The sequence below is a fragment of the Mobula hypostoma genome, chromosome 5 (genome assembly GCF_963921235.1).
Source record: "Mobula hypostoma chromosome 5, sMobHyp1.1, whole genome shotgun sequence".
NCBI classification, from domain to species: Eukaryota; Metazoa; Chordata; class Chondrichthyes; order Myliobatiformes; family Myliobatidae; genus Mobula; species Mobula hypostoma.
Genome location: NC_086101.1, coordinates 22,802,908 through 22,874,253, shown reverse-complemented (window position 1 = coordinate 22,874,253; position 71,346 = coordinate 22,802,908). Strand labels below are relative to the sequence as shown.

Here is a 71,346-nt window from a genome sequence, read left to right as displayed (position 1 = left end):
ATCGCTAATTCAGTGTTGTTAGCATTTTATCACTAAAAGATTGTTCGTCTTTGCTGGTTTTGAAATAAAGGATCGAACGTACTTTCCCCGACTTGGAACTTAGTTATTTGGAAGCGGGTCATACAGTGTCAATTCCCGTAATCCGCGGTTTGCGTTTGTTTTCAAGGAACCGCTGCACCAGCGTTTAAAGGTAAGGGCGCTTCCCCGTCCCTACGTCGTTCCTACAGCCTGGGAAGCATCACATCCAGACGGGGGATTGTTCTGTTTCTAGTCCTGTCACAGATCCGTGAAATTTAAAAAATAAACAGCAGACACTGGAAATCTAAAATATTCAGCAGGTCAGGGAAGGGAAACTTGGAGTACTGTGTCCAGTTCTGGTCGCCTCACTATAGGGAGGATGTGGAAGCATTGGAAAGGGTACAGAGGAGATTTACCAGGATGCTGCCTAGTTTAGAAACATAGAAAATAGGTGCAGGAGTAGGCCATTCGGCCCTTCGAGCCTGCACCGCCATTTATTATGATCATGGCTGATCATCCAACTCAGAACCCAGCCTTCCCTCCATACCCCCTGACCCCTGTAGCCACAAGGGCCATATCTAACTTCCTTTTAAACATAGCTAATGAACTGGCCTCAACAGTTTGCTGTGGCAGAGAATTCCACAGATTCACCACTCTCTGTGTGAAGAAGTTTTTCCTAACCTCGGTCCTAAAAGGCTTCCCCTCTATCCTCAAACTGTGACCCCTCGTTCTAGACCTCCCCAACATCGGGAACAATCTTCCTGCATCTAGCCTGTCCAATCCCTTTAGGATCTTATACGTTTCAATCAGATCCCCCCTCAATCTTCTAAATTCCAACGAGTACAAGCCCAGTTCATCCAGTCTTTCTTCATATGAAAGACCTGCCATCCCAGGAATCAATCTGGTGAACCTTCTTTGTACTCCCTCTATGGCAAAGATGTCTTTCCTCAGATTAGGGGACCAAAACTGCACACAATACTCCAGGTGTGGTCTCACCAAGGCCTTGTACAACTGCAGTAGTACCTCCCTGCTCCTGTACTCGAATCCTCTCGCTATAAATGCCAGCATACCGTTCGCCTTTTTCACCGCCTGCTGTACCTGCATGCCCACTTTCAATGACTGGTGTATAATGACACCCAGGTCTCGTTGCACCTCCCCTTTTCCTAATCGGCCACCATTCAGATAATAATCTGTTTTCCTATTTTTGCCACCAAAGTGGATAACTTCACATTTATCCACATTAAATTGCATCTGCCATGAGTTTGCCCACTCACCCAACCTATCCAAGTCACCCTGCATCCTCTTAGCATCCTCCTCACTGCTAACACTGCCACCCAGCTTCGTGTCATCCTCGTTTAGAGAGGATGCATTAAGATCAGAGGTTAAGGGAGCTAGGGCTTTACTCTTTAGAGAGAAGAATGATGAGAGGAGACATGATAGAGGTGTACAAGGTAGTAAGAGGAATAGATACAGTGGATAGCCAGCGCCTCTTCCCCAGGGCACCACTGCTCAATACAAGAGGACATGGCTTTAAGGTAAGGGGTGGGAAGTTCAAGGGGGATGTTAGAGGAAGGTTTTACTCAGAGAGTGGTTGGTGCATGGAATGCCCTGCCTGAGTCAGTGGTGGAGGCAGATACACTAGTGAAGTTTAAAAGACTACTAGACAGGTATATGGAGGAATTTAAGGTGGGAGGTTATATGGGAGGCAGGGTTTGAGGGTCAGCACAACATTGTGGGCCGAAGGGCCTGTACTGTGCTGTACTGTTCTATGTTCTATGTTCTATAAGCACGTCAGGCCCCAGTTCCAGCGCCGCCTCTACTTTGTCAGGAACCACTTCATGGTTTGTGCCTGCAACGGGATGCCAGGGGTCGGAGTTGGAGGTGACAGTGATGACATTGTTGACCGTGCAGAAGGAGATGGAGGCAGATGGAAACAAAACCAGCTCCTCACTGACCTCAAGACCTGTGTTCCTCCGTTCGCTTCCTTCCAAACCGTGCTCGCAGTGGTCAGCCACTTGGCCCCTCGAGTTACCCTAACGTTCAGCAGCATTCACCTTGGCCTCAGCACCATTTCCCTCTCTGTGTCTGTTGATTAATTTGTAATTTCAATGCCTGTTATTCTTATCCTTGAGTATACAGTACACCCTATCCTCGTTAAATGCGTCTTCAGACTATGCAAATTCACAGTTATGCGAGGAACCTACAGTATTCAATAACCTCACCTCAGTCCATAAACCCAGGAACAGTACCTCATTATAAGGTGGAGCACAGTAATGTCGCAATTCGTGCAACGCTTCGCAGTGCCCAGCGATCGGAATATCAGGGCTCAATACCCACTGGAAGGAGTTCGTCTGTTCTCCCCGTGACCACGTGGGTTTCCACTGGGTGCTCTGGTTTCCTCCCACATTCCAAAGATCTCCGGTCTAGTGAGTTGGAGGCGTGCTATGTTGGTGCAGGAAGCGTGGCAGCACGCCAGTGCAGCCTCAGTCTGTGTTGATCGCGGACGCAAAACAACGCATCTCACTGTTAATTTTGGTGGACATGCGGCAAGTAGAGGTAATCCTGAAAGGATCGTGATCGTTTGCTGAGATTACTTATTTATAGTAATTTGTATGTCTTGCGCTGTACTGCTGCCAGAACACAGCAAAGTTCACGGCCCATGTCAGTGATAATAAAGGTGGTGGTGATTTTGAGGGCTGCACTCTGCCGACAATTTAAACGTGTCATTGCCTCCAGTGGGCGTGCTCTCTTCTTGCTGCTGCCATCGGGCAGGAGGTACAAGAGATTTAGAACATTGAATAGAACATAGAATAGTACAGCACAGTACAGGCCCTTCAGCCCACAATGTTGTGCCGACCCTCAAACCCTGCCTCTCATATAACCCCCCACCTTAAATTCCTCCATATACCTGTCTAGTAGTCTCTTAAACTTCACTAGTGTCTCTGCCTCCACCACTGACTCAGGCAGTGCATTCCACGCACCAACCACTCTCTGAGTAAAAAACCTTCCTCTAAAATCCCCTTTGAACTTCCCACCCCTTACCTTAAAGCCATGTCCTCTTGTATTGAGCAGTGGTGCCCTGGGGAAGAGGTGCTGGCTATCCACTCTATCTATTCCTCTTAATATCTTGTACACCTCTATCATGTCTCCTCTCATCCTCCTTCTCTCTAAAGAGTAAAGCCCTAGCTCCCTTAATCTCTGATCATAATGCATACTTTCTAAACAAGGCAGCATCCTGGTAAATCTCCTCTGTACCCTTTCCAATGCTTCCACATCCTTCCTATAGTGAGGCGACCAGAACTGGACACAATACTCCAAGTGTGGCCTAACCAGAGTTTTATAGCGCTGCAACATTACCTCGCGATACAATGGGACAGTCTGGTTTGCGGGTCTTGGATAGGAGGCAGAAATGATCAGAATCAGGTTTAATATCACTAGCATGAGTGATGTAATTTGTTGTTTTGTGGTAGGAGTACATTGCAATACATAATTTTAATAATCTATAAATTACGATAAGAAATGATATGTATTTTGTGAAGTAAATTAACTAGGTAGGAAAAAAAGGGAGCAAAAAAAAGGGAAGTAGTGGATATGAGTTCATTGTCCATTCAGAAATCCGAAGACGTTCCTAAAACATTGAGTTTGAGATAATTATGTCTTCAGGCTCCTGTCCCTCCTCCTCGATGGAAACTATGAGAAGAGGGCATGTCCCGGTTGATGGCCATCCTTCATGATGAAAGCTGTCTTTCTAAGTCATCGGCTTTTGAAGATGTGCTGGATGCTCGGGAGGCTGGTGCCCATGATGGAGCTGACTGAGTTTACAACTTTCTGCAGCTTTTTCTGGTCCTGTGCAGTGGCCCCTCCATACGAGATGGTGATGCCACCAGTCAGAATGATGCTCTCCACAGCACATCTGTAGAAATCTGTGAGTCTTCAGTGACATACCAATTCTCTTCACACTCCTGTTGTGCCTTTGTATTTGGGCCAAGGTTAGATCCTCAGAGATGTAGACACCCAGGAACTTGAACCTGCTCATCCTTTCCACTTCTGATCCCACAATGAGGCCTGGTGTGTGTTCCCTCGTCTTACCCTTCCTGAAGTCAACAATCAATTCCTTGGTCTTACTGACATTGAGTGCAACGTTGTGGCTACACACCACTCAACAGACTGATCTATCTCACTTCTGTATGTACGCCTCCTCATCAACATCTGACCCTTTGCTAACAGTAGTTGAGCCATCATCATTTTTACAGATGGAGTTTGAGCTGTTGTGGGTTTAGGGAAAGTGCAGCAATGGGCTAAGCACACATCCTTGTGGTGCGCCAGCATTGATTGTCAGTGAGGAACAAATATTATAGAAACATAGAAACATAGAAAATAGGTGCAGGAGTAGGCCATTCAGCCCTTCGAGCCTGCACCGCCATTTATTATGATCATGGCTGATCATCCAACTCAGAACCCTACACCAGCCTTCCCTCCATACCCCCTGATCCCCTTTAGCCACAAGGGCCATATCTAACTCCCTCTTAAATATAGCCAATGAACTGACCTCAACTGTTTCCTGTGGCAGAGAATTCCACAGATTCACCACTCTCTGTGTGAAGAAGTTTTTCCTAATCTCGGTCCTAAAAGGCTTCCCCTCTATCCTCAAACTGTGACCCCTCGTTCTGGACTTCCCCAACATCGGGAACAATCTTCCTGCATCTAGCCTGTCCAATCCCTTTAGGATCTTATACGTTTCAATCAGATCCCCCCTCAATCTTCTAAATTCCAACGAGTACAAGCCCAATTCATCCAGTCTTTCTTCATATGAAAGTCCCGCCATCCCAGGAATCAATCTGGTGAACCTTCTTTGTACTCCCTCTATGGCAAAGATGTCTTTCCTCAGATTAGGGGACCAAAACTGCACACAATACTCCAGGTGTGGTCTCACCAAGGCCTTGTACAACTGCAGTAGTACCTCCCTGCTCCTGTACTCGTTATTTCCGCTCTGCATAGACTGTGGTTTTCCAATGACAAAGTAAGGATTCAGTTGCAGAGAGAGGTGCACAGGCTCAGGTTTGGAGCTTGTTCATCAGTACTGAGTGTGTGATAGTGTTGAGTGTTGAACTGTTGTCAGTAAACAGCAGCCTAATGCAGGTATTGCTATTGTTCAGGTGATCCAAGGCCCAGTGGAGAGCGTGTGAGATTGCACCTCCTGTAGACCTGTTGTAGGGATAGCAGACTGCAGTGGGTCCAGGTCATTGCTTAGGTGGGAGTTGACTTCGGACAAGATGAACTTCTCAAAGCACTTCATCAGAGTGGATGTGAGTGCAACTGGGCGATAATTATTGAGTGCGGGGTAAGGGAATTATGAGGTTGGTGGCAGTGGATGGGAGTTCTCCAGAGTTGACAGGTTGATAGGGTGGTTAAGAAGGTAGATGGCATGCTTGCCTTTATTAGTCGAGGCACTGAGTTCAGAAGTCAGAAAGTTTTGTTGCACTTTTACAAAACTCTGGTTAGGCTGCATCTGGAATATTGAGTATATTTCTGGTCACCCCAATACAGGAGAGATGTCGAGATTTAACAGGATGCTACCTGGATTAGAGGGCATGTGTTATCACAAGCGGTTGGACTAACTTGGGCTGTTTCCTCTGGGTGAAGGGAAATCTGACAGATGCTTATAAGATTATGACAGGCATAGAAAGAGTAGTCAGACAATACCAGAGTGCATACTGTACATTTGGGTAAATTGGAAGGAGATGTGAGGGGAAGTTTTTTTACACAGAGAGTGGTGGATTCCTGGAATGCGGCACCTGGGGTAGTGGTAGAGGCAACTACATAGAAACATGGAAAGCCTACAGCACAATACAGGCCCTTCGGCCCACAAAGCTGTGCCAAACATGTCCTTACTATAGAAATTACCTAAGGTTACCCATTGACATCTATTTTTCTAAGCTCCATGTACCTATCCAGGACCTTAAAAGACCCTCTCGTATCTGCCTCCACCACCACTGCTGGCAGCCCATTCCACGTACTCACCACTCTCTGAGTAAAAAACTTACCCCTGACATCTCCTCTGTACCTACTTCCGAGCACCTTAAACCTGTGCCCTCCTCGTGTTAGCCATTTCAGCCGTGGGAAAAAGCCTTTGACTATCCACATGGTCAATGCCTCTCATTATCTTGTACACCTCTATCAGGTCACCTCTCATCCTCCGTCACTCCAAGGAGAAAAGGCTGAGTTCACTCAACCAATTCTCGTAAGGCATGCTCCCCAAACCAGGCAACATCCCTGTGAATCTCTTCTGCACCCTTTCTTTACCCTCATAATTTTGAATACTTTTTTTTCATTTTTTAGCTGCTGAACATCTTCGGATTCCCTTGAAGAGCTGTTGCTGAAGTCCTTTTCTAGCAGGATATTTTTCTAGCACAGGCAGATACAAAATGCTCACATTGAACCTCTGCCTTGCCAGAGCAGGGGTCCCTAAAGCAATCCTACATTGAGTTCAATGTTGACTGGCAACTTCTGCGACGCCACTGGTGCCAAACCGTATCAGCCTCTGCTGTTCCTCTAGATTCATCAGCAGCATGGAGAGGAGGAGCCTATGACATGGGCAACAGCTTGCCGTCCATCTCATACTGCCCGAGCTTGTGTATCACGTAGGTAGCTGGCACAAACATCCATGGTCAACCTCTACCAGAGGAGAGGCTCAAAAGTTTACTTCACCTTATGTTTATCTTCATTTTGCAATGTATTGTGCTGCTGTTGGAAAAAGCTAAATTTCATTATACCCTGTATATGTAGGCCCATGACAATAGTAAACTTGAACATATCTCTCCTCTTTGGTTTCTAAGCAGCCCCACCTTTCTTCTTGCTATACATTTACTATTTATGTGCCAAAAGAAGACTTTTGGATTCTATTTATGTTCGCAGTGAATCCACTCTCATGCTCTCTGTTTGACTCTTTTATTTCCTTTTTCACTTCCTCTCTAATCTTTCAGCATGCAGCATAGATCTTACTTGTATTTTTCACTGTCAGACACTCACTTCATATGCACAATTTTATCTGCTTTATCTGGTGCTTCTGGCTTCGGTCACTCCCTGTGAGAACATGCCTAGACTGCACCTGAACTATTTCCTCACAGGCAGAGTGGGACATTCATCCTTCATCAAGATTCTGGGGCTGGTTTACTGTCCTGTACTTTTTAATATCTTGTGATTTGTGCATCTTTGTTTTGAATGAAAATTACTCTACAGTGCTCCAGGGTAGAAGATTCTGAAAATGTACCATCCTCTGAGTAAGAAACCAGGAGCCAGTCTAGTGAATCTTGACTGCACTCCTCTATGCCAAATGAATTTATGTTTTGGATAAGGAAATCAAAACCGTACACTAAATTCTAGATGCAATCTCACCAAGGCACTATATAATCAATACTCAAATTCTCTTGCAATAAAGGTCAATATATTTGCCTTCATAACTGCTTGCTGCATCTGCGTGCTAACTTTGATTAATTTTTAGGCAAGTACATCCAAATCCATTGAACGTCAACATTTTCCATTAATTCACCTTTGAAATCTCTTTTGTTTATGAAGCTAAATGGATGACCTCCCATTACTGTGCCCTATATTCTGGCTGCATTGGCCTTGCTCTCTCACTTAGCATGCATATGTCCACTTAAAATCTCTTTCCCATAGATGCTGCCTGACCTGCAAATTCCTTCTGTGTTTTGTGTGTTGCTTGGATTTCCAGCATCTGCTGTCTTGTGCTTGTGATTTACTTCTGCTCACTGCCTGTTAATTAAATCTCAGTCCACACCAGTACATTAGACCCAGTTCCGTGTGCCCTGACCTTAAAGTCCAACCTCCTTGGTAGGATCTTTTAAAACTCTAAGCAAGTCACATCCACTGGTATCTCTTATCCGTTGTATTAGTGAAGTTCTCAAATAACTCCGATAAATTAGTGAAATATGATATTCCTCTCAGAAATCCATGCTGACTTTGTTCAATCTTATTATACTCTTCCAGTCGTTCCATTACTACATCCTTCATTATAGACTTCACAGCACTTCCCTTACCACTGAGACTAAGCTAACAGGTCAGTAGTTGGAGACACAATAGATTGTGGATGCTAGAATCCAGAGTAACCCATAAGATGCTGGAGGAGCAGCATCTGTGGAATAAAATGAGCAATCAATAGTTCCCTGTTTTTCTCTCCCTCCTTTCTTCAATAGTGGGGTCACATTTTCTGCCATCCCGTCTGCAGGGACCATTCCAGGATCTATGGAGTTCTGAAAAATTATGATCAATGTATGCACTGTCACTTTTGAAAATTCTGTGATGTACATCATTGGGTCCTTGTGATTTATCAGTCTCACCAACCTCCCCAGTATAGTGCTTTTATTAATTTCCTTCAGTTATGTAATCTTCTTGGTTCTTTGGTATTTCTGGTGGATTTTCATGTTTGCTTCCATTATGGGACTTATAACGGAAATCTAGATAGGCACACAATGTGAGGAAAATAGAAGGAGATGGTCATGGGGTAGGCAGAATATATTAGTTCAGTTGGCATTTGATTGCTAACATAATTGGTTCAGCACAACATTGTGAGCCAAAGGGAATATCGAATGTGGGTTTTTAATACAGAGAGTGGTGAAATCCCCAGGGCCAGATGGTCTGCATCCCAGAGTGCTTAAGGAAGTGGCCCAAGAAATAGTGGATGCATTAGTGATAATTTTTCAAAACTCGTTAGATTCTGGACTAGTTCCTGAGGATTGGAGGGTGGCTAATGTAACCCCACTTTTTAAAAAAGGAGGGAGAGAGAAACCGGGGAATTATAGGCCGGTTAGCCTAACGTCGGTGGTGGGGAAACTGCTGGAGTCAGTTATCAAGGATGTGATAACAGCACATTTGGAAAGCGGTGAAATGATCGGACAAAGTCAGCATGGATTTGTGAAAGGAAAATCATGTCTGACGAATCTCATAGAATTTTTTGAGGATGTAACTAGTAGAGTGGATAGGGGAGAACCAGTGGATGTGGTATATTTGGATTTTCAAAAGGCTTTTGACAAGGTCCCACATAGGAGATTAGTGTGCAAACTTAAAGCACACGGTATTGGGGGTAAGGTATTGGTGTGGGTGGAGAATTGGTTAGCAGACAGGAAGCAAAGAGTGGGAATAAACGGGACCTTTTCAGAATGGCAGGCGGTGACTAGTGGGGTACCGCAAGGCTCAGTGCTGGGACTCCAGTTGTTTACAATATATATTAATGACTTGGATGAGGGAATTAAATGCGGCATCTCCAAGTTTGCGGATGACACGAAGCTGGGTGGCAGTGTTAGCAGTGAGGAGGATGCTAAGAGGATGCAGGGTGACTTGGATAGGTTGGGTGAGTGGGCAAACTCATGGCAGATGCAATTTAATGTGGATAAATGTGAAGTTATCCACTTTGGTGGCAAAAATAGGAAAACAGATTATTATCTGAATGGTGGCCGATTAGGAAAAGGGGAGGTGCAACGAGACCTGGGTGTCATTATACACCAGTCATTGAAAGTGGGCATGCAGGTACAGCAGGCGGTGAAAAAGGCGAACGGTATGCTGGCATTTATAGCGAGAGGATTCGAGTACAGGAGCAGGGAGGTACTACTGCAGTTGTACAAGGCCTTGGTGAGACCACACCTGGAGTATTGTGTGCAGTTTTGGTCCCCTAATCTGAGGAAAGACATCTTTGCCATAGAGGGAGTACAAAGAAGGTTCACCAGATTGATTCCTGGGATGGCAGGTCTTTCATATGAAGAAAGACTGGATGAACTGGGCTTGTACTCGTTGGAATTTAGAAGATTGAGGGGGGATCTGATTGAAACGTATAAGATCCTAAAGGGATTGGACAGGCTAGATGCAGGAAGATTGTTCCCGATGTTGGGGAGGTCTAGAACGAGGGGTCACAGTTTGAGGATAGAGGGGAAGCCTTTTAGGACCGAGGTTAGGAAAAACTTCTTCACACAGAGAGTGGTGAATCTGTGGAATTCTCTGCCACAGCAAACTGTTGAGGCCAGTTCATTAGCTATGTTTAAAAGGAAGTTAGATATGGCCCTTGTGGCTACAGGGGTCAGGGGGTATGGAGGGAAGGCTGGGTTCTGAGTTGGATGATCAGCCATGATCATAATAAATGGCGGTGCAGGCTCGAAGGGCCGAATGGCCTACTCCTGCACCTATTTTCTATGTTTCTATGTTTCTATGTTTCTATGAAATGTCCTGTCAGGGGTAGTGGTGGAGGCAGATACATTAGGGCTATCGAGGAAACTCTGAGACAGGCACATGGATGATGGAGAAATGGGGACAGGGGGCTATGTGTGAGGGAAGGTGCAGATTGATCTTCAAGTAGGTTAAAAGGTTGGCATAACCTTGTGGGTCAAGGGGCTTGTACTGTATTGTCGTGTTCTATGTTGTACGTAACTACGTGGACATGTGGGATGGGGCATTAGTTTTGTTGAGGAACAGAAGATTCACACACACAAATCTGTTGTCAGGTCAAACAGAAATATATTATTTTGACCGATATTTCAACTCAGGCAAACAAGGTCAATTCCGTACTGGTGTGATTCCCACATCCTTCCTCTGACAGTCAAAAGTCAATAGTGAAAGAGGAAATAAATATCACGGCAATTTCAACAAGCTGCAAACCAAGTTTAATATTCACAGTTATGTGCACACAGTAACAACAGTAATTCAATTGTACGTTTGGACGTAGCATTTAATAGACATAATCAAAGTCGTCATTATGACATATCATTAATTGGACATCATTTAGATGATCACCTGTAATAGAAATATTTTTAAAAGACACCGTAACGTGGTGGTAGCTTTACAACATCAGGAATCACTAATGGGAGCTTGATCTTTGCCACTGTCTGTCAACAGTCTGTAGGTTTCTGCCAAGTCCTCTGGTTTCCTGTCACATTCTGTAGATGTCCGGGTTAGGGATAGTGAGTTGTAGGCGTGCTATGTTGGTGCCAGAACTTGCAGGCTGCCCCCAGCGCATCTAACATAAAAAGATAAACATTGCAATTCACTGTATGTTTCGATATTTCAGTCGACACTTGACAAATAAAGTTCATCTTTGAGATTGTTAATCTTTAATAGATATATCACTTAGGCATAATATTATTCACAGGAATGGGCTTTAATGACAGCTTTATTTTTGTACGTTTAAATGTATCGTATAGAATTCATTCAAACATCCGCGCATGGAGCCGTTAAAGTCATAATCAGCAGTGGGTCCACTACGGTGAACAAGGATGGTATTGCTTTGTTTCTTAACTACAGTAACAACTGCAATTCATCAGTTTCCTTACCAAACCACGGTCCAACAGAAATGGGGAAATCGATATCTTGTGCTTATTTCCCAAACCAAATCTTATCATATTCCGCGTTCTCTTCAGGATTTTCCACCTTCTTTCTGTTCGTTCCTGTAATACCCTGTGATGCCCTCTCTGTATACCACACAGCCGGGCAGTTTGCCGATGAATTCTGAGATGAAATAAAATAAGCCTCATTACAATTTGAACTCCCAATACGCCAAAGTGTTTCACAGGACAGTAAGGAAGGAATACAAAGTGATTGATGTGTGAAAACTTGCTTATTTATTTCATTTAGAGACACAACGCAGGATGGCCCTTCTGGCCCAACAAGCCTCATCACCCAGCAACCTAATCGCAGGACAATTCACATTGACCAATTAACTAGTTTGTCTTTGAATGGTGGGAGGAAACCTGAGCACCCAGAGGAGCCGATGCAGTTGACAGGGAGAGCATACAAACTCCTTACAGGTGGCACCAAATTGAACTCCAAATTCTGGAACGACCCAAGCTGTAATCGCGTCGCACTAACTGCTACGATGTGCTTAAAGAGATAGGTTTAGAAGCTTCTTAACGAAGGAAAATAGAACACCATGGCACAGCACAGGCCACTCAGCTTACAATGTTGTGCTGAGGTAATTTAACCTTTCCCTCACATATATCCCTCCAGTTTTCTCTCAGAAAGAGGTAGACAATTTTCGACAGAAACCCAGAGTTTAGCCCTGGCCAGCAGAAGGGCAATTGTCAGTCCATTAAAATAGTGATTTCAGAAGGAGGCTGGGATTGGAAACCCCATAGCTGGAGAAGGTTGTAGAGTAAGGAGAGCAGAACCAATCGATAAATCTGTAGGCTGGATGGACTACTTAGCATTGACTGAGCCACCGATATCAGACATGACATAACCGCTCTCCAACCGGTCAACCATGAACAGTCCTCCACTAAAATCTGGCACTGGGGTCTGAATTGGAAGAGCTGTCCCACTGCCTAGTCAGAGAACAGAACACCCTGGCTGAGCCAACCTGACATTGTGCCACCACAGTCCCCACATATCCCGTGACCCACCAGAAGATGGCAGCACATTACTGTACAGGTGGGTCCTCAAGTGTTGAGTTGGGACCTATGAAGTCCCAGCGTAGCAGCAAGAAAACCTAAACACCAGGAATTCTGCAGATGCTGGAAATTCAAGCAACACACATCAAATTTGCTGGTGAACGCAGCAGGCCAGGGTGACGAAGGGTCTCGGCCCGAAACGTCAACTGTACCTCTTCCTAGAGATGCTGCCTGGCCTGCTGTATTCACCAGCAACTTTGATGTGTGTTGCTTCAGCAAGAAAACCTTCCTGCTTGCCACCCGCTATCCTCCCTCAGCAGATGATTCAGCCTCCTCCTAGCTGGAAGAAACACCAACATTAGTAAAGACACCAGACGTATGCTTCCACATGGTCCTCTGGTACTGTGACCGTGGCCCTTTCAGTTTGCTCAGTTACAGTTTGTGATTCTGAATTGTCAAGTTCGCGGGACTTGCCAGGGAAGGTAGAGTGATACTACTCTTCCTTGGTATGACGTCTGGAACCAGGTGTCAATCTTTTTCAAGAAATGTTGACTACTTATTACTTTCCATAGACGCTGCTTGACCTGATAAGTTCCGCCCATTAAAGGATTGGCCATTCAATACTGAGTTAAGATTTCTTCAAAGTGTGGCAAAGTCTGGAAACTCTCCACCCAAAGGGGCCTTGACATTACATTTCGGTTAGAGATCGATGGATTTTTGAACATTAAGGGAATGGTGGCTATGGGTTTCATGCCTGAAAATGGCACTGATCAGCCGTGAACGTGAAGACTGACGATTTATTGACCCTGATGGGGCTCCCCTCCCAATAACTGAGCTGCTGCATGTTACTAACATCCTTAGGCATGGGCTAACAATTATATTTATTTATTTGTTTGTTTAGGACAGAGATGAGGAGGAACTGCTTTTCCCAGAGAGTGGTGAATCTGTGGAATTCTCTGCCCAATGAAGCAGTGGGGGCTACCTCAGTAAATATATTTAGGACAAGGTTGGATAGATTTTTGCATAGTAGGGGAATTCAGGGTTATGGGGATAAGGCAGGTAGGTGGAGATGAGTCCATGGTCAGATCAGAAATGATCTTACTGAATAGCGGAGCAGGCTCAATGGGCCAGGTGGCCTACTCCTGCTCCTATTTCTTATGTTCTTGTGTATTATGTTTATTTATTTTATTTAGAAATACAACACAACAGGCCCTTCCAGCCCAACAAACTGCAGCTCCTAGCAACCCACCTATCACAGGACAATTTACAATGACCAGCTGACCTACTAACTGATATGTCTGTGGAATATGGAGGAGGTTAGTTCAGAACAGAGGGATGGGAACCAGTGCAGAGAGACAGAGGGGTGTAAAGTGAGGGTAGAAGCAAAAAGTACGAAGGAGAAAAGTAAAAGTGGCAGGCCGACAAATCCAGGGCAAGCATTAAAAAGGGCCACTTTTCAGCATAATTGTATAAGGGCTAAGATAGTTGTTAAAGAGCGCCTGAAGGCTTTATGTGTCAATGCAAGGAGCATTCGTAATAAGGTGGATGAATTGAAAGTGCAGATTGTTATTAATGATTATGTTATAGTTGGGATCACAGAGACATGGCTCCAGGGTGACCAGGGATGGGAGCTCAACGTTTAGGGATATTCAATATTCAGGAGGGATAGACATGAAGGAAGGGGAGGTGGGGTGGCGTTGCTGGTTAAAGAAGATATTAATGCAATAGAAAGGAAGGACATAAGCCGGGAAGATGTGGAATCGATATGGGTAGAGCTGCGTAACACTAAGGGGCAGAAGACACTGGTGGGAGTTGTGTACAGGCCACTTAACAGTAGTAGTGAGGTCAGAGATGGTATTAAACAGGAAATTAGAAATATGTGCAATAAAGGAACAGCAGTTATAATGGGGGACTTCAATCTACATGTAGACTGGGTGAACCAAATTGGTAAAGGTGCTGAGGAAGAGGATTTCTTGGAATGTATGCGGGATGGTTTTTTGAACCAACATGTCGAGGAACCAACTAGAGAGCAGGCTATTCTGGACTGGGTTTTGAGCAATGAGGAATGGTTAATTAGCAATCTTGTCGTGAGAGGCCCCTTGGGTAAGAGTGACCATAATATGGTGGAATTCTTCATTAAGATGGAGAGTGACATAGTTAATTCAGAAACAAAGGTTCTGAACTTAAAGAGGGGTAACTTTGAAGGTATGAGACGTGAATTAGCTAAGATAGACTGGCAAATGACACTTAAAGGATTGACGGTGGATATGCAATGGCAAGCATTTAAAGGTTGCATGGATGAACTACAACAATTGTTCATCCCAGTTTGGCAAAAGAATAAATCAAGGAAGGTAGTGCACCCGTGGCTGACAAGAGAAATTAGGGATAGTATCAATTCCAAAGAAGAAGCACACAAATTAGCCAGAGAAAGTGGCTCACCTGAGGACTGGGAGAAATTCAGAGTTCAGCAGAGGAGGACAAAGGGCTTAATTAGGAAGGGGAGAAAAGATTATGAGAGAAAACTGGCAGGGAACATAAAAACTGACTGTAAAAGCTTTTATAGATATGTAAAAAGGAAAAGACTGGTAAAGACAAATGTAGGTCCCCTGCAGACAGAAACAGGTGAATTGATTATGGGGAGCAAGGACATGGCAGACCAATTGAATAATTACTTTGGTTCTGTCTTCACTAAGGAGGACATAAATAATCTTCCAGAAACAGTAGGGGACAGAAGGTCCAGTGAGATGGAGGAACTGAGCGAAATACATGTTAGTAGGGAAGTGGTGTTAGGTAAATTGAAGGGATTGAAGGCAGATAAATCCCCAGGGCCAGATGGTCTGCATCCTAGAGTGCTTAAGGAAGTAGCCCAAGAAATAGTGGATGCATTAGTGATAATTTTTCAAAACTCGTTAGATTCTGGACTAGTTCCTGAGGATTGGAGGGTGGCTAATGTAACCCCACTTTTTAAAAAAGGAGGGAGAGAGAAACCGGAGAATTATAGACCGGTTAGCCTAACGTCGGTGGTGGGGAAACTGCTGGAGTCAGTTATCAAGGATGTGATAACAGCACATTTGGAAAGTGGTGAAATGATCGGACAAAGTCAGCACGGATTTGTGAAAGGAAAATCATGTCTGACGAATCTCATAGAATTTTTTGAGGATGTAACTAGTAGAGTGGATAGGGGAGAACCAGTGGATGTGGTATATTTGGATTTTCAAAAGGCTTTTGACAAGGTCCCACACAGGAGATTAGTGTGCAAACTTAAAGCACATGGTATTGGGGGTAAGGTATTGGTGTGGGTGGAGAATTGGTTAGCAGACAGGAAGCAAAGAGTGGGAATAAACGGGACCTTTTCAGAATGGCAGGCGGTGACTAGTGGGGTACCGCAAGGCTCAGTGCTGGGACCCCAGTTGTTTACAATATATATTAATGACTTGGATGAGGGAATTAAATGCAGCATCTCCAAGCTTGCGGATGACACGAAGCTGGGTGGCACTGTTAGCAGTGAGGAGGATGCTCAGAGGATGCAGGGTGACTTGGATAGGTTGGGTGAGTGGGCAAATTCATGGCAGATGCAATTTAATGTGGATAAATGTGAAGTTATCCACTTTGGTGGCAAAAATAGGAAAACAGATTATTATCTGAATGGTGGCCAATTAGGAAAAGGGGAGGTGCAACGAGACCTGGGTGTCATTATACACCAGTCATTGAAAGTGAGCATGCAGGTACAGCAGGCGGTGAAAAAGACGAATGGTATGCTGGCATTTATAGCGAGAGGATTTGAGTACAGGAGCAGGGAGGTACTACTGCAGTTGTACAAGGCCTTGGTGAGACCATACCTGGAGTATTGTGTGCAGTTTTGGTCCCCTAATCTGAGGAAAGACATCTTTGCCATAGAGGGAGTACAAAGAAGGTTCACCAGATTGATTCCTGGGATGGCAGGACTTTCACATGAAGAAAAACTGGATGAACTGGGCTTGTACTCGTTGGAATTTAGAAGATTGAGGGGGGATCTGATTGAAACGTATAAGATCCTAAAGGGATTGGACAGGCTAGATGCAGGAAGATTGTTCCCGATGTTGGGGAAGTCCAGAATGAGGGGCCACAGTTTGAGGATAGAGGGGAAGCCTTTTAGGACCGAGATTAGGAAAAACTTCTTCACACAGAGAGTGGTGAATCTGTGGAATTCTCTGCCACAGGAAACTGTTGAGGCCAGTTCATTGGCTATGTTTAAGAGGGAGTTAGATATGGCCCTTGTGGCTACAGGGGTCGGGGGTATGGAGGGAAGGCTGGGGCGAGGTTCTGAGTTGGATGATCAGCCATGATCATAATAAATGGCGGTGCAGGCTCGAAGGGCCGAATGGCCTACTCCTGCACCTATTTTCTATGTTTCTATGTTTCTATGAATGTGGGAGGAAATCAGAGGACTCAGAGGAAACCCACACAATCATGGCTAGAATGTACAAACTCCTTACAAGGGCCACTGGAATTGAATTCTGAACTCAGAAAAGCCTGAACGTACACACTCCTGAAAGAGGCCACCAGAATTGAACGCCAAACCCCCAAAAGTCCAAAATGATTAGCATTGTGCTAACTGCTACACTACAAGTATGTCCATGACTGAATGAGCAAAGCCTTTATCTCACCACCCACACCATCATGGCTGCTTTAGATCAGTTCAAGGTTGCTAACCGTCTTGAGAAAATGGAATACCTCTGCCAAGTTCACAGGCAGTAACTTTGCAGAATGTTTTATGGGCTTTGTTATCCATACCTCCATACCTCCTCCTTCCCTTCTCCCCCCCGCACCCAGCGCGGTTGCAGATGCCCTCCCCGATACTCCGCAAAGACAAAGACAAACCTGGCGAGTTGCACTCAGAAGCTATGGCATATACAGTTTAATGACAATACAACAGCAGTGCCAGGAAATGTTGAGTAGAGGGATCTGGAAGTACACGTCCATAATTCCTTGAAAGTGGCATCACAGGTTGATAGGGTGTTGAAGGGAGATTCTGGCACATGGGCCTTCAGAAATCGATGTCCTGGTATAGGGATATCATGCTGAAATTGTATAAGATGTTGGCTAAGTCTAATTTGGAGTATTATGTTAAGTTTTAGTCACCATCCTACAGGAAGAATATCAATGAGTGAAAGAGTGCAGAGGAAATTTACAAGGATACTCCAGGACTTGAGGACCTGAGGGAAAGCTTGAAATCATGCAGGTTCGATCTTTATGCCCTGGAGTGTAGGAGAATGAGGGGAGATTTGATAGAGGTATACACAATTAAGAGGGCAATAGATAGGATAAATCCAAGCAGGCTTTTTCCACTGAGGTTGTGTGAGACTAGAGCTGGAGGTCAGGGTTAAAGGTGAAAGGTAAAATGTTTACGGGAAACATGGGGGGAACTCAGAGGGTGGTGAGAGTGTGGAATGGGCTGCCATTGAAGGTGGTGGATATGGGTTCGATTTCAATATTTAAGAGAAGTTTGGATAACTAAATAGACGGGAGGGGTATGGAGGGCTAAGGTTGATGGGAATAGGCAGAATAATAGTTTGGCATGGAATAGGTAGGGCTTGGGGCCTGCTTCTGTGCTGTAGTGCTGTATCGCTCGATAAGGATAATGAGTGTACGAATGTAAACCTGACTCAGTGACGGGGCAGGTACAGAGCAGAGTGAAGGTGGCTCGGTAAACACTCTGATGCTACAGATATCAGTGACCAAGCATGTTGGAGGCCCCTTGCCGAAGACCTTAGGAGCAGAATTCGGCCATTTGGCCCATCGAGTCTACTCTGCCATTTCACCATGGCTGATCCAATTTTCCTCTCAGCCCCAATCTCCTGCCTTCTTCAAGCCCTCACCAATCAAGAATCTATCAAATTCTGCCTTAGATATACATAAATACTTGGCCTCCACAGCTGCTTGTGGCAAAGAATTCCACAGATTCACTACTCTCTGGCTTAAGAAATTCCTCTTCATCTCCATTCTAAAAGGACGTTCCTCTATTCTGAGGCTGTGCCCTCTGGTCAGACTCTCCCACCAAAGGAATCTTCTTCTCCACATCCCCTCTATCATGCCCTTTCACCATTCATTAGATTTCAAGGAGGTCACCCCTCATTCTTCTGAGTTCTGGTGAATACAGGCCCAGAACCTTCAAATGCTCTTCATATGACAAGCCATTCAATCCTGCAATCATTTTCGTGAACCTCCTTTGAACCCTCTCCAGTTTCAGCACATCCTTTCAAAGATAAAGGGCCCAAAATCCTCACAATACTCCAAGTGAGACCTCACCAGTGCTTTATAAAATTTCAACATTATCTTCTTGCTTTTATATTCTAGTCCTTGTGAAATGAATGCTAACATTGCATTTGCCTTCCTCACCAGAGACTCAATCTGAAAGTTAACCTTTATGGAATCCTACATAAGGACTCCCAAATCTCTTTGTAACTGAGTATTTTATATTTTCTCTCATTTAGAAAATAGTCAACCCTTTCATTTCATCTACCAAAGTGCATGATCGTACACTTCCCAGCACTGTATTCCATCTGCCATTTCTTTGCCCATTCTCCTTATCTGACTAAGTCCTTCTGTAGCCTCTCCACTTCCTCAAAACTACCTGCCCCTCCACCTATTTTCATGTCATTTGCAAACTTTGCAGCAAAGCTATCAATTCAATCATCCAAATCATTGATATATAATGTAGAAAGAATTGGTCCCAACACAGCTCCTTGTGGAACACCACTAGTCACTGGTAGCCAGTCAGAAAAGGCTCCCTTTATTCCCACTCTTTGCCTCCTACCAATCAGCCTCTGCTTTATCCATGTCTATCCTACTTACTACTTCCTCAAAGAATTCCAGCAGATTTATCGGGCAAGATTTTCCTTGAGGAAACCATGCTGACTACGGCCGATTTTGTCACGTGTCTCCAAGTACCCTGAGACCTCATACTTAATAATCAGCTCAACCACTTCCCAACCACTGAGGTCAAACTAACTGGCCTATTGTTTCCTTCCTTCTGCCTCTCTGCCTTCTTGAAGAGTGGAGTGATATTTGCAATGTTCCTATCTTCCGAAACCATTCCAGAATCTAGTGGTTCTTGAAAGATCATTACTAATGCCTCCATGATCTCTTCAGCCACCTCTTTCAGAACCCTGGGACGTACACCATATCTACTTTCAGACTTACCTACTTTCAGACCTTTCAGTTTCCCAAGAACCTCTCTCTAGTTATGGTAACCACACACTTCACGCCCCCTGACACCTGGAACTTCCATCTTACTGCTACTGTCTTCCACAGTGAAGTCTGGTGCAAAGTACTTATTCAATCCATCCGCCATTTCCTTGTCCCCCATTTCTACCTCTTCAGCATTGTTTTCCAGCGATCTGATATCCACTCTTGTCTTTCTTTTACACTTTATATAGCTGAAGAAATTTGTGACATCCTCTTTAATATTATTGGCTAGCTTACTTTTGTATTCCATCTTTATCTTCTTAATGACTTTTTAGTTGTATTCTGATTGTTTTTAAAAGCTTCCCAATCTTCTAACTTCCCACTAATCTTTACTCTATTATATGCTCTCTCTTTGGCTTTTATGTTGGCTTTGACTTCTCTTCTTAGCCATGGTTGTGTCATCTTTCCTTCAGAATACTTCTTTGTCTTTGGGATGTATATATCCTGTGCTTCCAAAATTACTTCCAGAAATTCCAGCCATTGCTGCTATGCCATCATCCCTGCCAGTGTTCTTTTCCAATCAATTCTGGCCATCTCCTCTCTCATGCTACCATAATTCCCCTTATTCCACAGTAATACTGATATATCTGCCTTTAGCTTCTCCCTCTCAAATTTCAGGGTGAATTCAATCATAGTATGATCACTTTACCCTTAGGGTTCTTTTACATTAAGCTCTCTAATTGATTCTGGTTCACTGCACAACACCCAATCCAGAATAGCAGACTCATGGCAACCTGGGTGCAGGGTGCACTACCTCAATGACTACCCCAGTAGCATTCATATCTACTGTGATGAAGTGCTTTGATTTGTTGGTCCTGGCTAGAATTAAGTTCAGCCAGTGCAAAGACCTGGACCCACTGTGACTAGTCTACCACCCCACCAGATCTACAGTGGGCACAATGTCACTGGCTCTCCACTCAGCCTTGCACCACATGGACAACAACAAGACTGACGTCAGACTGCTGTTTATTGATTGCCAATCAGTGTTTAGCACTGTCATCCCCTCAACACCAAGCAACAAGCTTCAAAGTCTGGGCCTCTGTTCCTTGCTCTGCAACTGGATCCTTGACATCCTCATCGGGAGGCAGTGCAAAATCTGCTCCTTGATGGTAATTTACAAGGGTGCTCCTCAAAGATGTGTGCTTTGCCCTCTGCTCTGCCCTGCATACACTCACCTGCAATGCCTCCTGATGAGGATGAGGTTAGACAAACATCTCAAACACCATTTATAAATTTGAACCACAAACAGGGGAAAGTCTCCGGCTGAAACATTGACTGTGTACTCTTTTCCATAGACGCTGCCTGGCCTGCTGAGTTCCTCCAGCATTTTGTGTGTGTTACCATCTATAAATTCACTGATGACACATGACTCCTGTCAATTCCTACAAATACGCCACAGAAAGCATCCGAATTCATCAGAGCTTAGTGTAAGCAATTGCTCTGCCCAAGACTGCAAGAAACTACAGGGACCTCTGAACGCATCATGAAAATCAGTCTCCACTCCACTGACTCCATCTACACTTCCTGCTGCTCTGGGAAAGTAGCCAACATATTCATCACACCTTGGACATTCCCTCTTCTCCTCTTTTTGTTAGGCAGAAGATCCAAAAGCTTGAAAACACAGACCAATGGACTTAAGGTTCTACTCAACTGACCCTCTCATACACTAAACAATGAACTCTTAAATTCTTGCTCTCCCAATCCCCCTCGCCACGGCCCTTGCAGGTTATATGTTTACCTGCACTGCACTTTCTCTCAAAGTGTAACACTATATCCCGCATTCCGATTTCCTTTTGACTACCTCAGTGTACTTATAGAAACATAGAAACATAGAAAATAGGTGCAGGAGTAGGCCATTCGGCCCTTTGAGCCTGCACCGCCATTCGGTATGATCATGGCTGATCATCCAACTCAGAACCTCGCCCCAGCCTTCCCTCCATACCCCCTGACCCCTGTAGCCACAAGGGGCATATCTAACTCCCTCTTAAACATAGCCAATGAACTGGCCTCAACAGTTTGCTGTGGCAGAGAATTCCACAGATTCACCACTCTCTGTGTGAAGAAGTTTTTCCTCATCTCGGTCCTAAAAGGCTTCCCCTCTATCCTCAAACTGTGACCCCTCGTTCTGGACTTCCCCAACATCGGGAACAATCTTCCTGCATCTAGCCTGTCCAATCCCTTTAGGATCTTATACGTTTCAATCAGATCCCCCCCTCAATCTTCTAAATTCCAACGAGTACAAGCCCAGTTCATCCAGTCTTTCTTCATATGAAAGTCCTGCCATCCCAGGAATCAATCTGGTGAACCTTCTTTGTACTCCCTCTATGGCAAAGATGTCTTTCCGCAGATTAGGGGACCAAAACTGCATGACATGATCTATCGGGATGGCACAGAAATAAAAGTTTATCCTTCTATGTCAGTACATGTGGCAATAATAAACCAATAATATTTTATTTAAGTTAGAGTCCTGATGAAAGGTATCGGCCTGAAACTTCACCTGTTCACTCCTTCCCATAGATGCTGCCAGGCCTATTGAGTTCCTCTGGCATTTTGTGTGTTCAATATGCTACCTAGACTTTCTTTGCAGCAATTCTTTCCACTGATATTTAGGTTTATCTCTGTGGGACATCTGATAATTCAAGGTGAAAATTGAGTACTTACTTCCTGCACTGAAGAATACACATCTGATTCTGTGGTTGTGTGCGTTTCCCTTTCCGCATTGATCTGTTGAGTCCAACTGACTTCAATGTTGTACACAGCACCTCCCTCCTGTGGTTCCTGTTTCCAGAGAGAGACATGTTCAGGAGAGGGCGAAGGTTCACTCAGTAACCGCTCTGTGAGCGTAGTCTAGCGTTGCCACTGTCTGATGGGCGTTCTGAAGTCTGGGACCCACCAGACTGCAGACCTCGGATTTGGATGAAGAATCAGCTGGGTGCGGTCAGTAGGTGAAGCAGCATCATTGGGGTTTGCGGTGGGTGGGATGCCGGCGTATTGTGGTAAAACCCTGCATCAGCACTGGAAATGAAGTGGTGAGGTAACGAGTATAGAGGAGAAGTGGAGGAGTGCAACAGGGGTCAGAGGTGACTGGTGGGGGGGGGAATGGGAGTGGGTGAATGATAATGGGAATATTGAGATAGGTAGGGGAAGGGGGAGTCTGTGGATGCTGGAAATCTGGAGCAACACACAAAATACCGGAAGAACTCAGCTGGTGAGACATCATCATGGAAGGGAATAAACAGTTGACATTTCGAGGCAAGATTGTTCATCAGGGCTGGAAAGGAAGGGGGGGGCAGAAGCCCAAATAAAGGGTGGGGGAGGGGTGGAACACAAACCAGCAGGTGATAGATGAGACCGTGAGGGGGATGGTGGGTGGACGGGGTGTGGGGATGATGTAAGAAGGAGGGAGGTGATAGGTGGAAGAGGCAAAGGGCTTAAGTAGACAGTGGACAGTGGACCTTGGAATATGGTGTGGGGAAAGAGAAGGGGTGAGAGGGTAACCAGACTCTGGAATGAGAAAAGAGAGAATGAGTGGAGTAGGGAGGGGGAAGGAAGTATTTGCCTGATGGCAGGGTGTAGAGAGAGTAGAGCAATTGGGGAAGCCCACATCCCTAAGTTTTGCCAGTGCTGATTTTCAGCGAGATGAAGATGTGATTTCCAATCTGCACAGACTGTGATCTCCCAGAGAGGAAATCATAAGTTATAGCAGCAGAGTTAGGCCATTCAGCCCACCGAGTCTCCTCTGCCATTTCATCATGGCTGATTCATTATCCCTCTCAATCCCATTCTCCTGTCTTCTCATAACCTTTGATGCCCTCGCTCATCAAGAAACTATCAATCCCTGCGTTAAATACGAATTGGCCTCCACAGCTATCTTTGGCAATAAATTCCACAGATTATCCACCCTTTGGCTGAAGAAATTCCTCCTCATCTCTGTTCTGAATTGATATCCTTCTAGCCTGAGGCTGTGCCCTCTGGTCCTAGGTTCACCCACTACCGGAAACATCCTCCTCATTACCACTCTATCTGGGCCTTTCAATATTCAATAGGTTTCAATGAGATGCCATCACATCCTTCTAAACTCCAGATAAATACAGGCCTAGAGCCATCAAATGCTCCTCCTATGTTAACCTTTCATTCCCAGAATCAATTTTGTGAACCTCCTCTGAATCCTTTCCGATGTTAACACATTTTTTCTCAGATAAGGGGCCCAAAACTGCTCACAATATTCCAAGTGCAGTCTGGCCAATACTGTATGAAACATCAGCATGACCTATGTATTTGCTTTTATATCCTAGTCCTCTCAAAATTTCCTCATCACCAACTCAGCCTGGAAATTAACCTTTTGGGAATCCTGCACAAGGACTGCCAATTCTGATTTTTGAATTTTTCTCCCTGTTTAGAAAATAGACTACGCCTTTATTCCTTCTATGAAAGAAGCTTGACCATACACTTCCTTACACTATAATCCATCTGCCGCTTCTTTGTCCATTCCTTCTGCAGATTCCCTACCTATCTTTGTTTTGATTACAAACTTGGCAACCAAGCCATCAATTCCATCATTCAAATCATTCACATATAATGTGAAAAAAGCGGTCCCAATACCAAACCCTCTGGAACACCTCTAGTCACTGGCAGCTAACCGAAAAAAGGCACCCTTTATTTCCACTCCTTGCCTCTTGGAGTTAGCCAATGCTCGATCCATGCTAGTATCCATGTAATACCATGGGCTCTTATCTTGTTAAACAGCTTCATGTGCAGCTCCTTGTCAAAGTCCTTCTGAAAATAAAAGTAAACAGCATCTACTGATACTCCACTGTCTATCCTGTCTGTTATTTCCTCAAAGAATTCCAACAGATTTGTCAGGAAAGATTTCCCCTTAAGGAAACCATGCTGACTTTGGCCTACTATATCATGTGTCTCAAGCATCGCGAAACCTTGTCCATCATTGATCGCGCGGATAGCCAGAGGCATTTTCTCCAGGGCTGAAATGGCTAACACAAGGGGGCATAGTTTTAAGGTGCTTGGAAACAGGTACCGCAGGAACGTCAGTGGTAAGTTTTTCAGACAGAGAGTAGTGGGTGCATGGAATGCACTACCAGCAATGGTGGTAGAGGCAGATACAATAGGGTCTTTTAAGAGACTCTTAGGTGGGTACACGGAGCTTAGAAAACTGGAGGGCTATGCGGTAGGGAAATTCTACGCAGTTTCTAGAGTAGGTTACATGGTCGGAACAACATTGTGGGCCAAAGGGCCTGTAATGTGCTGTAAATTTCTATGTTCTGTGTTATAAAGACGCCAACATTTTCTCAAGCACTGAATTAGGCAAACTGGCAAAATACTTTTGAAGCTCGTCCACCATTTCTTTGCCTCCATTAGTACCTCTCGAACATCATTTTCTATAGTCTGATATCCACCCTTGCAACTCTTTTTCTTTTTCCATATCTGAAAAAGCTTTTGTTCAAAGTTCAATGTAAATTTATTATCAAGGTACATACATGTCACCCTACACAACCCTGAGATTTGTTTTCTTGTAGGCATACTCAATAAATCCATCATGGAATAACAACCATAACAGAGTCAATGAAAGACCACTTAGGTGCTCAAACAGAGTGCAAAAGACAACAAACTGTGCAAATATGCAAAGAAAATAAACTAATAAATAAATACGCAACAAGAACTGACAACATGAGATGAAGAGTCCTTGAAGGTGAGTCCATTGGTTGTGGAAACATTTCAATAATGGGGCAAGGGAAGTTAAGTGGTTATCCCCTTTGGTGTGATAGTTGAGTGGTAATAACTGTTCCTGCACCTGGCAATGTGAGTCCTGAGGCTCCTGCACTTTTTTCCTGATGGCGACAGTGAGAAGAGAGCATGCCCTGGGTGGTGGGGATCTCTGGTGATGGATGCTGCTTTCCTGTGACAATGTTTCATGTAGACGTGCTCAATGGTGGGAAGGGCTTTATCCGTGATGGACTAGGCTGTATCTACTATTTTTTGTTGGATTTTCTGTTCAAAGGCATTGGTGATCCATGATGCAGCCAATCAACATACTTTTCACCACACATCTGTAGAAGTTTGGCAAAGTTTTAGGTGCTGAATCTTCACAAATTCCTCAGGAAGCAGAGACCCTGCCAGGCTTTGTTCATAATGGTACTTACGTGCTGGGCCCTCTGAAATAATAACACCCAGGAATTTAAAACTGCTGACCCTCTCCACTTCTGATCCTCTGATGAGGACTGGCTCATGGACCTCTGGTTTCCTTCTCCTGAAGTCAATAATCAGCTGTTTGGTCTTGCTGACATTGAGAAAGATTTTGTTGTTATGGCACCACTCAGCCAGATTTTCAGTCTCCCCCCTCTTGAGCGAGGGCAGAATACTCTCTATTAACAAGGCATGTCCTACAGCCCTGTTATCTGTGATGTGTGACACAGACAAAGAAGCTTTATGTGCTTCTGATTACAACAATAACTCAGCCTATCAGAGATATTCCCTTTGTTCTAAAGATTCAAAAATTCAAAGTACATTTATTATGGAAGTGCATGTGCAGTACACAACCCTGAGATTCATCTTCCTGAGACAGCCATGAAACAAAGAAGCATCATGGAACCCATTCCAAAACAAAATCAAACATCTAATGCACAAAAATTGAACAAATTGCGCATACAGCAAAAACTGCAGAATATAAAACATCAAACCTCAGCGTCATTGAAACAGTTGAGGAATCCTCAGTTTAGTTTAGCTCAGTTTAATTTAATGCTGTATCATTCATTGGTTGCAGGCTGTGGAGACAGCCCGCCCCAATCTAAACCAACCAATACAGAAATAGAAAAGGGGTAACCGGACACCAGAAACATATACAACATGAACTGCAGAGTCCAATCCCCAAACTGCATCAATTAAACCTTGCTCAAAACCCAGGACTCCAGCACCATCCTCGTGCAGCAACAAGTGAGGGGGGTGGGGGGAGAGAGAGAGAGAGAGAGAGAGAGAGAGAGAGAGAGAGAGAAGGAAAGAAAGAAATCGACCACAGGCACCTTCCTCTGGGAGCAAGGAGCAAGAGCGAGAGAGAGACTAGTCGAATGCAGACACCTTCCTCCCGCAGTAGTGAGAGCGAAGGAGAGAGACCCGGTCAAACGCAGGCAGACGGCACTGAGCACCTGCTCATCTCATTGATTTCAATCTGACTCGATGGTTTAATTGGTGGGATCAGCAAGAAATGGAATCGATCGTGGGCTCACGTCCCGTCTCCAGGTTTCTTGTCCTCCAGACTACGCACTGCACCTAAAACCTCACTAAACTCCCTTGGAGACAGGAAAGCGCCAGATCGCTCCGTCAGCCCAAAAACACACCAGCAAAACATAAATCACAGGATTCAGTAGTAGCAGAACCACATTTGAAAGAAGAAGAGGAAGTAAAAGAAGCAGTTTTGTGAACTGTCTGAAGGATGTCACCTTTGGTCGTGTTGTTCACTGGCACCATCTTCTTCAAATGCAATCCCATAACTGCTCACCTGTCTGCAATCTTTGTTGTCCTTATCTCTGGGGCCTTGCTCTTGTGCCTCTGCCTGTATGCAGGTAGCAGAAGAACAGCCAAATGATCAGATTTCCCAACATGCAGCCTGGGCATGGAACAGAGGCATTCCTTACCTTAGTATAGCAGTGTTCTAGTGTGCTGAAATCCCTGGTGCTGCAGGTTATGTACTGATGATAATTGTGCAGAGATTTCTTCAAACAAGCCTGAATGAAGTTCCTGACTATTATTTAAAATGTGTAGTGACGGCAGACTTCCTGGGTGCCTGATTAACTTCAGCTTTTGGCGGTATGTAAACTGCAGTCAGGATCATGGAGGTACTCTTGTAGAATGGTCGGCACTTAGTTGTTCGATATTCCAGGTCAGGGGAATAAGAGTACGACAAAACTGCCACATCCAAGTGCTACAAAGAGCTTATCATGAATTACAAATCTCCACCTTTTGTCTTCTCCAAATGAGCTGTTCAATCCATACTGAGTATCGAGAAGCCTTTGGGTCTTGCCAAAGCATCTGGTGTGTCTAGAGTGAGCCATGTCTCCGTGAAACACAGAACGCAGCAATCCCTCATATCCCTCCGATGCAGAAATCTTGCCCTAGGTTCTCAATATTGTTCTCCACTTACTGTACCTTTGCAAACAAGATGCAGGGTAGAGGGTGTTTCATTCCTTTGCACTTTAACCTGGCTTGGAGTCCTCTCCAACTCCATCTCTTCCAGCTATGGTGATGTACCTTCATCTACTTAAATGTCCCATACCTGCATGCTTGAGAGTGAAGTCCGGCAAATCCTTCAAAAGATCATGAAATTGCTTACTGAAATGAATTTGCATTAAGACAGATCAATAGCATGTTGCCTCAAGGGAAATTGCAGTGAGAGTAATTCAAAAGAGGCATATTTACAAGCTTCGAAAGCAGCCCGCAAAACCTCGCCATGGTTCACTAGCACCGTCTTGCACAAGGCAATAAATTCAACCTGAGAACATGGACATCCTAAGGGGAAGATTATTGCAGCCCATGTGCTTCACCTCTTACCTCTCTGTAGGTATGTTATAAGATTAAGAATGTTACAAAACTATCAAAACACCCAGAAATGTAAATGGTAGTGGTGGTGGTGGGGGCGGGGGGGGACTTTGGGCTGTATTCACTTTTTTGTAGGCTTTTCCGTTTAAGGGCATTGGTGTTTCCATACCAGGCTCTGTTGCAACCAGTCAATATACTGTCCGCTGCACAACTATTGAAGTTAAAGTCTACCTGTTGCACCAGAGCTCTAGAGCTTCATCCCTGCCTTTCTGAGCGTTTAAGCTTGAGTGCTGTGTCAGGGGCATGCTTTGATATCTTTGCAGTATTGTTTACCCCATTCCAAATCGGTGACTTGTGAATAATTTGCATTTACATTGAAAATACAGCAACTTCATGTTAAGAATTAAATATTAGTGAGGACCCTAATGGGACTAGGTTTTAACATCAAATTAGAGTTAAAATCAGAAAATGCTGGAAACACTCAGTGAGTCGGGTAGCATCCATGGAAAGAGAAGCAGCGCTAACGTTTCAGGTCAGAGACCCTTGGTAAAAGTGAGACAACAAGTTAGGTTTAAGTCAGTGAGGATGGGGGAAGGAATGCAAAGGGCAAAGGGAGAATGTCTGACAGGGTTAGCTCATGATCGCCATGGTGCTAGGCTGTGTGGCTGATAGATTATTAGCTGCTGTTAAGAATGAGAGAGAAAGCAAAGAAGGGAACGGTGTAAAGGCTGTGAAATTTGAATTTCATACTGAGTCCAAAGACTAACGTGCTAAGTTAATGTGAACCAGCTGTGGTAAACTGATGGAAGAGCATTGAAACTTAACAATGTAGGAACAAATTGACATTTCAGGTGCGGCTGCCACAAGTACAAAGAGACCATGCCTATCTTTGTTCTAACTGATTTCTATCGGTAAACTCACACTTTAACTTAGCACAATATACTTTTTTATTTTTTGAGGTAAACTTTATGCACCTTGTAACATTTATTTCCTGTGAAGTTGAAGCTGCAAATAACCTTTTCCTTAATGATAACAAGACTTAGGAGATGGTTATCAATTTCAGGAGAACTCACACTGCTCTTTACAGCGGCAGCACAGCAGTGGAAACCGCAACCTCTCATGGCCCCAGAATACATCCTATGCCCTACACAATCTAGAAAGCTCACCAATACCTGTCCCTTGTGAGGAGACTGAAGAGAGATGGACCATGCACTTCACTACTCACAGGCTACAGATGCATAGCAGAGATTATCCTAACATACGGCATCAATGCACGGCACAGACACGGCTCTGCAACAGCAAGTCAAACTGCCCAATTCACTGGCACGAGCTCATCTGCCATCAAGGACAGAAAGGTGCCAGAAAACGGCCAGGAATATCCTGAAGGACCGTTTGTCCCATTCCTATCAGGGAGGAGGCTACATAACATACACGGCAGGACCACCAGTCTCAAAAGCAATTTGCTTTCCCCAAGCTGTAAGGCTGAACCTTCACATACTAACCAAGCCCCCTACTTTATCATTTCCTGTCAGAGTCTCCTTATGTACAGACACTCTTGTGCCTAGTGTTATTTTATGGACATACAATCAATCGATCTATATAAGCTAATGTGTATTTATATTCCTCTATTATTGCGTTTTTTATCTAATTGTGTGTGTTTTTGTGCTGTGTCAGATCTGGAGCAACAATTATTTTATTCTCCTACACATGTGTGTACTGGGAATGGCACTAAACAATCTTGAATCTTGAATCTGCTTTTAACCCGGTTGTATCTCTTGCAGTAACCACCCAGGCACATTGTCACCTGACACGCTTCCGTGACCACACAGAACACCACTGCTTGCTGCACCTCGTCAGAGTGGATTACATTAGCTTCATTTGTCACATGTACATTGAAACATAAAGTGAAATATGTAGCTTGCATTGGAGAAGACTGGGGCACCAGGAGGAAATCCACACAGTCGAGCGGCAAACATACAAAACACCTGAGAGACGGCAGTGGCAATTGAACCTGACCTTACAGCAGGCACTCTAAAGCACTGTGCTAACCACTATGCTACCATGTCAAGACAATTACACAAAGTGACAGCCACTACCAGATCTAGTGTGACATCTCAACCCTTAGAAAATGAATCTGAATGAAAATGAATCTCTTATTGTTAATGTCCCTAGTGGGTCAAAACTCTTAACGATAATGGGTCAGAAACTTTACCAATCCCATCCACACTTGTATAAGAAAATCATATACAAGTGGTTCCTAACCTTTCTTAAGTCGAGGACTAATACCATTAAGCAAGAGGTCCATAGATCCAAGGTTGGGAACCCCTGATCTAAAGCCTCAGTCATGGTTCCTACTACAGCCTCCTTGTGGGAGATACAAGTTGTTCAACAACCGGTGATCATATTAACTGCGATAAATATCAGTCCCTTCTGACTGATTCCAAAACCTCTGGAGTCACTTTTAAGGACTCTGCAACTCATAACTTCAATATTTATTGCTTATTGTTTACTTATTTTTCTTTTTTGTTTTTGCACAGTTTGTTGCCTTTTGGTTGTCTGTCTGTCTTTGTTGTGTGTGGTTTTTCATTGATTCTATTATGTTTCTTTGTATTTACTATGAATGCCCACAAGAAAATGAATCTCTTGGTAGTATATGGTGACATGTATGTACTTGGGTAATAAATTTACTTTAAATTTGAACTTTGAAGTGAAGGTAAAGACAAATGGAGAAGCGTTGAATCGACAGTGAATTGGCCAAAAGTTAGGAAGCTGAGAGCAGAGTTAAAGGGAAGACAGTGGAAGACACCGATGGTGGGAGAATTGCTCTTGATAATTTACTTTAAGGATATGTACTTAGGAATAAGTACTGATTGTCACGATTTGCAGATGATATCAAATTAGTGGGTGGCGGGGTGGAGATACATCTCTATCAAAGGAGATGTAAGGCACTGCTTCCCTCTGCTAGCCTGCAGGTCACCCTTGGGCAAGCTGTAGCAGCTACTTAGCTGCCCAGATCAGAGTCACATGAAGCCATGGGATCAGATGGTGGGTGGTCGTATGAGCAGCTGGTGCCTATACAAGCCCTGGTTATGTGACCTCTGACGTCGGGCAGACGACCTCCGAAGATTATTGATAATGGCTGGGGTCACCCGTCTTGTAAAGACACTGAACGGAAGCAGGGAATGGCTATCAACTTCTGTTGAAAGATTTGCCAAAAACAAACATGGTCATGAATAGGACCATGATTTCCCATGTCAATACAATACGGCACATAGTAATGATAAGGATGAGCAAATTAGAGGTAATGGCTAAAATTATGGAAAATCTTAATATAATACAATGTTCGGTATGAATACAGGACAAGTAGTGGGGAATGAGGGTAATGAAGTGATGGCCTTTGGAAGTAAATTAGAAACATCAGGTACACTCTGAATAGGATAGAAGAGAAAAGAGATCAGATATACAGGTGAAGTGAAGACTGAAAACAGCACTAAAACAAGAAAACCAGCTGACCAAGCAGTATTTCTGTCCTCCGATGTAGAAGTTAATGTCAGTCAAGTTATGTTAAACTTTTCACAAGATCGCATTCAGTTTGCACTGACCTGGGCTCCATGATTATTTTTTTAAAAAAGTCAGAAGCACTGGAGGATGTACGAATTATTTACATAAAAAAGGGAACCAGAACAAATAGGCAGGAAAAGACTAGAGTGAGGATAATTTCTAGTGGAGAAGAGAAGTCAGGTGGAATGGATGGATGTGGAGAAATGCATCCAGCACACCCCCCTTACTCCAGACTGTCAGTCATACATCCCACAAACTAAATACCCAGTGAGGGGTTAGAACATGGGACTCATCATCACAGGCTGTGTTGGAGGGAAATTGCAGGGATATTCTGGGAGAGATATCGGATAGAGAAAGGGATTGGAAAGATATACAGGGAAGCTGAGAGCAGGTGGGCAGAATGGGGAGGAACACTGTAGACTACATGGGCTGAATGGCTGTTTCTACACTGAATCAGTTCTTGTACTTTCATTTCGATAGTTACCTATCATAAGAGATAATCTAGGATTTTAAAAAAAACACAAAAATAAAAGTGATCATGAAACAAATGTAATTATGAACCATGTGGGATGATTATTTTTCTTACTGAAAAGCATGACATCAGAAGACACTGATGAAGAATCATTGACATAAATTTTATTTCTCTCTCCACTGGCACTGCCTTACCTGCTGAGCATTCCCAGTGTCCTTTTGTATTTATTTAATATTTTCAGCATTCACACTATTTTGCTTTTGGTCCTTCTCATCTTTAAGATCTTGAGATCCTGATACGTTGTTGCATTGCATAACAATGAAAAATGAAAAACATTCTTCCTTTCTATGGCGAGCAGTCTGATTCACTTCCATTTTCGAGTCACCTACATACAGAGGGCATCGCTTAATTACACCAGCCCTGCCAAAGAGTTTTGGCCTGAAACATCGACTGTTGTCTTTTCCATAGATGCTGCCTGGCCTGCTGAGTTCCTCCAGCATTTTGTGTGTGCCACTCCATTACGTATTCTTAGTTAAAGTTTATTTGCCAGTAATTGCTCTATTACACTTTTTTCTTTTCAAGCTAATTCTATAAGAAAACTCACCTGTCTAATCACACCCAATCTTTCCTGATATATTCTTCTCCTTATTCTCTGTCAATCAGGATACAGAGTCTATACGTCAGAACATGGAGCAGCCAAGAATTGTGTTTGTACTTCTACGAGATTTGGAAAAGATTTGAATAAATTTCCAAGTACCAGGAAAGCTATTTCACTCACCCTGTGATCCTGCGTAGTATGTTGCTCTTCCTTTTGTTGCTGAGATCCTTTACAGACTAGGGAGGAAAACCATTGTTAATCTTCAGAATCGGCTTTAACATCACTGGCATATGCCGTGAAATTTGTTAACTTTATGGCAGCAGTACAATGAAATACATGATAAATAAATATAGAGGAAAAAATGGAGTTACATTAAGTATATATACTGTCTATTAAATGTTAAAATAAGTAGTACAAAATAACAGAATTAAAAAAAGTAGTGAGGTAGTGGGTTCAATGTCCATTTCAAAATCGGATGGCAAATCCTGAATAACTGAATGTGTGCTTTCAGGCTCCTGTGCCTCCTTCACAATGGTAACAATGTGAAGAGGGCATGTCGTGGATGGTGGGATCCTTAATGATGGGTGCCTTCCCAAGGCACCGCTCCTTGAAGATGTCTTGGATACTACGGAGGCTGGTACCCATGATAGAGCTGACTAATTTTACAAGTTTCTGCAACCTATTTCCATATTGTGCAGAAGCACCGCCTCCCATACCAGATGCTGATGCAGCCAGTCAGAATGCTCTCCACAGTACATTTGTACAAGTTTTCAAGTGTTTTAGTTGACAAACCAAACCTCCTCAAACTCCAGTAAAATATTCCGCTCTCTTGCCTTCATTGTAGCTGCATCAAAATGTTTCAGGCTAGGTCTTCAGAGATATTCCCTCCTAGAAACTTGAAACTGCTCACTCTCTCTACTTCTGATCCCTGTGTGAGGATTGGTTTGTGTTCCCTCTTCTTACCCTTCCTGAAGTCCACAATCAGCTCTTTGGTCTTACTGACATTGAGTGTCAGGTTGTTGCTGTGACACCACTCCACTAGTTGGCATATCTCACTCCTGTACACCCACTCATGACCATCTGAAATTCTGCCAACAATGGTTGTATCACCAGCAAACCTATAGATGGAATTTGAGCTATGCCTATCCACACAGTCACGTGTGTAGAGAGAATGGGGAGAGTGGGCTAAGCACACATCCCTGTGGAGCACCAGTGAGGTGGAGATATTATTACCAATCTGCATAGATTGTGGTCTTCTGGTGAGGAAGTCAAGGATCTAGTTGCAGAGGGAGGTACAGTGGCCCAGATTCTGTAGCTTATCAAGCAGAACTGTAGGAATGGTAGTGTTAAATGCTAAGCTGTAGTCAATAAACAGCATCCTGACATTGGTATTTGCATTGTCCAGGTGATCCAAGGCTGCATTGAAATCATGTCTATTGTGGCAAGGAGTAAGTTGCAGTAAGTCCAGGGACAGGTGTTCATTCTAGCCACGACCAACCTCTCAAAGCACTTCATCATCGTAGATGTGAGCGCTTACTGGAAGATAGCAGATAACCTTCCTGCAGTAATGATCAATTGTTGGTCTTAAAATTTACGAATTTCTCATTGATGTTAACTAAAGGGAAGTCTAGAACGCTGAACAGCTGGAACTGCTGCACACCCTCCAGTGCTGGCTCTGTGAGACTTTGACAGCTTAGGTTTAGGGTGGCCGAGATTCCACAGGCTAACAGGTTTGAGCCATTCTTTGCATTACACCAGAATTCAAAGCTTGTAAAATGGGATTTTCTATTTTGTCCCACTTGAAGCAAACAACAAATAAATTGTAAACATTGAACATTGTGTTTGCTGAAGCAACCAGGAACTTCATATGTATGTACATTTCTACAACATGGACTGCTTAATACTGAATATTTGGAAGTGCAGAGATGTGGAAATGAAAATTGGAGGGAAATGATAAAGAACTCAAGAGAAGAAAACTGTGTTTTTCTTTTAAGTTTACTGTAGATACTGGCCACAAATGTTAACAATTCATTTTTGCAGTGTTTCTTCCTTTAGATATTTTTAAAATTATGAGTGAAGTCTATATTTGTAATAAAAATAAATAATATGAGTAATTTCTTCTATTTCTTCCGGGATGCATTGAGCTGGATGGATATGGGGTGCAATCAGAATGCTGACCAATGCAAGAGGGTAATCTTTAAAATTTGAGCTCAAGCATATTTCAAGCTGATGCCAGAAAATGTACTTTCACATGGTTGAGATGGAGAAACCGAACTCTCTATCCAAATTCTGTGGATGTTTGGCCACCAATTGAGTTCTCATCTACAACAAGGAAAATTCAATGAAGTTAGGATATAGATTAGTCACAATTTAATTGGAAGGGGATAATTGAATTTCCTCTTCTCTAATCCCTGTGCTGGAGTCCACACCCACACAATCATCTCACTGAGTGCTTAAATGGTGACTCTGGTGTGATGTAATACACCAGTTGAAAAGTGACTATGTGAAAAACACTCAGTAAACACTTTATCAGGGCACTAAATAACTCAATAGGGCGGCCACCATTGCTGTAGCCCATCCACTTCAATGTTCAATATGTTGTGCGGACGGAGATGTTCTTCTGCACACCTCTGTAGTAACGCATGGTTCTTTGAGTTACAGTCACCTTCCTGTTAGCTTGAACCAGTCTGCCCATTCTCCTCTGACCTCTCTCGTTAACAAAGTATTTTCACACACAGAACTGCCACTCACTGGATGTTTTTATGTTTCTCATAGCATTCTCGGTAAACTCTAGAGACTATGGAGTATGAGAATCCCGGGAGGTCAGCAGTTTCTGAGATACTCAAACTACCCCGCCTGGCGCCAACGATCATTCCACAGCCAAAGCCACTTAGATCACATTCCTTCCCCATTCTGAACTACAACCGAACTTCTAGATCACATCTGCTTGCTTTTATACATTGAGTTGCAGCCACATGAGATTGGCCAACTAGATCTTTGCAAGAATGAGCAGCTGTACAGGTGTACATAATAAAGTGGTCAAAGAGTCTATTTTTCTAACGAATAGTCATCAGGAAAAGTTAAACATTATTTTCAATGAAGCAATTATTCTTACTAACTTTTGAGATATGAAAAAAAGCACTTAAGATTAACACCCAGGGTTAATTATATCCATGAAAATCAATCCAAAGACAGACACATCACATTTCAGGTTACCTGAGACTACATCCTGCTTACCTCTTCGCATTTTCACAACAAGGCACAAGATGATGATGACAGCAGCAGCGAACACGACAGGTGGAATAATGAATTCATTCTTTATCACTGGGATCCTGTCTGTAGCTGTGTACAAGAGCAGAAGGAACCGTCACAGCAGTAGTTTTGTGGTGCTCTGAGCCACCATGTCCATTCAATATCCTGACTGATGACCCACCTTAACTCATTCACTCCTCTACCCCATATCTCTTACTCCTGGGTTTCCAAATATCTATCAGCCTCACCTCCGAATATGCTCATTGACTGAGAATTTTAATCCTTTGAGAGGGAGCCAAAGGTTCACAACACAAAGAATGGGGAAATTCGCCTTGATGTTAATCCTAACCTATGACCCCTCCCCATCATATTACCTGCATATTAATATTTTAGTGATTGATTTACAAGAACACCGAAAGCATTAATACTTGATACCTTCCCTCCATTTAAGAGAAATCTGTTGTCAGGTATAGCAATTCAAGATTGCAAGAAACTGCAAAGTTGTGAACACTGTCAGTCTACCATAAAATCCAGTCTCTCCTCCATTGACTTTGTCGACACTTTCCAATGCCTTGGGAAAGCATTCAGCACAATCAACAACCTCTCCCACTCTGGTCACTTTCCTGCATCTTACCCCCATCTGCAACGTTAAACAACTTAAAATGCCTGATAGCACTGACACAAAAAAGACTACAGGACCTCCCAGTTATAGTACTGATGACAAGAGCTACATGTGGCTTTGGCCAAGCTCCCCAGTACGAGTACAACTGGCATCCACCAGGCCATGTGAAAAATTGCCAAGGTTCCAAAAAGTAGGAGAAATCCAGTCTTCCTCATTACTGCCCAGTCTTTGCCCACCCACCACAGGAAGCTCTCCTTGCTCGTGCTACCAAGCCGCACTTGCTCACCCGTAATGTCCTGATGCATGGGAAGTTTGAATGTCGCCAGATCTACTCCATTCAGGACCCCAACACAGGCTTGGTACCAACCAAAGGACCAAGCTGAACTCTAGAGGTAAGCTGAAAGCGATTGCTATTAATATTGACAAACAAGAGAAAATCTGCAGATGCCAGATATCTGAGAAACACACAGAATGCTGGAGGAACGCAGTAGGCCCGGCAGCATCTATGGGAAAGAGTACAGTTGACGTTTCAAGCCGGAACCCTTCGGTGTGTTGCTGTTAACATTGAGGCAGCACTGTTGCAAGTCAGCGACTCAAAGGCTACTATGCAGAGCCAAGACTGATAAATAGAAATACAAAGGTGTAAAAAAAAGTAAGATTTTCAACAAAAAAGAATCTAAACATCTACTCTTGACATTCAAGATCAGTATACGTCTGAGCACTCCACCACCAACATCCTGTGAGTACACCTCACTGGAACTAACCACATAGTTTGGTGGCTTCACAGACATGTAAGAGGCCTGGTAAGCATCAGAGTGTGACTTGTCTCTTCACACTTTATCCAGGAGAGAGAGATATGTGAAATACAAACCTACTTTCCACTTGCATGGATGAAGGAAGTACTCCATAATCCAGAGTAACTCAGCCCGCCTACCTCCCTAAACACTAACACTGACATCACACGGTATAAACATTTGCATACACACTGGCATCACACTGTTAAACATCTGCATAGACACTGGCACCACATTGTATAATCATCTGCCTAGACACTGACATCACACTATAATCATCTGCATATACACTGGCATCACACTGTATAAACATCTGCATACACACTGGCATCACACTGTATAAACTTCTGCATAGACACTGGCACCACACTATAAACATCTGCATACTGTGACAAAAGAGGGTTACAAAAGTACACATAGACTAAGATGTTAACTGTCCAGTGCTATCACCAGTGGGATCATCAGTTGATCTGCCACCTGTCTTCAGGAGAGAGATAAGTAAGACAATAGAGCAGCATTTGGAAATGTTAATGAAGAGACGAGAGAGATTAACGGAAGGAGACACCGGTCTAAGTATTGTCAAGACCGGCTGCTTTGAACCCTGAACTGTTTGAAGTTTGATGGACAGGCGATACCCCAGCAGGGGGATAAAAAGGGACAGGTTCGCTAAGGCAACAGACACACCACGCAACACAATACCACGAGGTAATGAGACCCTGGAAGCGGTGTGCCCCCACGAGTTGGTGGGAGTTTTGGAGGGCTGGTCGCGGGACCAGCCATAGACGCACAGGGTGGAAAGATACGGTCGGCGGGAACCTGGTGTGTGTGTCCACCCTTGTCTGGGTGCCGGGTTCACCGCGGAGGAGCGATCGTATCTGGAATGCAGGGGTCACAGTCGGTGACCTCAGAAGACATTACAAAGGGCTCGCCCGAAAGCTAACTGCGAGGAATATCGAAGGTCTGTTTGGAATCCGATTTGCATATTCATTCATTCTCTCTCTCCTCTCCAATGGCGCAACGGCGATTACTGCGAACTGAACTAAACTGAACTCTGTCACTTGTGATTGATCATTTTACCCCTAGACTGCGATAGAGCTGATTGACCCTACTATCCTAGTTCTGTGTATATGTGTGTTTATTCATTGCTAACCTGTTGCATTTATATCCTTACTATTAGAGTACTGTGTTGCTTATTTCTTTAATAAAACTTTCTTAGTTCCGGTAATCCAGACTCCAACTAAGTGGTCCATTTCTGCTGGTTTGGCAACCCAGTTACGGGATACGTAACATTACTCACTGGCATCACACTGTATAAACACCTGCATGCACACTGGCACCACACTGTATAATCATCTGCCTAGACACTGACATCACACTGTATAAACATCTGTATACACACTGGCATCACACTGTATAAACATTTGCATAGACATTGGCATCACACTGTATAAATATCTGCATACACACTGTATAAACATCTGCATGCACACTAGCATCACCCTGTATAAACATCTGCCTAGTGTGACAAAAGAGGGTTACAAAAGTACACATAGACTAAGATGTTAACTGTCCTGTGCTATCACAAGTGGGATCATCAGTTGATCTGCCACCTGTCTTCAGGAGAGAGAGATAAGTAAGACAATGGAGCAGCATTTGGAAATGTTAATGAAGAGACGAGAGAGTTTAACGGAAAGAGACACTGGCTCCTTTTGAACGCTGAACTGTTTGAAGTCTGATGGACAGGCGATACCCCAACAGGGGGGATAAAAAGGGACGGGTTCGCTAAGGCAACAGACACCACACACGACACCACGAGGTAACGAGACCCTGGAAGCGGTGCGCCCGCACAAGTCGGTGGGAGTTTTGGAGGTCTGGTCGTGGGACCAGCCATGGACGCACAGGGTGAAAAGTTACGGTCGGCGGGAACCTGGTGTGTGTGTCCACCCTTGCCTGGGTGCTGGGTTCACCGCGGAGGAGTGATCGTATCTGGAACGGAGGGGTCACAGTCGGTGACCTCAGAAGACATTACAAAGGGCTCGCCCGAAAGCTAACTGCGAGGAATATCAAAGGTCTGTTGAATCCGATTCAAATATCAGCATTCGCTCTCTCTCTCTCTCTCTCTCTCTCTCTCTTCAACGGCACAACAGCGATTACTGCGAACTGAATTAAACTGAACTCTGTCACTTGTGATTGAACATTTTACCCCTAGACTGCGATAGAGCTTGATTGATCCTATTATCCTAGTTCTGTGTACATGTGTGTTTATTCAGTGCTAACCTGTTGTATTTATATCCTTACAATCAGAGTACTGTTTTGCTTATTTCTTTAATAAAACTTTCTTAGTTCCAGTAATCCAGACTCCAACTGAGTGATCCATTTCTGCTGGTTTGGCAACCCAGTTACTGGGTACGTAACATAAGTGGGGTTCTCGTCCGCAATTTCGAATGCTAAATTTGTGATGGGGTAAATTGATTGGGTTAAAAAATTCCCGAAAGAAAGAAAAAGCAAACAGCAAAAATGGAGATTGAGGAATTTCTAAAGCCGCCAACTTCAGAGGCATTAGAGGATGCCAGGAAAGCGGAATTGGCAGCTGCGGCCAAACGGTTGAATCTTGTTAAGGGGAAGTCGACAATGAGGAGAGAGGAGATGCACAGAGCTATCGTAGAGCACTATGTATCTAAAGGTGTGTTTCCCCAAGGGGAGCTGGAGGTGGTATCTATGGGAAAACCTGGTGAAGACGCAGTACAGGTGCAGATTGAAAAACTGAGACTCGAGCATGAGTTCTGGGTACGGCAGCTAGAACACGAAGAGAAAGAGAAACAGTTAGAACGGCAGGAAAGAGAGAGGCAGTTGGAGCGAGAAGAGAGGCAGAGGGAAAGGGAATTCGAGCTGGAGAGGTTAAAGATGATGGCAGAGCAGGGGCCCATGCCGAACCAAGGTGGAGGGTTCAGGGCGACCCAGGAGGTTAGGCTGGTTCCCCTATTTGACGATACCGATGTGGATCGGTACTTTCTCCACTTCGAAAAAGTTGCTGCAAGTCAGGACTGGCCGAGGGATAAGTGGGCTGTTTTGCTTCAGAGTGTACTTAAAGGAAAACCCAACAAGCTTACTCAGCTTTGTCCGCGGAAGATGCCCAGAGGTAAGAGATGGTGAAAGAGGCCATCCTCAGGATTTATGAGTTGGTCCCCGAGGCATACCGGCAGAAGTTCCGGAATGCGAGGAAGCAGGGGAACTGCACGTATTTAGAGTTTGCCCGTGAGATGCAGACATATTGTGAGCGTTGGTGCGCCTCGAAGGGGGTAAATGGGGATTATGACAGACTGCTACAGCTGATCCTGATTGAGCAGTTTAAAGGTTGTGTCCCTGAGGGTATGAGACCCTACCTAGATGAGAAAGAGGCAGCCACGTTAGCCGCAACTGCTAAATTAGCGGATGAGTATGCGTTGACGCATAAAATGAAGTTTGCCCCGAGTAAAGGCTAGCAGAAGGGTAGTCAGGACGGCGGGGAGAGTCCGCCAGAAAAGTCAGAAAGTAAGCCGGGGACTAGTGAGAAGGATAAGGTAGACCGGGAGCAGTCTGGTAGGAAGACTCCTGGGGTCGTCTGTTATAATTGTGGGAAAGTCAGACACTTTGCGTCCAGGTGCTTTGCCCCAAAGAAGGAGACGGGGAAAGGAAAAACGGCGATTTTGACTGGCTGTATTGAGCTGGTAAACAAACCGCTAGGAGAGGAAAGGTCTGCCGAAGTTCAGGAAGGGCGCGAGAGGTTTATCTCGGTCGGATTGGTGTCAGTGAAGGAGGGGTTAAACCCAGTTCCAGTACGGATCTGGAGAGACACGGGAGCGTGTCAGTCATTGATATTAAAGGGTGTGTTAGACTTTAGTTCAGAGACCGAGACTGGGAAAGTCAGGGTCATAAAAGGCATTGGAAAAGGGACTGAGGCCGTCCCTTTACACCAGATACACCTACAAAGCGACTTGGTCTCCGGACCGGTCACGACAGGGGTGAGACCCGAACTACCGATGAAAGACGTGGAAGTCTTACTTGGTAATGACCTCGCGGGAGGAATTGTGTTCTCAGCAGTGAGATTGACAGGTCAGCCTGCCCCCATTGAGGCCCCGCCCATGGACTCACAGGTTCATCCCGTTTGCGCAGTGACTCGGCGTGTGTCCAGAAAGACTGCCGAAGTAAATTTAGCTGAGACATTTCTACCAGCCTTGTACCAGGAGGAGGTAGAAAGTGAAAAGAAGGAGTGTAGTGAAACAGGAGGGAAGTGAGGGAGCTGAGGCAGACTTAGCATTAGCCAGGAAGGAATTTGTACAGGGGCAGGAGCTGATGGTTTCGGCGGAGACAGCTCTCTCTGAAGCAGGATTAAACAGAGAGCCAGTAGGCTATTGTGTGGAGGAGGGAGTGCTACGGAAGAAAGGGAGACCAAGTACCATACCCGCAGATAAGGAATGGGGGATGGTGCCAAAAATTTATGGGGATGAGATTCTTAGCCTGGCCCACAAGATACCTCTCAGTGGACATTCTGGGGGGAGGGAAACAGTCAGCGGAATCATGAAAGAGGTTTGCTGGCTGCACAGGAGGAAGGATGTTATTGACTATTGTAGACGTGAGTTAACACAGTTAGAGGCTATTAACATGTTAAAAGCCCACCACGATCAAAAAACAGATCTAGCTGGTGATATCATGAAAATCAATGAGGCCAGAGTGCCACCTGATAAGGGGAGGACCCATTTTGAAAAGATAAGTGTGGTGCCGACCAGATGGGAGATGTCTATTGTTTTGACCCGTTTTGCTGATAAGGTCTCTCACCTAACCCCCGAACAAAGCGGGCCATTGATGAAGCTAATTAAACGGCACGCGCACGTAGGTCTAGACATCCTGAGGCGATGCAAAGAGCTGGGACATGGGGCTGTTGTCACATCAGGTCAGCCTAGTGAGCAACACCCCTATAGAATGATTAATTCAGTGACAAACGGGCTAAAGAACACAGAAGTGCATATTGGTGATGTAGTGGTCTGGAATGACACACGGGAAAAGCACATTGTGGCACTGTTTAAACGGCTGTCTGAAGCCAGCCTGACAGTGAACCTCGCAAAAAGTGAATTTGGCCACGAAAAAGTCACTTATCTGGGATTTGAGGTAGGACAGGGGCAGCTGGCTCCGATGCAAGCTAAGGTGCGGGCTATCGCTGAAGTCCCCACCCCGACAGCAAGAGAGCCCTGAGAAGGTTCTTGGAGATGGTGGGGTACTATCGGAAGTTTTGCAGAAAAAAAAACACTTTGCGGATAGTACCCACCCTCTTACAAAGCCCTTGCCAAAAAATGCTAAATTGGTATGGGACGACCCTTGTTATCTATGTCCGGGGCGAAAACCACTGAGAAGTGACATTGATCACAATTCATTAGTGTTTTCGGCCACTATGAATTCTGCTAAATTGGAGCCTGGGTTGAGAGGATTATTAAAATAACACATATAAAAGGAACAGAAAATGTAATTGCTGACTGTCTGTCAGGTGTTGACAACTTAAAATTCTCTGTATTAGCCAAATAGCTGATGAAGATGTATATTTGTGTGTATCTAATAATGTATTCATGCTTGTAATTTTTACCCCGGTAAAAATCCTTAAAGGGGAGGGGTGTGACAAAAGAGGGTTACAAAAGTACACATAGACTAAGATGTTAACTGTCCTGTGCTATCACAAGTGGGATCATCAGTTGATCTGCCACCTGTCTTCAGGAGAGAGAGATAAGTAAGACAATGGAGCAGCATTTGGAAATATTAATGAAGAGATGAGAGAGTTTAACGGAAGGAGACATTGGCTCCTTTTGAACCCTGAACTGTTTGAAGTCTGATGGACAGGCGATACCCCAACAGAGGGGATAAAAAGGGACAGGTGCGCTAAGGTAACAGACACCACACACGACACCACGAGGTAACGAGACCCTGGAAGCGGTGCGCCCCCACAAGTCGGTGGGAGTTTTGGAGGTCTGGTCGTGGGACCAGCCATAGACGCACAGGGTGGAAAGATACGGTTGGCGGGAACCTGGTGTGTGTGTCCGCCCTTGCCTGGGTGCTGAGTTCACCGCTGAGGAGCGATCGTATCTGAAACGGAGGAGTCACAGTCGGTGACCTCAGAAGACATTACAAAGGGCTCGCCCAAAAGCTAACTGCGAGGAATATCAAAGGTCTGTTGAATCTGATTCGAATATCAGCATTCGCTCTCTCTCTATCCCCAACGGCACAACAGCGATTACTGTGAACTGAACTAAACTAAACTCTGTCACTTGTGATTGAACATTTTACCCCTGGACTGTGATAGAGCTTGATTGATCCTATTATCCTAGTTCTGTGTACATGTGTGTTTATTCAGTGCTAACTTGTTGCATTTATATCCTTACTATTAGAGTACTGTGTTGCTTATTTCTTTAATAAAACTTTCTTAGTTCCAGTAATCCAGACTCCAACTGAGTGATCCATTTCTGCTGGTTTGGCAACCCAGTTACAGGGTATGTAACACTAGACACTGACATCACACTGTATAAACATCTGCATACACACTGGCATCACATTGTATAAATATCTGCATACACACTGTATAAACATCTGCATGCACACTGACATCACACTGTATAAGCATCTGCCTAGACACTGGCATCACACTGTATAAACATCTGCATGCACACTGGCATCACACTGTATAAACATCTGCTTCACACTGTTGCAACATCTGCATAGACACTAACTTAGTTTCAGTGTGTACCATCTATCGATTTAAGTTATTGCTGAGTCTATTCCTACTCCCTCTCCAAATCCCTAAGCTTCTCCCACCAGGAAGGACAAGGGTACTATGCAGATGTAGGAGAATACTTGTATGTTCCACACACCCCCGCCCCCACCTCACAAATTTACATAACATTTTGACACAGAAGTACATCACCATTACTTCAACTTTGCTGGGTCTAAGTCCCGGAAGACCCTCTCCAGCAGCATTGTGAGAGTACCTTCACCTTCACCACAAGGACTACAGCGATTCAAGAAGGGAACACACCACCCTTTTCTCAAGGAAAATTAGTGATGGACAATAAATAAACATTATTTCAATGACATTTGCCCCTCCAGATGCTGAGGTGATGATTTATTTTTGAAAGGCTGAACTTTGAGCACAGTTGACACAAGAACACAAGAAATAGAAGCAGGAGTAGACCATCTGGCCCGTTGAGCCTGCTCCGCCATTCAATAAGATCATGGCTGATCTGGCCATGGACTCATCTCCACCTCCCTGCCTTTTCCTCATAATCTTTAATTCCTCCACTATGCAAAAATCTATCCAACTTTGTCTTAAATATATTTACTGAGGCAGCCTCCACTGCTTCATTGGGCAGAGAATTCCACAGATTCACAACTCTCTGGGAAAAGCAGCTCCTCCTCATCTCCATCCTAAATCTACTCCCCCAAATCTTGGGGCTATGTCCTCTAGTTCTAGTCTAACCCACCAGTGGAAAGAACTTGCTTGTTTCAATCTTTTCTATCCCCCTTTCATAATTTTATATGTTTCTATAAGATCTCCTCTGATTATTCTGAATTCCAGCAAGTACAATCCTAGGTGACTCAATCTCTCCTCGTTGTCTAACCCCCTCATCCCTGGAATCAACCTGGTGAACCTTTTCTGCACAGCCTCCAAAGCCAGTATATCCTTCCTCAAGTAAGGAGACCAGAAATGCACACAGTACTGCAGGTGTGGCCTCACCAGTACCCTGTACAGTTGCAGCATAACCTCCCTGCTCTAAAATTCAATCCCTCTAGCAATGAAGGCCAATATTCCATTTGCCTTCTTGATAGCCTGCTGCACCTGCAAACCAACCTTTTGCGATTCGTGCACAAGCACTCCCAAGTCCCTCTGCTTAGCAGCATGCTGCAATCTTTTTTTTTACCATTTAAATAATAATCTGCTCTTCCATTTTTCCTTCCAAAGTGGATGAACTTGCATTTACCAACATGTTACTGAACCTACAAGGGAACATGCTATCTTAGATCTGGTCCTGTGCAATGAGACAGGTAAAATTAGTGATTTTGTAGTTAGGGATCTTCTTGGAAAGAGTGATCACAGTATGACTGAGTTTCTCATACAAATGGAGGGTGCAATAGTTCAATCCAAAACCAGTGTATTCTGCCTACAATGGGATGAGGGAGGATTTGGCAAGCATAGACTGGAACATAGGCTATATGGTGGGATGGTTGAGGAACAGTGGAAGACTTTCAAAGAGACTTTTTCACAGTGCTCAACAAAAATAAATTCCAGTTAAAAGCAAGGACAGTAAGGATGGGGAGAGACAGCCTTGGATATCTAAGGAAATAAAAGAAGGCATCAAGCTAAAAGCTTGTGCGTGCAAAGTCGCCAAGAGTAGTGGGAAACTGGAAGCAACAACGTACCACTAAGCAAGCAATAGAGAAAGAGAAGATAGATTATGAAAATAAATGAGCACAAAATATAAAATTGGATAGTAAAAGTTTTTATAATTATATAAAGTGGAAAAGGGTGGCTAAAGTGAATGTAGGTCCTTTGGAGGACGAGAAGGGGGAATTGGGCAATGAGAAAATGGCAGAGTCTTTGAATGACTGTTTTGCGTCAGTCTTCACAATGGAGAGCACCTCGAACATGCCAAAGAGAGATGTTATGGATGCGATGGGAGGTGAGGGCCTCGATACAATAGCTATCACTAAAGGGGTAATGCTGAGTAAACTTGTGGGCCTGAAGGTAGATAAGTCCCTGGTCCTGATGGAACGCACCCCAGGGCAGTGAAAGAAATGGCAGAGGTTATAACAGAGACTTTGGTGATAATTTACCAAAATTCTCTGGAGTCAGGGCAGGTTCTGGTAGATTGGAAGAAGGTGAATGTCACACCACTGTTCAAAAAATGATGTAGGCAAAAGACAGGTAACTGTAGGCTAGTTAATTTAACATCTGTAGTTGGGAAAATGCTTGAAGCTATCATTAAAGAAGAAATAGTGAGGCAGCTGGAAAGAAATGGATCCATCAGGCAGATGCAGCATGAATTCAACAAAGGCAGGTGCTATTTGACAAACTTACTGGAGTTCTTTGAGGATATAACGAGCACAGTGGATAGAGGGGAACAGATGGATGTTATTTACTTGGATTTCCAGAAGGCATTTGAAAAGGTGCTGCAAAAAAGACTTGTCCGTAAGATAAGGACGCATAGAGTTGGGGGTGATGTATTAGCATGGATAGGGGATTGGTTAACTAATAGAAAGAAAAGAGTTGGTATACATGGGTGTTACTCTTGTTGGCAATCACTGGAGAGCCGTAGGGGTTGGGGCTGGGCCTGCAACTGTTCACGGTATACAGTAACGATCTGGAAGAAGGGACCGAATGTAATATATCTAATTTTGCTGATGACACTAAATTGAGTGGAAAAGCGAATTGCGCAGAATCTGCAGAGAGATATAGGTAGGTTAAGTGAGTGGGTAAGGGCCAGGCAGGTGGAGTATTATGTTGGTAAATACTAGTCAACCACTTTGGAAGGAAAAATGGCAGATCAGGTTATTATTTAAATGGTAAAAAATTGCAGCATGCTGATGTGCAGAGGGACTTGGGAGTGCTTGTTCATAACTCACAAAAGGTTGGTTTGTAGATGTAGCAGGCTATCAAGAAGGCAAATGGGATATTGATCTTCATTGCCAGATGGATTGAATTTAAGAGCAGGAAGGTTATGCTGCAACTGTACAGGGTACTGGTGAGGCCACACAGAGTACTTGTGATCTCCTTACTTCTTCTTCTCCTTCATGTGCCTTGTGCGTGACACGCTTGGGCGATCATGGCTTTCCACATCGAACGATCCCACGCAGCGTCAATGATATCTCACACACGTCCATGTTTTGGAAGCATACAGCAAGATTGACCAGATGGAACACTTTAGTAGCCTAAGCCTTGTTGTAATAGAAATGTGTCCGTTGGTAAAAATGGGTTTCATTTTTTGGAAGTTGGCTTTGGCAATGGCAATTATTCTTTTTATTTCTACTTTACTTCCAGCATCTTGTGATATAAAGCTACCAAGGTAATTAAAGCTGGTCTTTTGTTCAATCTCTTGGTTACCAATGTACAATTGGCAGTTGGGAGTATCCTGCTGTTTTGATATTACCATACATTCGTTTTTTTTTACAGTTGATGGTTAGACCAAAATCTGCACTTGTTTGTACTACTTTGTCTAGGAGGATTTGTAGCACTTGCTATTAGGGTGTTATCATCCGCATATCATAATTGTCGATGTTAAAACCTCCAATTTTTATCCCATCTAGGTATTCTATTTTTCTGAGAATCATTTCACTATAGATATTAAATAATTCCGGTGAGGGAACGCATCCCTGTCTAACTCCTCTTTGAATTTTAGTCCAACAGCTTATATTATCAACAATATTTACTGCCGCTGTTTGGTTCCAATATAAATTTTGAAGCAATTGTTGGTCCCTTCCGTCAATGTTTAGTTTAATGAGAATTTGAAATAATTTTTCATTTTGCACTTTGTCGAATGCTTTAGTGAAATCAATAAAATATAAAAAGACATCATTTTGTTATTCAATTGCCCTTTCTGAAATCATTCGTAGTATGAAAATTGAGTTCCTAGTTCCTCTATCCTCAATAAACTCACATTGCAGTTTAGAAGTTTCTGGTTTTAACTTGTTTTTAATTCGACTCAGAACAATTCATAACAATATCTTTATAATGTGACTCATAAGACTGATTGTTCTATAATTTTCACAGTCAGTAGTTCCAGGAATTTTTGGCAGAGTTATAAATACTGATATTTCAAGAGATCGTCAGGCAATACACCAGACTCATACATGCCATTAAACAGTTCAGAAAGAATATCTAAGCCCAGATCTTCTAGGGCTTGTATCATTTCCACTGAAATTTCTTCAGGTCCAGTGGCTTTACCATGTTTCATGCTTTTCATAGCTTCAGTTATTTCTTCTTTGGTAATAGGAATCACACACTAGACTAGACGCGCCCAACCTTTGCTGCTGTTGTACAAAGACAATCCTCCACCAAAGCTTGGAATCCATCTCCCTGCTGCCGGAGACTTCAGTGATTTTCGGTGACACCACCACCATTGGTCTGGTAATTTTTCTGGCGCCAGACACTCGGCATAGACAGAGCTCCTTCAGCGAGACAGAGTGCACCCGGACCTAAGCCCGATGTGAAGGCCGAGTTGTCTTGGATGGTAGAAGCTATATAATTGCTATTGCCGTTTCTTGATATTTAGTCAGGACCCAACCACCCCATACACCCCCTCCTTACCTGAGGAAGGATATACGGGCTTTGGAGATGGTGCAGAGGAATTTCGCCAGTTTGATTCCAGAGATGGAGGGTTTAGACTCTGAGGAGGTATTGAGTTGCCTGGGACTGTACTCACTGGAATTCAGAAGGATGAGAGGAGGTCTTATAGAAACATATAAAATTATGAAAGGGATAGATAAGATAGAGGCAGGAGAGTTGTGAGACTAGAACTAGCGGACATAGCCTCAAAATACGGAGGTGTGGGGGAGTAGATTTAGGATGGAGATTAGGAGAATTTGTTTTTCCCAGAGAGTAGTGAATCTGTGGAATTCTCTGACCAATGAAGCAGTCGAGGTACCTCAGTAAATATATTTAAAACAAGGTTGGATAGATTTTTGCAAAGTAGGGGAATTAAGGGTTATGTGGAAAAGGCAGCGAGTTGGAAATGAGTCGATGGCCAGATCAGCCATGATCTTATTGAATGGCGGAGCAGGCTCGACGGGCCAGATGGCCAGCTCCTGCCCCTATTTCTTATGCTCTTGTGTACTTTTTAAGAGGATTCATCCCCAGGACAACCCTGACCTCACTTTATGACAGAGAACTTTTTTGCCCTGGTTCCCAATTCTGATCGATATTCCTCAACATAAAACGTTAACTTTCGTTTCTCTTTCTACAGGTACTGCTGACCTTTTGGTTGTTTCCAGCAACTTCTGTGTTTACAAATCCCTTCCCCAGGGAAGGTATTGTACCTACCCGCTGTAATCCCTGCGTGGATTCCGCTCCCAGTGTCGATGGCGTTTTCGGTGGCAGGTCGGACCTCTAATGTTAAGGTTCCTTTTTCTGTTCCCATAGAGTGGACGATGGATAATTCATAAATCCCACTGTCGTTGATCTGCAGGTCTCTCAGTAACAGTGAAGCGTTCTCCGGGAAAAGCAGCGCTCGGTGTTTATATGGTTCAGAGACAGTGAGGTGTGATCTACTGTCACTGAGGTGACATTCTTGCCCCGAGAAGCAGGTATATTCTATACATACACTAGCGTTCCCGCCTCTGGTCCATGTGATCCGCAGATACCGGTGTGGGTCCGGGACTGTGTAAGAGACGGGCAGGAGCACGGACTGGCCGGCGGTTCCATTCACTCTGTCCTGATGCATCCTCAGTGTTAGAGCGGCTAAAGGTGGAGATGGGAATTGTTATAATATAAAGTGGCGACAATTAAACAATAAACACAAGCAATGTTTGGGCTGCAAAATGTAACTAACTGAAATAAACCCTGACAAAAACAACAGGAATTCTGCAGATGCTGGAAATTCAAGCAACATACATCAAAGTTGCTGGTGAACGCAGCAGGCCAAGCAGCATCTATAGGAAGAGGTGCAGTCGACGTTTCAGGCCGAGACCCTTCGTCAGGACTAACTGAAGGAAGAGTGAGTCAGGGATTTGAAAGTTGGAGGGGAAGCTCCAGCTCTCGGGAGTCCAGCTCTCGGCTCTATCCCTCCCCCTCCTGTCTTCTCCTATCATTTTGGATCTCCCCGCCCGCTCCAACTTTCAAATCCCTTACTCACTCTTCCTTCAGTTAGTCCTGACGAAGGGTCTCGGCCTGAAACGTCGACATGCACCTCTTCCTATAGATGCTGCCTGGCCTGCTGCGTTCACCAGCAACTTTGATGAAATAAACCGTGCCCGTGTTTCACACATCTCACCACCGCGCGGTGTTCTTGGCCCCAGTAACGGGATTATTTTCTGTTCCCCGGGCCAGCGAGGCCAAGCTTATCCCCAACATCAGTCCGAGCCCGGGACATTCACTGTTACAAATCACCGGTCTCCGGGGAAGGACCAAGCGGTTCGGTCATTCTGTACCTTCCCGTCACCCGTTATGCACTGACTGGTGGACAGCGCCGGGGTTGCGTGGTTGTGCAACAGAAGCGGGTCCATCCCGGCAGAACCGGCTCCCGTCCTACCTCGGAATTATCCCGAACAGTTCTGATTTGGATAGTTGTGAATCTAATTCGAATCAGTCAACTCAGGAGGCCAGTCGGCCCATCAAGCCGCAGCCGGCTCTTTAAAAGATCAATCGCGCCGGGACTGTCGGCCGCTCTTTCCTATAGACGTGTCATAGTACTTACACAAAGTCCGAACAGGATTGAGCTGTGCAGCTGCGGGAGCTACTGAATGGGCGTGGGACCGACGGGTTATTCCTTTTAATTCACTAGCGCATCGACATCCCAAATAAACACCACAACACAGAACCCCAATTGCCTCACCAGTAACAGCAGAGAGGTATGTGAAAAGGCGGAGGCCACACACTTCAGGAGCCTCTGCAAACCGCATGGTGCCGCGGGCTGTGTTGAGCTGTTGAGGGCCGTTGAGTTCGCAGAGCGAATGTTCAGCCGCTGTCGGTGCGAAGTTACCCACGGCGATGCTCATCCAGCGGGCGAGGTTCCAGCCTCAACAACCCTCTGATGCACGGATGCTTAGTGTTTTAATCTGTGGGGAAAGTCGGTCCTACCCGGTGACGTCGGCCTCCTGCAGTTTGTGGACCTCGCACCACAACTTCAGCCGAATGGTGCAAGTGATCATCTCGCTCGCTCGGCGTCTGTTATCTCCCCGAACTCGGAACGGAAGTCCTCAATGGAAATACGTTGGCGCTGATTGTAACGAAGTCAACATTTTCCTTCGGGTGTCCGGCACGGTGGTTTCTGATTGATGACCGGCAGTGGGTCGCCACCACAGATCCAAGTGGTCGGCAGCAGAGGGAAGGGAGAGTCTGTGGGGTCCAGGGGGCGGTGATCAGAGTCAGGAAGCAGTGGCTGCTGTGAGTTGTATCGAGTATTTGAGTTGTATCGAGTATTCCACTGGCCGAGCTAGGTCAAAATATTGGCACACAGGAACAGTTCATCAGGCCAGTTTCACACTACAGAGAAGTTATGTTTTAGTGCTAGATTTAAGCAAAGCGACATTGACCCTACTTCTCCGGTCAAACAGCTTATGATCAATGCCGAATCCGTCTCTTACTTCATTCTCCAAGTGTGAAATTCGATCCCGTGGAGCAAACTCAGGTTTAGTCTTCTGGGACAATTTGAGTAGTCGCTCCCAACATTACTGGTTAGAATGGACAAATCTCTGTTGCCGCATTTTGCTATCCCTTCTAGGAAATCTTAAGGAGAATTGGTGGAATATAGGTTAAAGTCGTAAATATATGATCAGAGGCGGGAGATTTAGAAGGGTCACCATGAATCCGCTTCCCAATGGCAGCAGTGAGAAGAGAGCATAGCTTGGATTCTACCGGTCCCTGATGACGGGCGCTGCTTTCGTGTGATACAGTAGTGCTCCTTGTAGATGTGCCCAATGGTGGGAAGGGCTTTGCTTGTGATGGACTGGGCTGCATCCACTACTTTTTGTAGGCGTTTTCATTCTTGAGCACTGGTGTTTCCACACCAGGATGTGATGCAACTGGTTAGAATACTCTCCACTGTGCGTCTGTAGAAGTTTGACTATGTTTTAGATGACATGGTAAATATGGGCAAACTTCTATGAAAGTAGAGGCACTGTCGTGCCTTCTTTGTGATGACACATAAGTGCTGGTCCCAGGCCAGATCCTCCCATATGACAACACTAAGGAATTAAAATTATTGCCTCGCCTCGCCTCGCCCCGCCTGAAGCCTCGCCTCACCTCTCTTGAAGCCTCCCCTCTCCTGAAGCCTGGCCTCGCCTGAAGCCTTGTCTGAAACCTAGCCTCGCTTCGCTTCGACTCGCCTGAAGCCTTGACTGAATCCTCGCCTCGCCTGGCCTGAAGCCCCGCCTCGCCTCTCCTGAAGCCTCGCCTCACCTCTCCTGAAGCCTGGCCTCGCTTCGACTCACCTGAAGCCTTGACTGAATCCTCGCCCCGCCTCGCCTTGCCTGAATCCTCGCCTGAAACCTCCCCTATCTTCGCCTCGCCTTAAGCATCGCCTCGGCTCGCCTGATGCCTCGCCTCGCCTCGCCTGAAGCCTCGCCTATCGTTGCCTCGCCTGAAGCCTCGCCTCACTTCACCTCGCCTGAAGCCTCCCCTATCCTCGCCTCGACTGAAGCTTCACCTGAAGCCTCGCCTCACCTCGCCTCGCCTCGCCTTAAGCATCGCCTTGCCTCGCCTGAAGCCTCGCCTCGCCTGAAGCCTCCCCTATCCTCGCCTCGCCTGAAGCCTCCCCTATCCTCGCCTCGCCTGAAGCCTCCCCTATCCTCGCCTCGCCTGAAGCTTCACCTGAAGCCTCACCTCACCTCGCCTTGCCTGATGCCTCGCCTATCCTCACCTCGCCTGAAACCTCTCCTCTCCTCGCCTCGCCTCGACTGAAGCCTCTCCTCGCCTCGCCTGAAGCTTCGCATTGCCTTGTCTGAAGCCTTGCCTTGCCTGCACCACTGTCGAGTTCCATCGCCGGAGCAAGATAAGGAACTGTCTATCGTTTTGAACTGTCTCTGTGTCCACACTTTCAATAGGTAGGTCTGGCCCTTTACCGCTACCTAGTGTTGGGAACCGTCTGTATCCACGCCTTTGCTAGCTAGATCCAGCCATCTGCCGTTACCTTGTGTTGAGACCTGTCTTGTATTCTGCATTCTCTGTAATGAGTCCTGGCCCTACACCCTGTTTCCAAGGAGGGGTCCCAGCTCTGTGTTCTGTGTATGAGTCCTGGCCCTATGTCTTGTTTCCAAGGACGGGTCCTGGCTCTGTGTTCGATGTTCCTGTCTCACCCTCAACCAAGGCTCTGCATTTCTGTCTCTCCCTCAACCAAGTCAAGGCTTCGGGGTCTCGTCCAGTCCTAGCCTCGTCCAAGAACCTTGTCCTGTCCTAGCTACAGCATTGTGTTCTCGTCTCATCCATGTGCCTCTCCCAGCCCAGGTGTACCTTGCCCAGCTCGGTGCTGGAGATTCCTTGTCCTGGGCTGGAGTTCCCTCATCCTGTCCTGGAGTCTCTTGTCCCATCCTGTAGCCATGCCATGTCCCGTAGCCACGTCATGTCCTCGCCTAGTTCCAGGGTCCTAGCCCGAGTCAAGAACCAGGTTCTGGGTCCTTGCCCAGTCTCCGGCTCAGAGTCCAAGCCCAGGCTCTTAGTTCCCAGTTCCATGTCCTGAGTCTGCTATCCTAGTCAAGTCCTAGCCCAGGCCCTGTGTCCTTGTCTCATCCAGGGCCTGTGTCCTTTCTTCCCCACTTCCCTTGCTTTCTTGACTAACCTAGTCCTGTTCCTTGTACTTCAGTGTCTGTGTCTTGCATTTGGGTCCACCAATGCCCCCCATCTGACATTGACAAAGAATTTGAAATGTAGCAGTCCCAATGAGAGGGTCCAGTGAGATGGAGGAACTGAGTGAAATACATGTTAGTAGGGAAGTGGTGTTAGGTAATGTTGAAGGGATTGAAGGCAGATAAATCCCCAGGGCCAGATGGTCTGCATCCCAGAGTGCTTAAGGAAGTAGCCCAAGAAATAGTGGATGCATTAGTGATAATTTTTCAAAACTCGTTAGATTCTGGACTAGTTCCTGAGGATTGGAGGGTGGCTAATGTAACCCCACTTTTTAAAAAATGAGGAAGAGAGAAACCGGGGAATTATAGGCCGGTTAGCCTAACATCAGTGGTGGGGAAACTGCTGGAGTCAGTTATCAAGGATGTGATAACAGCACATTTGGAAAGCGGTGAAATGATCGGACAAAGTCAGCATGGATTTGTGAAAGGAAAATCATGTCTGACGAATCTCATAGAATTTTTTGAGGATGTAACTAGTAGAGTGGATAGGGGAGAACCAGTGGATGTGGTATATTTGGATTTTCAAAAGGCTTTTGACAAGGTCCCACACAGGAGATTAGTGTGCAAACTTAAAGCACACGGTATTGGGGGTAAGGTATTGGTGTGGGTGGAGAATTGGTTAGCAGACAGGAAGCAAAGAGTGGGAATAAACGGGACCTTTTCAGAATGGCAGGCGGTGACTAGTGGGGTACCGCAAGGCTCAGTGCTGGGACCCCAGTTGTTTACAATATATATTAATGACTTGGATGAGGGAATTAAATGCAGCATCTCCAAGTTTGCGGATGACACGAAGCTGGGTGGCAGTGTTAGCAGTGAGGAGGATGCTAAGAGGATGCAGGGTGACTTGGATAGGTTGGGTGAGTGGGCAAACTCATGGCAGATGCAATTTAATGTGGATAAATGTGAAGTTATCCACTTTGGTGGCAAAAATAGGAAAACAGATTATTATCTGAATGGTGGCCGATTAGGAAAAGGGGAGGTGCAACGAGACCTGGGTGTCATTATACACCAGTCATTGAAAGTGGGCATGCAGGTACAGCAGGCGGTGAAAAAGGCGAATGGTATGCTGGCATTTATAGCGAGAGGATTCGAGTACAGGAGCAGGGAGGTACTACTGCAGTTGTACAAGGCCTTGGTGAGACCACACCTGGAGTATTGTGTGCAGTTTTGGTCTCCTAATCTGAGGAAAGACATCTTTGCCATAGAGGGAGTACAAAGAAGGTTCACCAGATTGATTCCTGGGATGGCAGGTCTTTCATATGAAGAAAGACTGGATGAACTGGGCTTGTACTCGTTGGAATTTAGAAGATTGAGGGGGGATCTGATTGAAACGTATAAGATCCTAAAGGGATTGGACAGGCTAGATGCGGGAAGATTGTTCCCGATGTTGGGGAGGTCCAGAACGAGGGGTCACAGTTTGAGGATAGAGGGGAAGCCTTTTAGGACCGAGATTAGGAAAAACTTCTTCACACAGAGAGTGGTGAATCTGTGGAATTCTCTGCCACAGCAAACTGTTGAGGCCAGTTCATTGGCTATGTTTAAGAGGGAGTTAGATATGGCCCTTGTGGCTACAGGGATCAGCGGGTATGGAGGGAAGGCTGGGTTCTGAGTTGGATGATCAGCCATGATCATAATAAATGGCGGTGCAGGCTCGAAGGGCCGAATGGACTACTCCTGCACCTATTTTTCTATGTTTCTATGTTTCTATGTTTCCAATACTGACCCCTGAGGAACACCACGAGTAATTGGCAGCCAGCCAGAAAAGACCCCCTTTATTCCCACTCGCTGCTTCTTGCATGTCAGTCATTCCTCTATTCATGCCAGTATCTTTCCTGTAACACCATAGGATTTTATTTTGTTAAGCACCTTATCAAATGCCTTCTGAAAAGCTCAGTAAATGACATGCACTCTTACTTCCTCGATGACTTCTAATAGATTTGTCAGGTAAGATTTTCTTTTACAGAAACCATGCTGACTTTGACATATTTTATCATTAGCCTCCAAGTACCCCAAAACTCATCCTTAATAATAGACCCCAACACTTTCCCAACCATTGAGGTTGGGTTTAATGGTCTATAATTTCCTTTCTTTTGTCTTCCTCCCTTCTTAAAGAGTGGAATGATATTTGCAATTTTGCAGTCCTCCGGAACCATGCAGAATCAAGTGATTCTTGAAAGATCACTAATGCATCCGTTATCTCTTCAGCAGCCTCTTCTAAGACTCTGGGATATAGTCCATCTGGTCCAGGTGACTTATTCACCTTAAGACCTTTCAGTTTGCTGGCACTTCTTCCTTTGCAATAGCAATGGCACTCACTCCCAGTCCCTGACACTCATGGACCTTAGCATACAGCTAGCGTCAAGACTGAAGCAAAATACTTACTACGTTCATCTGCCAATTTTTTGTCCTCCATTACTATCTCACCAGCATTATTTTCCAATGGTCCAGTATCAACTTTCATCTCACTGTTTTTCTTTGTATAATTGGAAAAAAAGTTTTAGTATCATGCTTTATATTATCGGCTAGTTTGCCCTCATATTTCACCTTTTCTATTCTTATAAATTTTTTAGTTGCATTTTGTAGGATTTTAAAAGCATCCCAATCATTCAACTACCCACTCACTTTTGCTCCTTTATATACCCTTTCCTTGGCTTTTATGCAGCCTTTAACTTCCCTTGTCAGCCACGGTTGCCTAGCCCTGCCATTTCAGAACTTCCTCTGTGGGACACATCCATCCTGTACCTCATGAACTATTCCCAGAAACTTCAGGCACTTCTATTCTGCCATCATTCCTGCCAGTATCCCCCTTCAATCCACATAGGCAAGCTCCTGTCTTGTGCCGCTGTAATTCCCTTTATTCCATTGGGATACTCATACTTTTGACTTGCGCTTCTCCCTCTCAAATTATAGTATGAATTCAACAGATATCCCACCTCTCCCGGGAGTCCCGGGAGTATTGACAGCAGCTCCCTGATGCCCGCAAGTTATATACAATATCGCAGAAATAGATTTTTTAGAGAGGGAGGGGGAGAAGGGAAAAAAAGAAAGAAAGAAAATGAATAAATCCTGCTTGATCTCTCTTTGCGCTAGGTAAACCTATCAGTTTTCTCTGTGGGCGGGCTTTACAGTCGACCTCTCTCTGTCTTCCATATTCCATCAGTTCAGTTACTGCCGTCTGTAATGACACTGAAATCATCCAGACAACTGTCGGTGATGAAGTAAAAAAGCCTGGCGAAGAAGTTCCCAAGGCTGGCGGTGGCAACCTGACTACGCGAGGCTGTCCTATACAGGTGGGGCGCATTGGTGTCTTAAAGGGGATTAGAGCGGGATTTAAATTGGAGCAAAATTCCGAAATCATCCGCTAAGATATCTTTCAAAAACACGCCCGCCCCAAGCAAATTCTTCAGGGTTTTTTTCTGAAACACTTCCACTTACAGGTACATCGAAGCCCGCCATGGGCTGGGTTTAAGCACAGCCATTTTCAGAAGAGAAAACAATTCTAATAAATACCCGGAGCCCACCAATGTCTCGTCATTAGGACAGCAAACTATTTACCTTTGCTGCGTACTTTGTATGCATTTTGAATTACACTTGATTAAATAATATGGTAATATATTGTTTTATGTGGTGTGCATGATAGAAACCATAGAAACCATAGAAACCATAGAAAAACTACAGCACAGAAACAGGCCTTCTGGCCCTTCTTGGCTGTGCTGAACCATTTTCTGCCTAGTCCCACTGACCTGCACACGGACCATATCCCTCCATATACCTCCCATCCATGTATCTGTCCAATTTATTCTTAAATGTTAAAAAAGAACCCGCATTTACCACCTCGTCTGGCAGCTCATTCCACACTCCCACCACTCTGTGTGTGAAGAAGCCCCCACTAATGTTCCCTTTAAACTTTTCCCCCCTCACCCTTAAACCATGTCCTCTGTTTTTTTTTCTCCCCTTGCCTCAGTGGAAAAAGCCTGCTTGCATTCACTCTATCTATACCCATCATAATTTTATATACCTCTATCAAATCTCCCCTCATTCTTCTACGCTCCAGGGAATAAAGTCCTAACCTATTCAACCTATCTCTGTGACTGAGTTTCTCAAGTCCCAGCAACATCCTTGTAAACCTTTTCTGCACTCTTTATATATGATATATGTATTGTGGCTACACCGTGGTCCAGACAGAGGTTGTTTCGTTTGTGGACGATCAGCCAGATGACAATAAACTTGAACTTGAAGATACAGAACTTCTAAATCACTCATTTAAAATCCCCCATTTCAATGTAAAAAAGTAAGTTCTGATCCCAACTATTCGTCGTCATCGTGGCTGTCCCTCGAGGTCGAGGATGATGGTCTTCATTCTGAAGAAGTGGCCCACAGAGTGAAGACGCCTGTGCATGTATTTGTTTAACGTGTATTTGATGTTGCACTCCAAGAAGCACACGATACTTCACAAATCAACCAACTGATTCCAATCGCATGGAAACCATGGCGATTGGAGCTGATGGATTTGTTGCAGCCTTCATCCGCCTTCACAGCCGTTGAGTTCAAAGTAACTTCATCCGCCTGTTCCACCGTTGAGTCTTGGTTGGATTGTTCTTTGTCAGGGACCTCACCCTCGACCTTACCGCCATGGGTGACCCTACCAGGAGCATAGCTCCAGACGGCATTGCTCTCGGGATCACAGGACCACACAAGCTTCTCCACCACGACAAGGTGACAATCCACAGAGAAGTGCCGACTCTGTGTGTGTGTGTGTGTGTGTGTGTGTGTGTGTGTGTGTGTGTGTGTGTATGTGTGTGTGTGTGTGTGTTTGTCTGTGTCTGAGTGTGAGACTACGGACGTATATGCAATCGGACGTTGTCCGAATGGACATTAAGCGGCGACACACCTGTAATAAGGATACGCCTTATGCTTTTATTAGGGACCACAACATATTAGGTAGGCTAAGCACAGGGAAGGCTGCTCATGTATTTCACAGTTTTTTTCAGCAGAAAACCAAAGTCTGACAGAGAAGGTCACTAGAGCTGAGGTGTACTTTACATCTTTCATCGTTGAGTATAACCTGCCATTCCAGGTGTGTAAGCACACAGGCAAGCTATTCAGCAAAACGTTTCCTGATTCAGAAATAGCAAAAAAACTATGCCTGCTCGTCAACCAAGACAGCAGCTATTGTGAACATGGCACATTAAGACAGAATTCAGAAGTCAGCTGTCTCACAAAACACTTGTGAGTCTGATGGCTTGCAAAATTAACAAATTCATTGACACAGACTGCTATGAGGTTGAGACTTCCGGTTGAGACCTCCCTGAAATGAGGTTGAGACCTCCCTGAAATGAGTTTTTGCAGGGTGGGATGTCTGATTCAATCATATTATGATCACTGCCTCCTAAGGGTTTCTTTACACTAAGCTCACTAATAAAATCAGGGTTATTACACAATGCCCAATCTAAGATAGCCTTTCCCCAAGGAGGCTCGAGCACAAGCTGCTCTAAAAAGCCATCTCGTAGGAATTGAACTAATTCCCTCTCTTGTGATCTGACACCAACCTGATTTTCCCAATCCCCTCGCATATTGCAGCCCCCATTACAATTGTGTCATTACCCTTATTACATGCCCTTTCCAGCTCCCTTTGCAATCTTAACCTCACATCTTGGCTATTATTTGGAGGCCTATATATGATCCCCATAATGTTTTTAAGCCTTGCAGTTTCTTAACTCCACCCAGAAAGATTCAACGTTCTCAGACTCTATGTCACCTCTTTCTAAAGATGTAAGTCCATCTCTTACCAACAGAGCCACACCACCGCCTTTGCCTTCCTGCCTGTCCTTTCAAAGCAAAGTACATCCTTTGATGTAAAACGCCCAACCATGACCTTCTTTCAGCCACAACTCAATGATTCCAACAACATTATACCAACTTCATGTTTAAAATATCTTTATTGATACATAACCTTCTACAGCTTTAAAATGGTACAAGATTACAACAAATTGATATATATACAGTTAATACAGCTGAAGAAAAAGACTTATCAAAAAACAATAATATATGATAATGAAAAAAAATATTTTTTATAAAGAAAAGAAGGAAAAAGAGAACCCCAACTACTAAAAGAAAAAAAAACCCAGTAACTACAAAGGAAAGAAAAAGAAAAAAGAAGAAACAAGAGAGAAAAAAAACCCATTAGGAACCAACTCCTGGAGCAATAGGTCTTACAATCATCTATATAAATAAAGAAGAAAAATCATCAACCGCCAGTTCACATTTATATAAAATAAGATTGGAAGGAAACCATATAAATTAATTCAAATTAAATGATAATATTTGGCAAAAGAGCCCCATCTTCTCGCAAAATCGAATCGAGGATCAAAAGTTCTACTTCTGATTTTTTCCAAGCTAAGACATAACATTACTTGAGAAAACCATTGATTTAATGTAGGGACAAAGGTATCTTTCCATTTCAATAAAATAGCTCTTCTTGCCAACAATGTGACAAATGCAATTACATGTTGATCTGAAGATGAAATACCCTGAATGTTATGTGGAACTATTCCAAATAAGACAGTCAATGTATTAGGTTATAAATTAATTTTCAGAGTTTTAGAAATTGTAGAAAATAAAGATTTCCAAAAAGATTTTAATGAAGAACATGACCAGAACATATGTGACAAAATGGCTACTTCGGTTTTACACCTGTCACAATAGTTGTCTATGTTAAGCAATATTTTGGACAATTTTAAATTGAATTAAACAGTGATTGGCACATATCGAAGAAGAATTAACCATCTTCAAAACTCGCAACCAATCTTCATTAACAAAGGTCATATTAGGTTCTCTCTCCCAATTTTGTTTAATCTTTAGTGAGAGGTCATCTTTTTGTAGTAAAAATAAATCATAAATTCTACCAATGGAACCTCTCACTAAAGGATTCATATTTAAAATAGTATCCAACAAATCAGATTCTTTCATATATGGAAAATAGAGAAGTATTTTTTTGTAAAAAATGTCTAACCTGAAAATATTGCAGGGAGTGTGTCTGAGAGAGAGAATATTTGCTAATTAACTCTTCAAAGGTCATCAATCGACCACCACAAAATAAATCTGCAAAAGAACAGATCCCGTTATTTCTCCATAAGAGAAAAATGGGACTGGTTATTGATGGTTTAAATAGAACATTTTAATATAAAGAGCTAGACAATTTAAATTGTTTAAAATTGAAAGAGTTGCGAAACTGAAACCAAATCTGTAAGGACTGTTTAATAACAGTGTAGAGATTTAAATCTGGAATTTTAGCAAGTTGTAAAGGTAATGGAGCTCCGAATGGTGAGGTTAAATGAAATTGATTAATAGCTTTTAATTCCAAATCAATCCAAGCTAGTTTTTGGCTCTTATGGAGCCAATATAGCCAAAACCATTATTGTCAAATATTAACAGCCCAATAATACAATCTTAAATTAGGTAGTGCAAGTCCACCATCTTTTTTAGATTTTTGTAAATGATACTTATTAATTTGTGGTTTTTTATTATTCCAAATAAAGGACAAAACAATAGAATCAATTTGATCAAAAAAATTTTCAGTTAAAAAGATAGGTATATTTTGAAAAATGTATAAAAATCTGGGTAAAATCATCATTTTCACAGTATGAATACAACCAGTTAAAAGAAGTGTAAGTGGGTTTCATCTAGAAAATAATTGTTTCATTGAGTCCATTAAAGGAAATACATTAGCTTTATAAAGATCTTTATATTTTTTTAGTAATGATAATGCCTAAATATTTAAAAGAATTCACAATTCTAAATGGAATATCGTTATATATAAAAGCAGGAGCATTTAATGGAAACAATTCACTTTTACTTAAGTTTATATCCAGAAAATTTTCCAAAATCACTTAATGTTTCCAAAAGATTAGGAATAGATTCTTCAGGGTTCGAAATATAAACCAAAAGATCATCTGTGTAAAGAGAAATCTTTTGTGTGATCCCATTTACAGAGATACCATGAATATTTTTAGCTTCACGGAGTATTATAGCCAAAGGCTCTAATACAAGATTAAATAATAAAGGACTAAATGGTCATCCCCATCTAGTACCTTGTGAGAGTGAAAAAAGAGCCTTGAAATTATTAGTAATAACAGTAGCAATAGGATTCTTATAGATCATTTGAATCCACTTATTAAAATTATTACCAAAGCCAAATTTTTTTAATACATTAAACAGATATGTCCATTCAACTCTATCAAATGCCTTTTCTGCGTCAAGAGAAATAACATATTGGGGTGTCTTGGATAGTGATGAGTATATAATGTTCATCAATCTCCGAACATTGAAGAAAGAGTAATGGCCTTTAATAAAGCCTGTTTGATCTATAGAGATGATTTTAATTAAAGTAGTTTCCAAATGGTTAGCCATTATCTTAGAAAGAATTTTTGCGTCCACATTTGATAGCGAAATAGGTCTATATGATGAACATTCAGTAGGACCTTTATCTTTCTTAAGGATTATGGAAGCAGAAGCTTCATAAAAAGGAGGTAAATTATCTTTCTCAAAAGATTCATGAAATATTTCCAAAAGATACAGAGAAAGTAATTTTTCAAATTTTTTGTAAAATCCTACCGAATAACCATCAAGTCCAGGAGTTTTACCTGATTGCATTGACAACACAGCTTTCTGAATTTGATGCTCAACAATTGGAGCATCAAGGGTCTGTTGATCTTCAACAGTAATTTGAGGAAATCTAATCTTGTGTAAAAAAGCCTTCATTTTGGAGGAGTCTGCAGGAAATTGAGATTTATAAAGATCAGAATAAAAATCCTGAAAAATATTATTAAAGTCTTCATGATTACTTACTATATCTCTATTATAAGTCCATCTCTTACCATCAAAGCCACACCACCGCCTTTGCCTTCCTGCCTGTCCTTTCAAGGCAAAGTACATCCTTTGATGTTAAACTCTTGACCATGACCTCCTTTCAGCCACAACTCAATGATGCCAACAACATCATACCAACCAATCTCTAATTGTGCCACGAGTTTGTCCACCTGATTCTTCATTTAAATGCAGACCTTCAGTCCTGCATTCTTTGCCCTTTTGAATTTGGGTCTGTGGTACAAATTATCTCTTTTCTCTGTCAGCAGTTGTACCCAATCATTGGCTTGTCCTTCCTTAAATTCATAATACATACTACATCATCTACATGTAAACCCGCTGGCTCATCCTCAACTCTATCAGATGGTTCCCATGCCCTGCCTTATTAGTTTAAACCACTCCCAACAACTCTAGTAAACCCGCCCACAAGGATATTTGTCTCCTACGGATTCAAGTGCAACCTGTCCCTTTTGTACAGGTCCCACCTGCCCCAGAAGAGGTCCCAATGATCCAGAAATCTGAATTCCTCCCCCTTCACCAGTTCTTCAGCCAAATATTCAGCTTTGCAGTTTCTGTAATTTGGGAAACGTGAAAGTTTGGTCCATTTTTTACTGTTTGTAAATCAATAATTAATATATTTATTTGAAGTCAGTGCGTTTTCTGTCTCACTTGCCAGATCCGCGAACCTCATTCAATATTACATTTTGGTGCTGCAAGCAGGGTTAGCTTTTTAAGTAGAAATGCATTAAAGAAGTTATTTAAAAGAGAGAACCCTCCATTTGAGAGATGCAGAGTCCCAGGGTGGAGAGATGATAGGGAGGACTCTGCAAGTCTCGCTAACTTACTGCTGGGTTATGGGATGCCAGTAGATTGGCCAAACCATTTAGATTTCGCTGGGGTTGAAATGGGACATCACAATTTTCCATTACCTACATCGTTGCGATTTCCCAGGAGAAAAGATATCCAGGTGGATGTTTTCTGGCATTTTCAGCAATTGCAAGAAATCAATATAACATGATAGCGAGTCTGAAGGATTTGTCAGCGCTGAGAGAATCACTATTGATAGCTCAGAGTAGGGCTACAAAATTAGAGGACGTGAATATCCAGATAGCTTGTCAGCTAATGAAACTACAGCACTTAGTAATAAGGGAAGATTATTACTACACTGCAAAGTCTCTTCCAGGGATGCCTACCCTGAAGAAGTTTAAATCCCTCTTGTTTTGCTCCGGATACAAGATGCCCAAATTTCAGAGGGAATTGAGCATTTTGGGAGAAATGATTGTAGTTTTGTTGTTTTTTTGAGTTTTCTAAATATCCAGTAACTAATCAGGAGTGAGTGCATTTGAATCTCCCTGCATTGCAGGATGGCAAAGTGGTGGTTGCTGATTTGTGGTAGGAGATCCTATGATACATTCCTGGGGATGTCGTCTGAATTTGCACATTAGACCAACGGGTCAGATTCCTGAATTTGAGGACTCCTTACTACATCACAGAAGGGATGGTAATGATATTGATCCCTTTGATGACAAAGAAAGACGGTTGGGGGAAATGATCTAGCCTGTCGGGTTTTGGCAATCTGTTTTGGGGGAGCTGGGGGGGGGGGTTAGTCTATTCCAGCCAACCTCAACCTAGAGTAGGGAACAAGTTAACCCTTAATAACCCTAGCGGAGTAAGTGCTTTGGTATTTACTACCATAAGTACCACTTGTTTAATTGGAAGGTCCTGATTCTCCCCTCCTGACGGAGTGTTGGTGTAGGTGGCATGTTAGTACAGGTACAGGGTGCAAGGTGGATGGCAAGTGAGAGCAGGAACAGTATCCTGGGTTAGCTCTGTCTTTGCCACATGGTGTTGTGAAGCTTGGGATATTGAATGGCATTTACTGGATATGCATTTCCTATGCCTACCTATGGTTTCCACAGGGTGGTGCAGTTGATATGTGGTGCCATATGCATGCCACCTGTCATGTACCCCATGACGGGAATAAAGAACCAGCAGAGATGGAAAACACTTTGGAGTCCAGTATTTCTATTAACTAATGATATTTATTAGTAACTACGCAATACAATAATATAAATGTAGATAAATCAAACAGGTTAGCAATGATTATATATAAGTAAATATATCAGTAAGTGTGGAAATATATGTGAAAAACCAAGCTTCTATAAGTCTAGGGGTAAAAAGATACAGTCTTATGCTGAAGAGTAAAGTTCAGTTCAGTTCGTAGTATTGAGTGGAGTAGTGATGGAGAGAGAGAGAGAGAGGGTGAGATTTGAGTCTTCAGGTGAGCTGATGCCGTCAATCTTCTCATTGTCCTCCAAAATCCTTTAAAAGTCACCAACTGTGACCACAACAACGGGGACTAGTTTTCTGTGGTGGAGCTATCACCCAGACAAGGGTGGACACATGAACAACTCCCCACCGGTCAACTCTTTCCTTTTCACTGCAAGAGCCACTGATCGATCCTCCAAAACTCACTTTTTCTGCGGGCACAACAAAGCTCATTCAGTGTCCCAAAACATGTGTCTGAGGTCTATCTTCTGACCTCCTATTTTATCTTCCCGTGCTGAGTACCAGCTGGCACTCAAATAACTCCTCCTTCCTCTCTCTGTGTAAGAGTACAAGCAGGCGATGTTCTTGGAGAAAGTATAAACAACCTGTGAGCAGTCTTTCTCTTTCTCTCTCTCTCTCTCTCCCTCTCTTCAAAACAACATGTCGATATTAAATAACTTCCTCTCTCTTTTCAAAAGCACAGTTCATAGGGGTAATCGAGCACAGTTCATAGGGGTAATTCAGGACCCCATCACACATTCCAGTGCCCTGGATGAGCTTTGCCCATGCTGGTTGGTAAGAGGGCTACTACAAAGGAAGGATGTTTCGAATGATAGCCTTTCTCAGCATGGTACAGCAAGAATGTCCGGGGAACTGATAGTACACTCCAGGGTGTGACTGGTGGCCTTTTGGGGCACAGACCTCCTGTGTCCTGCATTTGGGTCCGCCTCCAGCGTTCCCCTTTGTGACACAGGGAGGCTGGTGGACTTCTGTAGTGGACTGGAGATGACTACTGGGTATTGTACTTTTATGTTTCATATGTAATTTAGGCGGTTTGTGAGTCTGAGGGTTGGATCATCATGTCTGCAACTTTCAAAGACTGAGTATCCTGTGGAGGGTGTGCCTTATTCCGATTGTCGAAAGTCACTTTGTTGTGATTGGTCAGTTTAGGAACTGCAGCTGCTTTTCCCATTGGATATCTGCCTGGCGTCCAGTTTCAAATATCCTGGGAATAGAGAGCATTTGTGCGAGGTTCTCTCTCTTTCCTTTGATTGAGGTAAGCAGGGCACATAGTCATTGAGAAGGTATGCTGTATGCACACTTTTAACTAAGTATGCATGTTGAACGTATGTATGTTTGTTGAATATTCACCTTTGTAGTTTCTGTGATTAGGGGAACATGAATGTTTGGTTGAATTTTTACTGTTTGTAAAGAAGTGACTAATAGACTTATTCAAAGTCAGTGCATTTCCTGTCTCGCCTGTGAGATCTGTGAACTTGATTCAACATGACAGCCACTGTGTTTCCTGCTTCTCTTGATAAATAATCTGCTGTTGTGCCCTAGTCAGTCGTATAGACCCAGGTTCATAGTACAGGGAGTGGAAGGGGTTAATGAGGTTGGGGAATTTCAGTAGAAATGTGTTAATTGGCTGCCGTGACCACATATGTTCCTCAGAGTGGTGGATGTGACTGGAGTAGCACACCAACCATGGGATCCTACTAAACTAAACATGCCTGAGGATAAAGAATATTAGGATTTACATATATATATTTGCAATACAAAAAAATGGGGCATTTTGAATAATGGAGATGTTTTATTCATGTACTCCCCAGTCTATCAGCCAATATCAACATATTGCTCACAGTGCGGAATTCGGAACATCGGCGTTTAGACCAGATTGAAATTCGGAACGTCAGAGTTTTGTCTGGATTGACTCCAAGGTATGGAGTATTTAAAAGATGGGAAAGAAATTCCTAGTGTTTTGGCCAACGTTGCTTCTTGAAGACAAAACAATAATAGATCACAATAATAAAACTTTAGCAGAGCAGAACAGCCCAAGCAGCTGCTCATGAAATTTTATGAGATTGTACAGTGGAGTATCAATATGTGAGAATTAATCTGCATTTTAAATAATTGTGAAACATTGATATGTTTAGAATGAAAGGTTTCACATCTTGATTGACTTCAGGAAGGGGAAATCGAGGGAACACAGGCGAGTCCTCTGTCCATTTACTGTTAATAAAAGCCTTTCAGGATTTACTCTACTTCCAGTCTTTTGGAGTAATTGATAGTGCATCATCCTCATCAGGGGATCAGCAATGGAACAGGTGAACAGTTTCAAGTTCCTGGGTGCCAACACCACTGAAGATCTGTCCTGGGCCCTACATAGTCATAGTCATACTTCATTGATCCCAGGAGGAAATTGGTTTTCGTTACAGTTGCACCATAAATAATAAAATAAAATAATAATGACTGCCCTCATTACCATCTCGGGTGACTTCAACCATGTTACCATGGCTAGAACACTGTCCAACTTCACGCAGTATGTGAGCTGTACAACCAGAGGGGAGAGGACTCTGGATTTGATGTACGCTAACTTTAAGGATGCATACAGCTCCTCTCCCCTCCCCGCACTGGGAAGGTCAGATCACAACCTGTTGCATCTAAAACCCTGCTACGTGCCTCTGGTCAAGAGTAAACCTGCAACCTCGAGGACAGTGAGGAAATGGTCGGAGGAGGCATATGAGGTGCTCCAGGGTTGTTTTGAGGTGACAGACTGGCAGGCACTCTGTGAGCCACATGGAGAGGATATTGATGGGCTCAAAGAATGCATCACTGATTACATCAACTTCTGTGTGGACTGCAATGTTCCGACAAGAACTGTCTTTTGTTATTCAAATAACAAGCCATGGGTGACAAAGGACATTAAGGACATCCTGAATGCTAAAAAGAGGGCATTTAGAGATGGAAACAGGGAGGAGCTGAGGGCAATACAGAGGGACCTGAAAGCCAGGATCAGGGAGGCTAAAGACAGGTACAGAAGGAAGCTTGAGTGGAAACTCCAGCAGAACAACATGAGAGAGGTCTGGAGGGGGATAAGGACCATCACTGGGTTCCGGCAAACTAGCAAAAGAGGAGCTGAGGGCAATGTGGACAGGGCCAATGAACTTAACATGTTCTTTAACAGATTTGACATTGTGACCTAGCATTTGCAATTGCAAAGAGCGCACAACAGTGGAGTTTGAGGAGGCTTGGTATGTCACCAAAGACTCTCACAAATTTCTACTGTTCTGTGGAGAGCATTCATTACCTTCAGGTATGGACGGGGCACTGTACAGGACTGGAAAAAGCTGCAGAAAGTTGCAAACTTAAGCAGCTCCATCATGGGCTCTAACCTCCCCTACATTAAGGACATCTTTATGTGTGTATGTATATATAACTTATAGTTTTCTTAAAATTATGTAAATTATGTATCCCACTGTACTGGTGCCACAAAACTTCACGACAAATACCAACGATATTAAATCTGATTCTGATTCAGAATGGATTAGCCAGAGCAGGGACTGAACTTTACTACCAAGCTGGAAAGGGATGTAATGAAAGCAGTGGATGTCCCTTTTAAACCTTACTTGTTGCACTGACAATAAACCATCAGTGGAGTTGCATTTAAGGTTCGATTAGTTGGTCCTATTATCATTTTGCTGCAGACACTTCACTGTAGTGAATAAGAAGGCTCTACAATGGGTGGTCAAAACCGGCCCAGACATCTCCAGCACTAGCCTTCCTGACTACAAGAACATACAGTATGCTGGAAACGGCCTGTAAGATCATGAAAGACCCCAGCCACCCTGCTCATGGACTGCTTGTCCCAGTCCCATTAGGGAGGCCACGTAGTATCCGCTCAGGACCACCAGACTCAAAACCATAAAACCATAAGACATAGCAGCAGAATGAGGCCATTCTGCCCATCAAGTCTCTGCTCCACCTTTCCATCATGGCTGAACAATGTATTTCCCCAAAGAAAGCTGTGTAATCCCAGGATCTCTCTTTTGTCACCAGTTCAATACATTGACCAGAGAGTGCAGGAAAAAACTGTCATCAGCCAATTGCACTCTGACAATTGATTATCTGTGATGTTCGGGGCGGGGGGGGGATGGGATGTTGCTGTGACCCCTCACAAATGGTGTAAGGCATATGGTGTGCCAGCCTTCATCAGCGAGGGTGAGGGGGAGACTGAGTTCAAGAGCCATGAGGTAATGTGGCAACTCTTTAATCTTTAAACTTCAGGCATGCCAGGAGTCACACTCACATCCCCATCTACATCAACGGCGCTGTAGTGGAGTGTGTATCAAGCTTCAAATTCCTTGGTGTCCACATTTCCAAGGATCTCACCTGGTCCCTGAACTCCTCCATCCTGATCAGAAAGGCACAATAGCGCCTTTACTTCCTGCGGAGCATCAAGAAAGCTCACCTCTGTCCCAGGATACTGACGGATTTTTACTGCTGTACCATTGAGAGCATACTCACCAACTGCATCTCAGTGTGGTATGGCAATTATCCCGTATTGGACCGCAAAGCAGTCCAGCGTGTGGTGAAAATTGTCCAGCAGATTATCGGCACCCAATTGCCCACCATTGAGAACATCTACCATAAACCCTGCCCGGGCAGGGCGAAGAACATTATCAAGGGTGTATCTCACCCTAACCATGTACTTTTTACTCTCCTCTCATCCAGTAGGTGCTACAGGAGCCTCTGCTCCCGCACCAGCAGGCACAGGAAGAGCTTCTTCCCTGAGGCTGTGACACTGCTGAACCTCACATCACAGCGCTAAGCAGTATTGCACCCGTATTGTACTGTCTCAGTACTTTTATATTTGTGTGCTGTAGCACTTTTTTTATTTGCAGTTATTTTGTGAATACCACTATTCTTTGCATTTCTGGTCAGATGCTAAATGCATTTCATTAGCTTTGTATCTGTACTTGGCACAATGACAATAAAGTTGAATCTAATCTAATCTAATCCGGATAGACCACAGTTAAAGTATTGTGTTCAGTTCTGTTCACCTCATTATAGGAAGGATGTGGAAGCTTTTGAGGGGATATAGAAGAGATTTATCAGGATACTAACCAGATTAGGGAGGAGGTCTTATGAGAAAAGGTTGGGCGGGCTAGGTTATTTCTCTTTGCAGTGAGCAAATTAGGACTTTTCTCTTCAGATGGAGAATGAGAGGCATCTTCATAGAGGTGTATAAGATTATGAGAGGCATAAATAGAGTGGATGGACAGTGTTTTTTTGTCATTTAAGATGAGTGGAGGAATGTTAAGGTGAGATGCAAGAGGTAGGTTTTTACACAGACACTGGGAGATGCTTTGAATACACTGTCAGGACTGGTGGTAGAAACTGATATATTAGGGACATTTAAAATACTCTTAGAAAGCCAGATAAATAAAGGGAAAATTAGGGTTATGGGCTGATACCTTCAGACTGTGTCGGCAATTGAAGTAGAACATTACAGATGCTGGAATGCTGAAGCAAACACAGAAGTTGCAGGAGATAACCAGAGTATTGGGCAGCATCTGTGGGAAGGGAAGCAGAGTGAGTAGGCAGAAGTAGGCATAGTTTCATTAAGGGGAAATCTTGCTTGAAAAATCTGTTGGAATTCTTTGAGGATTTAACAGATGGGATAAACAAAGGAGAATCAGTAGATGTTGTTTAATTGGATATTTGGAGGGCCTTTGACAACGTGAGACTACTAGGCAAGGTAAGAGCCCTTGGTATTACAGGAAAAACAGCATGGACAGAGGATTGGCCGACCCGTCTTAGGATGGACTCGCTCCTTGCAAGAAGAAGAAACAGAACAGATGTGGGCAGGAATTTGGCCACTGAGAAGTTTGGGAATGGGAAAACTGATTTGGAAATTAAGAGAGCTAGTACTCTTCTGTGGGACGGGGTGCTGGGTAGGAGAGTGCTGATGTGAATTCTGATGCAACAACTGGTCTTAGTGAAGCAACTTTATGAAAGGGTAGCCGAGATCTCATTGGAAAAATGGAGGCGGTGGTGTGATAGTGATGGTGGCTCTTGGTCACAGAATCATGAAGTCATACTGTGTGGAAAGAGGCCCTTCGGCCCAATTCATCCATACCAAACAATATTCCTACCTAAGCTAGTCCCAGTTGTCTGCATTTAGCTCACATCTCCCTGAACCTTCACTACTCATGTACTTCTCCAGGCACCTTTTAAATGTTGTTAATGCACCTGCATCATCCTCCAGACCATTTTCCAGGTGAAACAAAATTACCTCTCAGGTTCCTGTTAATTCTTTCCCTTCTGCCCTCAAACTTACAGAATGTCCTCCGGTTGTTGATTCCCCAGCCTTGGGAAGAAGA

At 43.9% G+C, this 71,346-nt stretch overlaps 1 protein-coding gene across 2 annotated transcripts; it reads right to left on the bottom strand.

Moving 5' to 3' along the window:
* Positions 1-10,684: 10,684 nt before the first annotated feature.
* On the bottom strand, positions 10,685-51,919 carry LOC134346155 (uncharacterized). Of its 2 annotated transcripts, XM_063047461.1 has the most exons (7): positions 51,040-51,919; positions 49,530-49,946; positions 36,047-36,151; positions 32,990-33,045; positions 22,293-22,409; positions 11,352-11,526; positions 10,685-11,038 (listed from the first exon to the last, which is right to left on the bottom strand). In XM_063047461.1, exons 1-6 carry the CDS (start codon positions 51,200-51,202, stop codon positions 11,395-11,397), a joined length of 990 nt encoding a protein of 329 aa, XP_062903531.1. In that variant the 5' UTR covers positions 51,203-51,919; the 3' UTR covers positions 10,685-11,038; positions 11,352-11,394. The 2 variants fall into 2 exon arrangements, with proteins under 2 accessions (XP_062903531.1, XP_062903532.1); XM_063047462.1 differs by lacking the exon at positions 22,293-22,409.
* Positions 51,920-71,346: the final 19,427 nt, after the last annotated feature.

Bases quoted from the DNA above. Each gene is read 5' to 3' on its own strand.
- LOC134346155 (XM_063047461.1), bottom strand. From the start codon at position 51,202: ATGAGCATCGCCGTGGGTAACTTCGCACCGACAGCGGCTGAACATTCG. The intron at 49,947-51,039 runs GTGAGGCAATTG...CTCCACCTTTAG, and splicing joins ATACCTCTCTGCTGTTACTG to CCGCTCTAACACTGAGGATG. The intron at 22,410-32,989 runs GTGAGTGAAATA...CTCTGGAAACAG, and splicing joins ATACTACGCAGGATCACAGG to GAACCACAGGAGGGAGGTGC.